This window comes from Xyrauchen texanus, chromosome 46 (assembly GCF_025860055.1).
Source record: "Xyrauchen texanus isolate HMW12.3.18 chromosome 46, RBS_HiC_50CHRs, whole genome shotgun sequence".
Taxonomy (NCBI): domain Eukaryota; kingdom Metazoa; phylum Chordata; class Actinopteri; order Cypriniformes; family Catostomidae; genus Xyrauchen; species Xyrauchen texanus.
In genome coordinates, this window is record NC_068321.1 from 24,508,049 (window position 1) to 24,580,137 (window position 72,089).

Genomic DNA, 72,089 nt, shown 5'->3' on the forward strand with positions numbered 1-72,089 from the left:
ATATATATATATAAGCAATAACACAAGCAAGAGTGCGATATGGCCCTATATCAGCACTGCTGTGATTCGGCCTCAGGACAAGTGCCGTAGGTAATTACAGCAGTGCTGATTTAGGGCCATATAGTACTATTGCGAGTGTGATATTGCTTATATGAAACAGTTCAATGAACAGGTATATTAAAAAAATTAAGACAAACTGAGCAAGATCATAAAAACACATTTTTGCATGGAACTACTTTCTTACGGGACGAGTCAGAATCTGCCGTTGCTGGTTCAAAACAAATTATGCATCCAAGCCTACGTTAGTAATTCAAAAATGTCACTTCAGAAATAATATCACGGCTTGTGCTGCTTCTAACAAGTTATTGGATAAATAAGGATGGATGTGTGAGTGAGTGAGTGTTTGAGAGAGAGAGAGTGAGAGTGAGAGAGAGAGAGACGGAGTGTGTGTGATCACCTGTTGCCACACCTAAGCAGAGATGCTGTCAGCTTTCTGAAGATCAGCTTTCTCAGTGGAAATATAGCATCCAAGCGGGGGTATTTCTCCCTATTTCACAGTAGGCGGTGTGCAAGAGTCATTCCCTATAGAAACTGCAACGTTTTCATTTTAAACAGCACCCATTGTGTAATTAATCAATCTGTTGTGTATCTCAGCTGTGATGAGCCATAATGCTGAAGTTGGTCGATTAAAGCCGTTTAAAGCTGTTTCCTAGCTTTAGTAGTGTAGTACAAGCGATCACGAAGAGCTGTTGTATGTAAGCGGCTGACGCGGATTCATTTCACGTCACCAAACTGACTCATATTACACATAAGAATGATCTTTTGCCACCACCTGCTGGCTAACATATGTAATGTAAAAAAAAAATACAAACAGTAGCTCTTAACACATCTGCACTGCTCTTACACTTCAGTTTAGAATGGCATGAACACAAGCAGAGTAATACACACACACAGTGAAGCGTCCGAGTGCTGATGGTGTCAGACCATCAGCACTCATGGAACATCTCTCCTCCAATCAGATTTGAGGACCAGAACTAACTGTTGTATATACATATATATACAAATTTATTTCACTGTTTTTAATCACCCTTTCACCTTTAATTGTTGGGGTAACAAATGCATTTTGTTTTTAAGTTACAGATATTCCACGTCGTCTCTCAATTGAAATTATATCAAATTTTTAGATGTATAATTTTAGATTCATTATAGCATTTGACTCAACAGGAAACTGCTGAAATGGCTTAAAACTCAATGTAATCTATTCATGTATACAAAACTTCCACAGTTTTTTGGTTTGTTGGTTTGAGGTATGCAGATATTTTTAGGTCCTCTGTTCCTGTTCTGAGGTTATTGTGAAATGACAACAGCAAAACTGTATCCTTTGGCCCACATTTGCACTGCAAATGACCAAACTAAAAAGAATCTCCAGGAAAATGTTTTGCTGGGTACTTTTGTGTGGGTTGTTCATTGGGCATTTCCTTTGCATGCCAATGGAACCAGCACATGATGTGGCATAAAATGATTTTAATAGAATCAGTATTTTGATATTTTATATATGTCTTCTACAGTGTTAGGGGTAATCAGATTACTTTTAGGCATAAAAATAGTGTAATCCGTTACATTTAAAATAATTGTAATCAGATTACAGTCACTGACTTTCAATGGAAGTAATTACTTTTAAGTACATTACTTTGGTTACCAAAATGTGTATTCATATGTGTCCAAATCCATCCAGAGTGACTCCAGCCCGGTCTCCTAAGCAACCAAATTGGTCTGGTTGCTAAGGAGGGTAGAGTCAGTAACTAACCCAACACCGGTCTTCTACCTCACCTTTCACCTATTTCCTCTGTCATCCACATGAATAAAGAGAACCTGAAAATAATTAACTTTAATTTATCTGTTTTGTTTTTTTATCAGACACACCCAGTTCATAATTTTCACATCTTACAAAATAAAATTCTTCAGATGCTTAGATGATACACACATCTTCTATTCCTGTCTTTTCACCTCATGAGAAGAAAATAAATCTTGCTCATGGAAAAATGAAGCCTTAGTCTCAGGGGGCAAAACCAATTCTACGCTTCAGCAAGTGGGAGAACTGAACATGATACGACAGGCCTGTAACAAACACAGCAACAACAGATGAGCTCTCTTGTACAATTTGGCTTCATTTGAATCTCTCATCCTAAGGAAGACTGCTAGATATAAAAGCCGATGTCATATTTCAATAAGATTCTTTTCTATTCTCTAATTGCCCTCAATAATGTTTGAAGGCATGTTAAAACAATATCAAGCATTCTTTTAATTTAACCATTTAATGCATATCTCAGGTCCGGGGACTCATTTCACCCCATTATATTTTTTAGTTATGCCCACACCTCTTTAGTATTCCTTAACCTTTCTCTTTTGAATGATGTAACATAAATACATAAATAATGCACAAAAAAATTAATAATTGATTCCTCATGATCCCTGAACCACTCTTTCACAATGTGAGCCTGATGACATTGACATCTTGGAAGATGCCCGTGCCGTCAGGTAAGAAAATATCCATTGATGGGATAACCTGGTCATTCAGTTCATTTAAGTCAGCTGACTTCATTTTGATGCCGTGTAAAGTTGATGAGCCGAGACCTGACCCACTGAAGCAACCCAAATCATAACCTTTATTTAAATCCAAACGGCAACTTTTTTAAATTTTATTTTTTGGCCAGGCAGTGGCCAAATATATATATATATATATATACGTGCCATGTACATATACATATTATACATGCTATTTCTTACTCAAGATGATGTGTCAGTGATTGACTTGATTAATGTTTAACATTACTATTTGAAGAAGAAGCAATGTGGAGGTAAACTATAGCAAGTACAACACATGAACAGTACGATTTGGCCATTGTCATTTATGCATACTACTGAAATTATGTAATATGTGCGTCTAATTAGACTCAAAAAGGCCCTAAGAAAATACATGTGTAGATTATGTGTTTTGTGTAGCTCAATATGTGTTTGACAGCCAGTTGCGTGTCATGACATTTCAGTGTGGAAGTAATGAATCCTGTTCTATATGTTTCATCATCTCTTTGATTTGAAAAATAAAACTTCAAAATATATCAGTATATTTACTATTCAATTATTTTCAAATTTTCTTGAAAATGTTTTGACATTTTTACACTATCTGGGCATTTTGTTGATCCATTTGTGATCAACGATATATGTGGCGGGTCTCATATAGAATCGAGTATGTAATAATGTTTGGTGAAACTTACATGTATTTAAGGGTTAATATACACATTAAATTCTATATAACAGCAAGACTTTTATCCTATTCTGTTCTAAGTCAAGCATCACTACTATTGCTCATCTATCTATCTAAAACTGATATACATAACCCTTACATTCATACGTATATGCATCTTTAATCTTAAATCTTAATGTGGAGAAAGAGCTCTGATCATTGTGGTCACTGTCTCTTTAAGAGATTTCGTCCCGCCTTTTGCTCAAAGTTCCGCGGCACGTGTCAACACAAACATGAGCGGGAAACACGGAAGTGAACTCGTGATATGTATATAATATATTTAAACGCATAATACGTGTTTGGTTTTATTTTATAAATTCTAATTTTATAGAATGCGTGAGGCGGTATGTTGTTTTAAGGCATGACGTCAATCAAGAAACGCGCGCTTCCAGATGTGTAAGTGTGTATCACCCTATTTCATGAGTTTAGTGACCATTTAGTTACTCTGCAACTAGTTAACATGATTTATGAGTTAAACTGGTGTATGAAAGTTCCGCAAAGCCCTTTCCCAGCGCTTTTATGACGAATAAAATTCAGCCAGCTTTCATGTGTAGCCACATGTGAATGAATTCAAAAATCCGCCATGGTTACCTCAAAAACAACATAGATCTTGTTATAAAACTATGGTAAATATGTCATCAAAAATGCACTATTGAACGATATCCTATATAATCTATTATGGTTTTACGCTATAGTAATGTTATGGTACTATGGCGCAAACAATGGTTACCGTGGTAAATTTTAATAAATGAAGTGATTAGTGGTCAATTAAAGGTACACTCAGTAATTTTTTCCCCATTAAAAAAAACTTTACTTCTAATGAAATGAATTGTAATTTTGAAACATATGTATAAAACCATTATCACTCATATGAGATGAGGACTCTAGTCGTATCAGTAACCTTATAAATGCTGTTTTATTCTACAATGGGCAGGGGAACCCTCATGGGGGCTGCCATTTTAAAATCACATGACCAACTGAATACTACTCACTTAATCTCAGTAACCATCATGTTATTGGACACTGACGCTCTTGGATTCAATTAATCATGGCTGATTGTGAATAGTGAATATCTTCAATGGCATCTGTAACTGAAAACTATTGATTTTGAATGATGCTGCATCCACACCACTAGGTGTCACTGTAAGTCCAAGATGACACGAGCAAGAAGTTACTGAGTGCACCTTTAATTTGATATATGTCCAAAACCAATATTTAGAGAGCTTATGGCTGATATAATGCCTATATATTCATAATACATCATAATGACCAGTGTGGCATAAGTTACTCAAAAATAGTAATCCACTACAAATTAATTATTACTTCTCTAAAATTGTAATTTAATTACTAATTACCTCATTGGGAAAGTCATAGCATTACAAATGACTTTAATAACTACTACACCCAATACTGCTAATGACAGCAGCTAATGCACATAAAATTGATTAGATGAAAAGAACACTTATTTTACACAATAATTGTTATAATATTCAACACAGTTCACAAAAAAATACAATTATTTATATTTGTTATTTATTTTAAAATATTTATTATTTATTTCACGGCTGTCTGTTGATTTTGGAACTGAAAATATCTTGCATTATCTAAAAAATAAGTTTGTCCGAGGTGATAAGAATTAGAAATATTTTTAAAATGTAGTTTTTTTAAATTTAAGTTCGTAGATATGTAGTCTTTGAGTTTGGGTTCTTTAAAAAAAAAAAAATTACTTTTTTAGCATTTTCTACAAAATAATTGATTTAATGACTAAAAATGTCATGTGGTGTAGCCATCAAGTAAAAGGTATTAAAATACTTCGAATACATGAATGTAACTTAATCATTAATTTCAAAAAAGTTTTCTAACTTTTGTTTCAAGGTGAAAAATATTTTTTTACAAATATTATGAATTTGTAAGTCAAGAATATCAAGAAGTTTTCTAATGGTTACACCAAATGACCTGAACAAAATGTGCCTTTTCATACAAATGTCAAAAAAAATTATTTGTTTTAGTTTTTTGTTTGTTTTTAAAACACACAGTATTGCAGGTTTAAAGAGGTCTTCTCTGTTTTATGATTTTTGATGATGACAACAAAATTGCTACCTACATGTTGGTTATACCACCTGACTTTGGTTTGGGGGAAAAAGGGTTTTAAAATATTAATAACAATTTTAAATAAACATTTTCACTGCTTATTTTCTTAAGTAATAATATTAAAAGATTATTCTGCACAACTCGTGCCTCTTTTTTTTCCAGAATTTCTGCTTAACGGTCAAATTGATCCTTTTTTATGTTCAAATTCAAAAGCTTGAAATTAAGGCTCTGTTTGATCTATCTCTCTACTTTTGGTCTTAAATCGTTTGTCTAGGTGCCAGCTAAAAGTAGAAAAATATATATTTTTCTCTATCACAATATACAGATCTGAAAGACAAGGGAAGCCCCAACGCAGCTTCAAATATCTTGTTAAAAAAGCTTCAAAAGCATGTATTAAGCTGCGTACACACTGCCACTATTATATATATATATAAACCTTGTGTTTGAATTTGTGTCTGTTGTCTGAGTGTTTGTGGATGTCTGTGGATATATGTTGTGTGTAGGGCTGTAACTAATGATTATTTTGATAATCGATTAATCTAACGATTATTAGAACGGCTATTTGGCAATTATTGCAACGATTAATCATTCGCTCTTAACCGATTATTCAGCTTGTGTCCCGACTTAAAAGGTTGTATTAAACATGCTTAATAACAATAATGAGGACAAAATCATCTTTTAAAAACACATCTAAATGACATTCACTGAATTATTTGGAAGAAAATACATTTTATAAAGTTTAATTCAGTAAAGAAATTCACTGCCAAAAATCCCATTGTTGTCAAGTCTTGTTTGTATCTTAAATAAAAGTGTATTTTGTATATAAGTGTATTTTTTCACTTAGTTATACTTCTGTGAGTGCAGTAAATACAAAATATACATATATTCAAGATCTATTCTCTAAAAGCAAGTCTAAATATCTTATATGCTGCTTCTCAGGTGAATGCATCTATTTAAAAGGATTTTTAGATATTTTTAAATATTTGTATTTTTAATATTATAGTCAACATTCTCATATAACGCATTTATTCTTCTGCAGTATAGCTGCTAAAGAAAATGTACGTTGTTTTAAAGGAGTTTTTAATGGTGCGAAGTCTCTCTCACCTTTCTGTTCACTTCAATCCATCTTTAACTTACAAAAAACTCTCTCTTATTAATAAAGCTGCGAATGGACAATGTTCTTCATGATAAGAAATGCACAGTGACACATATATTATGATTCAATAAGTCGCGAGTCATCACGTTATATTCCAGCTGCATTAAGCGTTCGTGCTCGAGGAACGAGCGCCCCGTGACAGTGTCTAAATCAGCCGGGTGCAGTTTCAATCTCTCCCCCTTAGATCGGGACATTCATGCAACTCATAGAAGAGGCGCTGATCGCACAGAGAAATGCCAGTGACAGAGTTTGTAGTTATTTACATGATCTGCTTCCGTATTATTTGATCTTTAATAAAGCTATAATGCATTAAATATAACTGCATTAAATATGTAACACCAGGGGGTTTCTTTAAAGAGCTCCGGCTCCACTTATGCCACAACGAGACTGCTTCTGTATTTACTTATTTATTATTTTTGTAAAATTCCCTCTTATTTTGTGATCTACATCATCTGAAGCTGTTCGGAAAGTTTAGAGTGCATCTGGACAGTGCTGCTCTCACACGTAATCATTACAGTTTAATGTGATCTCATGTTACGTTAAATTACATCAAACGACTATTTGACAATGAAATTTTGATTATTTGACTTTTATACCTTAGCTACAATTTTATGGTAAGGCTTCTCAAAAAAGACTGAATGTCTATGGGCGTATTTGAGGCTCCCCCTGCCTTTCAGATCTGTATATTGTTTTTTCTATTATGCACCTAGAGAACGATTTAAGACCAAAAGTACAGAGATAAAACAAACAGAGCCTTTGTTACAAGCTTTGAAGTTAATCGTAAAAAAGGGTCAATTTGACTTTTAAGGACAAAATCGGGACTTTTTTGGTAGTTTTGAGTATAAATAAATGAAAAAAATCAAATAAAAATTACATTGCCAGGTCCAGATCACCTCTGTGGAGGATGTCATGAAGTTTCAGGTTGAAAACCTAAAGTTAAGTTGATATAAATTAGTGTTCAAGATTCAAAAGGTGTCAAATTGACCCATAAGACCAAGGAAGGGTTAAACCCCTGAAAAAATTATCAAAATGATTTTGAACTCCGTAATTGAACATGAACATGTTCATCATAGAAAATGTGCATTCAAGTAATTGTTTTGAGTGAATTGTATTTCTTATGTATTTTTGAATAATTTATTAGACATGGACAAAAAAATGAGCGTCACATCATTGACTCCTATGTCTGTAATGACTGGTGATGCACAGGTGCATGGATGCTAATCATTGTGCATTTCATTGTTGCTTTATGACTGATTTTGAGCATTTCCAATTAACACCTTTCTGTCACACCAGTGCAGGGGCTTGTCTGGACATGGTGGGCCAGTCTAGATATGTGATTCCACCACAGTGATGGGGGCGTTGGATATATCGCTCCTTCCTTTTTATCACTATATGTTGTCTGTAGGAGGGGCTGAAGGAAAGAAAAGAGGGAATAGATGGAGAGAGAGGACAATAAACCGGTTGAGGAAGAAGGGTGGGCCGCCACGGTTGATGGAAGGAGAGAGGAAGAAGGATATATAGAAAGTTATGATTGTTCTTCAGATAAAAGAAGGGCGATGACAGGGACAGACGTGGGTATGGTCCATTCAAGCCCTACAAAGGCTTCACCTGCTTCCTGCAGAAAACAAATCTTGGACACAAGACCAACTCTGAAGATGGATTTTGGACACATGGACGAAATTACACCGTCAGGACTGACCAGACCATTGATCCAGGTGCATGACGTTGAACCTCTTTCTATTTCCTCGGGCCATACAGACACCTGGGCTCTATCTCTCTCCGACACTACATCCTCTTCTCCCTCCCCTGTCATTCCCCCTCTCTCGATCCTGTCCTCTTTGTCCTCTTCCTCCTCATTTCCCTCTCTCTCTCCTCCTCTGCCTCCGTCGGTGGAGCTTGATGGCGTGCTGGCAGAGGGCCGGCTGGTTTTGGACGTGTATCGGGGTGGAGGAGAGGTCCTGCCGGTGCTCTGGGAGTGTGCACAGGAGTGCATGAGAGGCCTGCAGTACCTAAGACTGGGATCAGAGGACGAGGGGGCGCTAGAGAGAGCGTTGAGTGTGCTGCCCAGACTTACAGAGCTGCGCTCACTGGCTATCAGAGGTACACACACGCACACACATGCATATTATCTGACTGTATGTATTTCTATCTATCTATTAAATGACTTCATGTGTTTATGTTCTCTTCTTTGTCTTTATTACACTGCTCTTCCCATCTCCATCACAAGGACACCGTTTCCATGACATTCACGGCGAACCTCTGCCCGGTCTTCTCACCTCTCTCCCTCCATCCATCTCATCTTTCTCTTTCCTCGTTCACCTGGATCTTTCCTTCAATCATCTCTCCTCTCTTCCTCCCTGTCTTCTCTCTCTCTCTCATCTCTCTGAGCTCCTGCTGTGTCACAACCATCTGACGGCTCTTCCGGAGGACCTCGGGCGCTGGCGTCCCTGCGACTGGTGAGCCTGATGGGGAACAGGCTGGCGGATCTGCCCCAGGGAGTGGGGCTCCTTTGCAGGCTGGAGAAGCTGGACGTGTCCTTTAACTGGCTGGAGAGTCTTCCAGAAGAATTGGGTCAACTGCAGGACCTACAAACACTGGAGCTGTCCAATAACAGGCTCAAAGTGCTACCAGATACTCTGGGTGAGGGACACACACACACACACACACACACACGTGTGTATACCAGATAATACCATCATTTTACCACATCATGTTTACCCCACAATCCCATAATCTTTACACTAAAATATAATCCCATAATATCTACCCTGTAATCACATAATATGTACCCCATAAACATTACCCCATAATCTTTACACTATAATCCCATAATATCTATCCTGTAATCCCATAAACTTTACTTTATAATCTCATAAAATATACCCTGTAATCTTTACTCCATAATCCCATAATATTTACACTACAGTCCCATTATATTTACTCCATAATTGTTACCCCATAATTGCATTATCTTTACCTAATAATCCCATAATATTACCCTTTAATCCTGTAATATACCCAATAATACTGCATTTGCCCTGTAATCCCAATAGTATACCCAATAATCCCATAATCATTACCCCATAATATGTACACTATAATCCAATAATCTTTACTTTATAATCTCATACTTTTTACCTCATAACATTTACCCCATAATCCCAACACCTTTCCTTTATTCATTTTAATCTTTACCCCATAATCTTTATGGCACAATCCTTACAGTTCAATCCCATATTCTTTATCCCATAATATTTACCCTATTATTCCATAATTGTTACCCCATAATATTTACCTCACAATTCCATTATTTTTGTCTAATAATCCTATAATATTTTACCTATAATTCTATAAAATTTACCCCATAGTCCCTTAACATTTACTTTATAATCCCATAATGTTTTATCCTGTAATATTTACCCCATAATCCCATAATCTTTACACTACAATCCCAGAAATCTCAATACCATAATCTTTACCCTATAATCTCATAATTGTTTTACCTCATAACCTTTAACCCGTAATCCCAACACCTTTCATTTATTTTCCCATAATGTTTACCCCGTTAATCTTGACCCCATAATCTTTATGGCAAAATATTTATAGTACAATGCCATATTCTTTATCCTATAATCTTCACCCCATAATTCCATTTATCTTTACCTAATAATCCCATAATATTTACCCAATAATCCCATAAAATATACCCCATAATACTATAACATTTACTTTATAATCCCATAATTTGTACCCCGTAATATTTACCCCATAATCTTCACACTACAATCCCATAATCTCTGTACCTTAATCTTTACCATATAATCCCATGATTTTTTCCTATAATCTCATAATTTATTATCCCATAATCCCACAATCTTGACACAGTTTTCCCATAATCTTGACTGTGTTCAGGTATTAACCAGGGCTGAACAGTTAATAACAATCGCAATAAAATTGTTAAATTGCAACAAGGCCTTTAAATTGCACAATCTTAGTATTAACATCTGTTACAGGCGATCTGATCACAAGTGGACAGTGCTAAATCCATGTGTAAATGGCCCAAAACGTTTTACGATCCGATCACTCGATACCGCATTTGGAGGTGGTCAGAAATAAATGTGACAAATTTACTGCACAAAAACACTAATGTGCTCTAATGCCTCTAAGAACCGCCATTATTACTCGCCATGCTCTAAACTCAAGTGCTTTAAACTTTGCCATTTAGGTTTAATGATCAACCAAGACAGACGTTTGTACTAGGTATAAACGGCTCTGATTCATTCACTCATGAGTCCTGTAGCTTTCGAAGGAAAGATCTAATCACGAGTCTTTCACATTAGACATTGGTCAATGTTAGTTGGAACTGACTGTATGGCTTTCTCTCTCTCTCTTTCTCTCAGGATCTCTTCGCTCTCTGAGGCAGCTAGTTCTTCAGAGTAATGAGCTGAGGAGTATTCCAGAATGTTTGCGCTCCCTCCCGCAGCTCGGCAAACTGGATTTGAGGAACAACCCGCTGGGACGACCCCTTACCCCCCCACCGCTTACCCCCGTGACCCCAGGTCACTATAAACTCTGACTGCTAAGCTTGTGTCTCGTTTACATTGAGTTATTGTATTGAAATATTCATAAAACAGCTATGATCTGTTAAGATTACATCATACATTCTGATTGGATTGTTTTGTTGCTGCATGACTTCTTTTTGATTGATTGATCTATCGGTCACCCCTTTTGATCCTAGTGTCACTGTTTGTTTATAACAGTTCTGGAAGATTCCGGGATCCCAGAACTTCACCTTGGACTTCAACACAGGTGAATTTAGTTCACTTAACACATGCTTAAAAATTCAACACTTAGATACTGTTTGACTACGGTTATATTTGGAATGGCATACTGCAGTCAGTATTCTAATTTATGTCTCCATGTAGCGTTTGAAGTCTTTGTTGTGTAATGCTTCTGTTTCACATGTTATTTTTAATGCTAGTTGCTAGTGATGATGCTAGTATTCCATTTTGAATGTAGCCAGTATCTTTTCTGCTCATCAGTTTTTCAGTATCTCCTGCTGGTTGTCACGTGTTTCTTTCTGGAGGGGCGGAGCTCTTGTTTCCACGGAGATGCGTAAGCGTAGTCACACAACTCAAGTGGGCGGAGAGGAGACCAGACAAGAAGGGGGTGTGGCTAGAGGAGCATGACGTCCTGTTGAGTCGCCAGTTAGAGCTTCTTCCACACGGATCCACATTTGAAAAGGTGTTTTTAGGATTAAAACAATATAATTATTTACATACACTTTAGCCAAATATATTTAAACTCAGTTTTTCACAGTTCCTGACATTTAATAGTTGAAAGCATTCCCTAAAACATTTGTCTTAGGTCAGGTAGGATCACTACTTTATTTTAAGAATGTGAAATGAAGGGGAGGGTGGGTAGTTCAGTGAGTAAAGAAGCTGACTTCCACACCTGGAGTCGCTAGTTCAAATCCAGGGCGTGCTGAGTGACTCCAGCCAGGTTTCCTAAGCAACCAATTGGCCTGGTTGCTAGGGAGGGTAGAGTCACGTTAAGTTAAGCTCCTCATGGTCACTATAATGTGATTTTCGCTCTCGATAGGGCACGTGGTGAGTTGTGTGTGGATGACGCGGAGAATAGCATGAAGCCTCCACACTCGATGTGTCTTTCGTTTTGGGGATCTTTCCACAAGTGTCTCACAATAGTTGCTAGAATTTTGTCCCATTCCTCCAGACAGAACTGGTGTAACTGAGTCAGGTTTGTAGGCCTCCTTGCTCGCACATGCTTTTTCAGTTCTGTCCTCAAATTTTCTCTCAGATTGAGGTCAGGGCTTTGTGATGGCCACTCCAAAACCTTGACTTTGTTGTTTTTAAGCCATTTTGCCACAACTTTGGAGTTATGCTTGGGGTCATTGTCCATTTGTGACCGAGCTTTCACTTTCTGGCTGATGTCTTGAGCCATTGCTTCAATATATCCACATCATATACCTTCCTCGTGATGCCATCTATTTTGTGAAGTGCACCAGTCCCTCCTGCAGCAAAGCACCCCCACAACATGATGCTGCCACCCCCATTCTTCACGGTTGGGATGGCAAGCCTCACCCTTTTTCCTCCAAACATAATGATGGTCATTATGGCCAAACAGTTAAAATTTTGTTTCATCAGACCAGAGGACATTTCTCCAAAAAGTAAGATCTTTGTCCCCATGTGTACTTGCAAACTGTAGTCTGGGTATTTTATGGCGGTTTTGGAGCAGAAGCTTCTTCCTTGCTGAGCAGCCTTTCAGGTCATGTCGATATAGGACTCTTTTTACTGTGGATATAGATACTTGTCTACCTGTTTCCTCCAGCATCTTCACAAGGTCCTTTGCTGTTGTTCTGGGATTGAGTTGCACTTTTCACACCAAACTATGTTCATCTCTAGGAGACAGAATGAGTCTCCTTCCTGAGTGGCATGATGGCTGCGTGGTCCATTTGGTGTTTATACTTGTGTACTATTGTTTGTACAGATGAACGTGGTACATTCAGGCATTTGGAAATTGGACTTGTGGAGGTCCACAATTTTTTACTGCGGTCTTGGCTGATTTCTTTTGATTTTTCCATGATGCCAAGCAAAGAGGCACTGAGTTTGAGGTAGGCCTTAAAATGCATCCACAGGTACACCTCCAGTTCAGTACACCTCATATCAGAAGCTAATTGGATATTTGTCTAAAGGCTTGACATCATTTTCTGGAATTTTCCAAGCTGCTTAAAGGCACAGTTAACTTACTGTATGTAAACTTCTGACCCACTGGAACTGTGATATAGTCAATTAAAAGTGACACAATCTGTCAGTAAATAATTGTTGAAAAAATTACTCCAGTCATGCACAAAGTAGACGTCCTAAACGACTTATAGTTTGCTAATATTAAATCTGTGGAGTGGTTAAAAATTTTGTTTTAATGATGTTAACCTAAGTGTATGTAAACTTCTGATTTGAACTGTATACACTATTATGTAGATGATAGATACAAAAAATATTATATTAATGAAATATAATAATATGAATTAATTTATACACATGTAATTAGAATTTCTTTCTGTGTTCTACCCCGTCAATCTTCTAGCCAGTAGAGGTGTGTGTTCCATATCGTAAAACACGGAAAGGCGATGTTGTAGTTCGCAGGTTTGATGGTCAGTCGTGGACGACACTTCCCACCCTGACCAGAAGGGGGAGTGAGAGGCACAGCTGCAGGCCAGGGGGCCGCCCAGCACGGGTAAGCAATCATTCACTCTCTCTTGGTCTGACATTTTGATTATTTTTTGTTTCAACTTTCCTTGAATATGTAATATATATATATATGTGTGTGTGTGTGTGTGTGTGTAGCTGGCCTGTTGCAGCGTATCACAGTTTTCTTGGTTTGTGGCCGTCTCTCGTCCTTTCCTGGACAGTTGCTCTGTGTCTCCAGAGGGGGCACTGCTGATATCTCAATTTGACCCAGGAATCAAACTCACATTTCCTCCAGAGTGCACAACAGAGACACGTATTGTCACACTGCAGGTCTGTACCACAAAATACCACACCCCTTGCTTATGCAAGAATTTGTGTGATTAATCAATCAAATGTGATTATTGCGCTGTTAATAATATTTAAGGAGCACTAGTTTCTAGGGACGCACAGATAAATATTTTTTGACCAATACAACAGCTGATCATTATTTTAATGGAGTGACTAGGTGTAATTGGCATTGGTCACAGTTGCTCCAAATATGGTTTAACCCGAATAGACTGTGTGTGTTTATGTATTGGTGTTTTTCTTAGGTCCTGCAGGTGGCGCTATCTGAGGTGCAGGACTTGACCGGAGACCCTCAGGCCAGTGCCAGCCCACTGCTATGCCTCTCTCAAACTCCCAGTATGCACTTCCTTCAGCCAATCAGAGTGCAGATCCCTTTGCCACCTGGAGTCACTGGTACTGCTTTAAATGCTTTTACAACTCTAAAGCTTCTAAAGTCTCATTCACGGCTGAATAATGTAAATACCCAGACATTAGAGGTTACATTTATTTTAGGCATTCATTTGCCAAGTGTGTACTTCAATGACTATATTTACATTTTTGGTTCATATATGTGTGCGTTCAGGACACATGGTGGACATTTCCCGCCTGCACCTGATGCACGGCGACCCCACGGCACATACCTGGACTGACGTCACCTCTCAGGTGTCTCTTTTCGTCACACACATCTATGCTGTATTCTCTATCACACACTTCTCATGGTAAGAGTGTACTGTACACACACACACCGCTATATACAATCTATAGCACAGAATCTATATCAATCAAAAATCTAAATATCGAATCAAAAAGTCTGAATCATTTTGACTTACTGAATCAGTGAGCAGTTACTGATTTAACATCTGTTTCACTTACTAAACCGCAAGTCATTTGTCATGTTCGACACACAATTAAGCCACTGATAGACAAACAAACAACAACCTGTGTGTGTGTCTAGGTACTGGTTGTGGTACACCACTCACAGATGTGTTAGTGGGGTTGTCAGGAAGATGTATCACCGGTTGAAACAGTTCCGGGTTCGATTCCTGGTGCTTCAGAGAAAAACAGACCCAGCACAGGTTCTACTACAGTGCCTGCCGTCTGACAAGGTGAGAGGGTATGTGTGTTTATAAAGCGTTTTTATTAGCAGGCAGTCATAATGTTTGTGTCTTTGTGTGTTTAGAAAGATTGTGTTGATTAATAAGCCGTGGGAATCTTTAGGCGTGTCACAATTTTATTTGATTTCAATTCAGGGAGTCGCAGTGCAATTACAAACTGAATCTCAATGCATTAATGGATCTCAGCTGGTATGCAACAGCATGGAGGAGGAAAGCTTTTACGATAAACCTTGTGATTCGCTCAGCTCTTTCTGAAGTATTTTGAAGCTTTTAATATTTGCTCGAGTACTTTCAGAATTGACACAGCCCCCTTCTCCGGGTACATTTTTATATTCCTTCATGTTCCTTTGTGGCCTAAAACCTTTGGTTGAACTGCAGATTTTCTTAAAAGCTAATTCCCAAATCCAATTCCCAAACCGCTATAGAGTGGTAGTGTAGCGGTTAGCACGCTGCGCTACGAACCTGGCGACCCGAGTTTGATTCCCGCTCATGGCCAACACCAGTGACGATTATCTGAACCGGTCCTGGGCCTCCCCTAGGTCGACTCAGCCTAAAATGAGTACCCGGTGCGGTGTGTAAAAAAACATCGCCACTGGGGAGACAAAGGCGGTCGGGCATGGAGCTGGCCACCCCCTTGTGTACCGTTCCGGCCTTCATAGGTGCTCGCTAACAGCACTTGCCCCTACAGTCTGTTAAGGCTAAATGGGGGATCTTGTTTGTGTTTAGGCTGAAAGCAGGCTGGTGTCTCTCTCTGAACAATATGAAGGTCCTCAGCCATCAGAGTTGTGTATCCTGCTGGAGGGAGAGCAGTTTTTTGCTGGATTTGAGAGAGGAATTGACATCAGTGCAGGTGGACCAACACACACCTTTATTATAGAAACCCGCATACAATGCAACCTATACAAACACTATCAAACATACGAATCTGTCTTAATAATGGAATTCAGTACAAGGCAAAATGATGGCAGAATGTATTAATATGCTAATGATTGTGTTCTCTCAGATCGACCTGACTGTAAAGAAGGCAGACTCTCGTTTACCTTTTACTCTCACTTGAAGAACATTAAAGAAGTCCATGTGTGCCCGACTCACCCACAGCAGGGCACCGTGAGAGGACAGGTGAGATGGGTGATTTATAGTTGTCAGATCAGTCCAATATTAAAAAAAACTGTATCTAAAGGCTCTTATGAAGTCTTATGCATGTGTTTGTATAGGCTCCGAAATGATCAGTAGAACGGTTTTAGCTGTCAGGCTAAGTTTTAACCCCTTGTTTTGGTGCGAATGTGAGAATGTGATGCTTCAGTGTTGTTGTAGATCAATGTGTCTTTATCACTCTTGTAATAACACATGTGTCCCATTAGGTGTCATTTTACAGGGGTGAAGTGCCCAGTGATCTTCCTGAGGAAGTGGCTCATAAAAGAAAAGGTCATGACAACCAGTGGATGGCTACGTTACCCCTCAGACTTCTTGTAAGTCATCTGGAAATATCTAAAACATTTTGGCTCTGTTCTGAACACTACACTGAACTTTGCCTATTCTCGGAACAAAGTCTAAACTCGGCTCCTGCATTTTCAGTTTGGGGATCCCACCAGCAGATTATTATTAAAGATCTATTAATCACTTTTAATACTAGCCATAATTGATGTGTTCAAATCATCATTTCTAGACATTTATCAGCATTTTGGGCAGAATTTGAATCTGGAATGAAAGCAATGATCTTCTCTTATGCATACGTACACAGAGTGCAGATTGTGAAGGGAGCATCTACGGCGAGCTGAATCTGGGCGACCCGGAAAGCGGATATCTAACACAAACCAACCTGCTGTCCATCTCCTTACGCATCAACCAGGAGTGGCAGAATATCGGGATCAGCCTGGGCATCAACTATGACCAGCTGGAACGAATCCGAAACCAGCACAGGTGGGCATTAGATCATATCAGAGCTGGCAGGGTGTAGAGAGCTGAGCCCACCAGCAGATGGCACTGTTATTCACACCTGAATGCTTTTATTTTAGGACTGACTTATGCATTATGCAATGCATTAAAAACTTTATGCATTCCTTTTTTACGATTCGTTCAGTAATTCTGAGGATGAAAAAAGGGCCAATTTTTGGTAAATCATTTTTATTACATTCTCTGTCCTCAGAAGCCTCTTGTCAAATGTTGAGAAAATGTTAAATAAGAACCGTAATAAAACAAACTTAAATAAATTAAATTTCAATCAATAAATTTTTTTTTGAATATAAAAATAAAGTCTGGCCATTCTCTGTTGACCTCCCTCACCAACAAGGGGTTTCCATCCACAGAACTGTTGCTCACTGGAAGTTTTTTTGTTTCTGGCACCAACCTGAGTAAATTCTAGAGACCAGTCCATGCCCAAGAGGGTTAAATAATGGTGGCCACACAAAATATTGACACTTTGGGCCCAATTTGGACATTTTCACTTAGGGGTGTACTCACTTTTGTTGCCAGCGGTTTAGACATTAATGGCTGTGTGTTGAGTTATTTTGAGGTTACAGCAAATGTACACTGTTATACAAGCTGTACACTCACTACTTTACATTGTAGCAAAGTGTCATTTCTTCAGTGTTCTCACATGAAAAGATATAATCAAATATTTACAAAAATGTGAGGGGTGTACTCGCTTTTGTGAGATACTGTGTGTATATGTGTGTGTGTGTGTGTGTGTGTGTGTGTGTGTGTGTGTGTGTGTGTGTGTGTGTGTGTGTATGTGTGTGTGTGGTGGAACCTGGTGCTCTGTTGGGGTGGGATTGGGGATGCTTTTCTTTTCTCTCTCTTATATTATTGTTAAAAAAGGACAATAAAAGACTTTGGTTTAAAGATAAATAAATAAATAGATAATTGCATTGCCTGTTCAGCTGGAGCTGCATTTACTGCCCCCTGCTGACCGAGACTCGTAAAAACATGTAGGTTAACTGTCCTTATTAAGGTCTGAGTGCATGATTAATTGCGTTATTTTTTTATATAATGAATCGCACTGAATTAATGTGTTTAATCTACAGACAGCCCTAATCATTTATTTTTATTTCATTTTTGCAACAAAAAACAACACTTGCCACATTTATTACAGTATCTTGCAATGTTGCTGTCTTGGCTATTTATCTTTAAATTGACCCTTTTTTGTGTTTCTATTGTGAGAATGCTCAAGGAAGGTTACCAAACATTGTAGTGGTGACCTTGTTAATAATCATAAGCAAAGTCTTCGTAACAATATTATTCTTAATTTGCTTCCCAGATTTTGAAGACCTCTTTTTTTTATTTTTATTAATTGGGTTAACACAAAAATATTTACAAATTAGCACTCCAGAATTGGTTAAATTAAATGGCTAAATCATAGATGTGTTTTCACTGGTGTATAATCCCTCACAACCTCTTAGAAAGGAGAGTGTGAAAGGAGTGATAGAGGACAGACAGAATAAGACTGCAGTGATGGATACATGAGGAAAATACTGAGTGTTTGTTTTAATCTCTTTCCCCAACTAAGCCATCTGGGACACTGCAGGAGATAACACACACACACACACTATGTCCTTTTCTGCAGTCTGTTCATCTCTTTGTCTTTACAAATGTATTTATTTATTTAGTAAGAATATAGCTGTATAATTTATATAATTATATGGAATAAAATTGATTTTATTAAGGAATACAATATAGTTTATCATGGAATAAATACATCATGAAATGTTGTTGCAATAAATAAATAATTATTCATTTTTATTAATTAAAATGAATAATTAAAAAAATATTTAATTTTATTACATTTATAAAATGTAAAAATAATATATTAAAATAATAAAATTCATAAATATTAATACATATAATAAAGTAAAAAATATATTTATTAATTCCCACATATAATTGTATTATTTATTTATTTTTGTATTATTGTTTTTTGTAATATGTATAAATATAGCAATGTAATTTATATAATTATATGGAATAAAGTGTATTTTATTAAGGAATACAATATAGTTTATCATTAAATATACATCATGAAATGTTGCAATAAATAATTATTCATTTTTATTTAATAATAAAATTAATAATTAACAAAATATTGAATTTTATTACATTCATAAAATGTAAAAATAATATATTAAATTAATACAATTAATACATATGAATTAATAACTAATACAATATAGTTTATCATTAAATATACATCATGAAATGTTGCAATAAATAATTATTCATTTTTATTTAATAATAAAATTAATAATTAAAAAATATTTAATTGTATTACATTCATAAAATGTAAAAATAATACATTGAAATAATTCAATTAATAAATATTAATACATATAATAAAGTAAAAAATATATGTATTTATTTATTCCCACAATTAATTGTATTTTTATGTATTGATCACAACCTTTCATGATATATTTAATTATATATACATATTTATTTATTTATTTAATATTGTCTGTTTTATCACTCTATACTTCATTGGATGACAAACAAAATGTATATCCATATTTCAAAACTGTTTGCAGCACATCTGTGTACAAATAGTGTCAAATAAAACAGCAAAAATGCAAGTATGAACATAATATTAACAATTAATGATAACAAATGTATATGATAATGAAAATAAATGCCATCTCCCTGTCTGTTTTCTGTCAGGGACAACTTTGGGGCCCAGGTATTGGCGATGCTCTTTCATTGGGCGAGGGGGCAGCAGGGGGCGGGGCCTGGGGCGGTACAGCGACTTATGAAAGCGTTGGTGGACAATGGTAGGCGGGACTTAGCAGAGGAAGTGGAAGACATTGTGACTTTGGGAAAGAGGAAGTATGAAGAATCACTCAAGAGAGTCGGACTGGAGACACCAACTACCTCAACAGACACTCCGTCCAGCTGACACACAAACACTCTGTATAAAAGTGACAAATGAGTGTCATCGTTTAATCACCCTCATATTGTTCCAAACACATGTTTTTTTGTGTCCCACAGAAGGTGGTCATATGTGTTTGGAATGAGATGAATAAATGATGACAGAATTTTCATTTTTGTATGTGCTGTCCCTTTAAGAGAGTGAGGATGATTCTTCTGGTTATGGACATGACAAACTCCCACCAGCAGAAAACATGGACATCAAGTGCCTCATCTCGCAGGACAGAGTCATTGTGTGTCAGAGCAGCTGTCTGTCTTCATTAGATGTCTGTCTCTCTCTGTCTATCTCTCTCGTGCCTAACAAGGACCCACGGATTCCCACAGATGTGTTTCATTCATAACGACAATTTGACAAATGAGCCATGAATGTTTGTTAAATGTTTTTATGTGTTTAAACCAAGAAACATTCAAAATGATTTGATCATTTGCCCTTTTTTTACTGCATGTGGGTGAATCTCACGAAGCACGTCAAGAAATAGTCATATTTCATGTCAAAATGAAAAGAAACTAATATTATGCAAAAAGAAAGTGAAGCCCTCATGTAGGACAAATACAAATTTTGCACATTGACATTATTTATATTATATTATTTATCATGAAAATTCAGTATATTTTCCCCCCAAATGTATTTTCTCTTTTTTACTATTTGTGTCATTTTAAATTATTATTATTTTAAATTTTACTTATTATTTTGTAGTAAAATACTGTTATGCAATGACTTTTTATTATAAAAAAAAGAGCATAAATTAAAGTGTATTTTTATATTAAAATATTTAAAATCTAAAGTTTCATAAAAAATACATACAAATAATTATTATTATTATTTTTACAATTTAAAGATTTTTTTTTTTTTCCCTTTCAATTTTGCATTTTGACATTATTCTCAGGACAGTTTAGGAATATTTTACCCCAAAAACTGTAATGCAGCCAGTCATTTCTCTTTTATCATTCCCATTATTTTAAATGATGATTCTCATTACAGCAATACACACACACAAAAAAAAAAAAAACGATTAAAGTAAAAAATACTGTTATACATTTTTTAATTATATAAATCGGCACTAAGGCAGCATAACAAATATTACCATCATGTAAAAGTACTTTAAAATATAAATAATATCTCAGTATTTTTTTTAATTCATAACATTAGTGAGAATTTGGGGGGCAATGTGGTTCATTGTCATTGAAATAATTTCTATCGTTCTAAAACGTTTTCTTAAAGCAAAACATCATTTCTTTTTTAACTCATTGATTTTCTCGATATTATAACCAAATATGAGTTTTGTGAGATTCACCCCATCACAGTGTTTTAAATATCTGCACCATCAAAATGCAATCATTAAATTACTGAATCGATGATTTTCATTCGCCTCAGGATGCTTTATATGCAACAACAACAAAAACAATCTCAATTCAGAAAGGTGCCCTCCATCATTACCTTATCCCATACATAGCTCAAGGTCACCGTGATGCCACAGCTATGACGTCATCACCCGCGTTCACGTTGCAAAAACAGCGAGGAAAAAAATCAGGGCGCGCAGTAACCGGACGCACCGACAGATGGCGACAAAAACACTCTTCCTTCCTCTCCTGTAATTCCGTACGTGTCGTGCTTTGCTCCCTCCCTTTCCTCCAAAGACACACGAACGGGAGTAACACCGGCATCTTTAACTGCTATCACACTGTCACAGGAGAAGAAACATCAGATCAAGCCATAGTAAATCGGTGTAACGGGAAAAAACGGCGGAATCCGGTACGTAGTGCTGTTGCGCTCTTAAATGGGATCATATGATGTCTTGCACGAGGTTTCTGCAGTGTGCATTATTATTAATACTTGCGATATTGCATTGAGAACGCAGTCCATGTATATACAATAATATATAATAATATAACAGCTGAACGGATATCGTATTTAAGGTAAATATATTAGGGGAAAAAACGCATTAACGGGAATGCGTTCGGTACTGTGGTTCATTTATAACGAGATGCGGCGGATCGTTTCCCGTTATGTGGCCAGACATGATCCCATCGCGGCGTGACGCAAGAACGCGTCTGAAAGGCAACGCACATGAAAGACTACTGTCAAACGTTACGCACGCGGTTTTCTGACGCGACAAAAATGAACGTAAGCACTCTAGTATGTCGCGTTTTACGCGCGCAGTGAGGATTAAACGTTTGACGCGTCACGCACTTGCAGCACATTGACAGTTTGGCGCGTCGTGCGCGTGCGAACTCTGTTCTTCACGCAAACATCTGTTTTTCATCATTTAGCGGTACGCGTTTTACTACGCCGCAGCAGGCTGTTTTCCACTTTGCCCCATATTGGTCATATGGAGAGATTTGGGCTTGTGCATACACTTTGATCCCCGCAGGATTAACCGGGCCCACGGACGCGGCTGCGAAGCCCCTCCACTCGTGAAAGCCGCTCCCAGAGGCGGCATTAATACATGTGTGTATGTGTGTACAGATCCCAGCTGCCAGCATGCCTCGGATCACCCACATCAGGTCGCGTCCGCGTGCGCGTTCTCGCTCCGCCATGCGCGCTCTTGTGAGATTCTAACAGGATTCTCAGCAGCAGAATGAATTTAGACGCCACATAAAGGTGATGTTAAAGTAACATATACTACCGTGAGTGTGTGTGTGTGTTATTTTTAATGCAATCATTAGTGCAAGGCTGAAGAAGTGTGCAAAAAAAGCAAAACAAAATTATTATTAATAATTAAAATAATTAAAAAACAAAGTATGTCCCTAGATTTCATGGCATTGGTGTTATCAATGTAAATAATTTGTATTTTTTTATGTTTTCAAAAAAATTCTTTAAATACAAAAGGTAGTGGGAAATAATTTTTTTAAGGTCAAAGTTAATATCGATTTATAGAATGTTAAAAATGTTTCATGTTTAACAGACATAGAGGCTACAGGAGTCCAAAATGAATAAAATCCCTGATGCATTTTATTGTGCAACCAAAATCCCAATAATAACCAGAAAAAAGGAAGATTTGGTGCATAACGTGGGACTTTTAACTGTAAACAAGCCCAAAACACAAAAGGGACTCTTATTTTGAAATGACAGTGATTCGGCTCCAATACGATGCGCAATAATATGTAAGTATTTACCAAAATAAGCTTTTTATAGTTTATATATTCACCAGATGTTTTGTTTATATTTTACCAGATGAGGTTTAATGAGGAATTAGGTTACAAAGATACGAAGTATGAGCTGACGGGACACATTTCCGTACAGTCGCATTTTTCTTTACGTGCCCTTGCTTCAATTTAGAACATTTCATCTAATCAAAATAAAATATGCATTGAAGTGAGGATAAACATATGAATATTGTCAATGATGAAAGATTTAGATACAGCAAATTACAAGGAATTATTTGAATAAAAAGTAACTAGATTACAGTAACTAATTACTTTGTAATTGGATTACATCCAACATAACCGATAACCGATATTTTCCCAAAAGAAATATCGACGTAGATTATTTGGTAATACCGATATATCGTCTAAGTTGTAAATACCACCACTGTAAAGAAGGTCTGTACTTTTAACGGTAAAAGAATGTAAAAATGCTACAAAAATATTTTTTAAATTGGTTAACGGGTGCTTTTAGCCATTGAAATAGCCATGCCCTTCTTTCCAAAACCCAGCACTAGTCCAAATATACCAAATCATCTTTATTGAGACTGACATCATGCAGAAACGGTTGTTAAAAACAACAGCAGCAAAACAGCGCCCTCAACTGACAACTGTTATGAACAACATGCCATAAAATGGCATTAAGCCTCAATAATTCGCTGCAACTACAATACAATGAGAACACGCAAATGATTGACAGGCCGAAAGCGGCATTGTCTGCGGACACATTTTTGTTTGTTGTTTACAGAGTCTCGAGCTGTCACAGAGACTGGTGAGATATCTCACGACACTTATTTCATTAATAAGTGTAATGTTTTTGCATTACATTCCATGAAGAAATCGCTTATAGCACCTTTAACATATACAGTACAAAATTATAATATATTGAACAAGACAATACATGCTATTCTACGGTAAAATATAGATATAATTGTAATATAATAACCATATATACAACATACAAAATGTATATTATGTTTAATAAGAGAATACATAAATGTTAAAGTTATGGTGCATAACAATAATCCCAATCGTCCCATTTCATCATGCTTTATGGGAATAGTTGTTTCTTATTGGGGTTTTCTGCGTTTTTGCATCATTTTAGTGTCACATATGTTACTATTTTTACATGGAGTGGTGTAGTGGCGTAGTGGCTAAAACACAGGGCTGTTAATCAGAAGGTTGCTGGTTCGAACCCCACAGCCACCACCATTGTGCCCTTGAGCAAGACACTTAACTCCAGGTTGCTCCGGGGGGATTGTCCCTGTAATAAGGGCTCTGTAAGTCGCTTTGATAAAAGCGTCTGCCAAATGCATAAATGTAAATGATGACGTCTTGATGAAATAGTTTCATATTTGGTAGAAAGGATCCCTCAGGCCCCCAATGTCCTCATCCCTGCCCAGTTTTTAAGTGAATATTTTGACTCTTTAGGATTTTCCATCCGCAGATCTGCCCCTCACTGGATGTTTTTTGTTTTTGGCAGCATTCTGAGTAAATTCCAGAGACTGTTGTGTGTGAAAATCCCAGAAATACTCAAATCAGCCCAACAATCATGCCACGCTCCAAATCACTGAGATAATTTTTTTTCCCCATTCTGATGGTTGATGTGAACATTAACTGAATCTCCTGACCCATATACGCTTGATTTAACGCACTGCTGCCACACGATTGGCTGATTAGATAATCGCATGGATGATTGTTGGTGCCAGACGGGCTGGTTTGAGTATTTCTGGGATTTTCACACACAACAGTCTCTGGAATTTACTCCGAATGGTGCCAAAAACTAAAAAACATCCAGTGAGGGGCAGTTCTGTGGATGGAAACACCTCATTGATGAGAGAGGTCAGCAGAGAATAGCCAGACTGGTTTGAACAGACAAAGTCTACAATAACTCAGATAACTGCTCTGTACATTTGTGCTGATCTGAGATGCGGGTTGGTGCTGTTTTGGCGGCACGAGGGGGACCTAGACAATATTAGGCAGGTGGTTTTAATGTTGTGGCTGATCAGTGTACACTCACCTAAAGGATTATTAGGAACACATACTAATACTGTGTTTGACCCCCTTTCGCCTTCAGAACTGCCTTAATTCTACGTGGCATTGATTCAACAAGGTGCTGAAAGCATTCTTTAGAAATGTTGGCCCATATTGATAGGATAGCATCTTGCAGTTGATGGAGATTTGTGGGATGCACATCCAGGGCACGAAGCTCCCGTTCCACCACATCCCAAAGATGCTCTATTGGGTTGAGATCTGGTGACTGTGGGGGCCATTTTAGTACAGTGAACTCATTGTCATGTTCAAGAAACCAATTTGAAATGATTCGAGCTTTGTGACATGGTGCATTATCCTGCTGGAAGTAGCCATCAGAGGATGGGTACATGGTGGCCATAAAGGGATGTACATGGTCAGAAACAATGCTCAGGTAGGCCGTGGCATTTAAACGATGCCCAATTGGCACTAAGGGGCCTAAAGTGTGCCAAGAAAACATCCCCCACCCCATTACACCACCACCACCAGCCTGCACAGTGGTAACAAGGCATGATGGATCCATGTTCTCATTCTGTTTACGCCAAATTCTGACTCTACCATCTGAATGTCTCAACAGAAATCGAGACTCATCAGACCAGGCAACATTTTTCCAGTCTTCAACTGTCCAATTTTGGTGAGCTCTTGCAAATTGTAGCCTCTTTTTCCTATTTGTAGTGGAGATGAGTGGTACCCGGTGGGGTCTTCTGCTGTTGTAGCCCATCCGCCTCAAGGTTGTGCGTGTTGTGGCTTCACAAATGCTTTGCTGCATACCTCGGTTGTAACGAGTGGTTATTTCAGGCAAAGTTGCTCTTCTATCAGCTTGAATCAGTCGGCCCATTCTCCTCTGACCTCTAGCATCAACAAGGCATTTTCACCCACAGGACTGCCGCGATACTGGATGTTTTTCCATTTTCACACCATTCTTTGTAATCCCTAGAAATGGTTGTGCGTGAAAATCCCAGTAACTGAGCAGATTGTGAAATACTCAGACCGGCCCGTCTGGCACCAACAACCATGCCACGCTCAAAATTGCTTAAATCACCTTTCTTTCCCATTCTGACATTCAGTTTGGAGTTCAGGAGATTGTCTTGACCAGGACCACACCCCTAAATGCATTGAAGCAACTGCCATGTGATTGGTTGATTAGATAATTGCATTAATGAGAAATTGAACAGGTGTTCCTAATAATCCTTTAGGTGAGTGTATATATATATATATTTTTTTACAAAGTACTATCGCTGCCAACGTGGCAAGTTATAAAAACTATTTATCCTAGCCAAATAACTTCGGACACTATGTAAGCTACACATTTTCCAGACCTTTGCTGGGAAGGAAACGTAGAGACCAGACCTCTTGGAAGTTTAATTGAGTACATGTTCATCGTATTTCTTTACTGTAAATTTCTGGCAACCACAGTTGCCACTATTTTACCGTAAATGTAGCCAAATAATTTTTTAACAGTTGCCATATATCAAATTATCATGGCACTGATGTTATCAGATGGTAAAAAATGGTCATTTGAGTGTCAACACGGCACTGAATTGTACACTATTCATATACTGGTATTCTTTAAAAAACGAAATAACGGTAATATCAATTTCATAAAATTTTTGCTCCATCCAGCTCGAAATAATTTTCAAATAATTGAAAAATTATTTTGCTTAGTTTCAGGCAAATGGATATATTGAAATATAAATGACTGTCAAACACATTCTTGTCTCAGGTGACCTTAAGTGTGAGTGAAATGATTCCCGACAGGGCAAAGGTGAAAGATAACGAGTTAATAACTCGCAGATTACAGTTTTCGTGTAGATTTTCCAGTCACAGCTGTATGAATACATTCACATGCTAAGGCACCTCAAAACAAAATGAAATAAAATGAAAAATTAAGCATTTAAACATGTGCACTGGAAACATCGGCATACCTTTCATGTGCATATTTACTCATGCTACGGACATACTGTATTATTACATGTCTGTTGAATTTCCATTGTGCCTATTAAAATGTATTTAAATACAACATGTAGGAAACACTGCATTCCCATAAATTGTTTAAACCCTTCCAGAACTCTTACTGACATAATAGTGACCAAAGTGAGATGAAGAGAGTGCAACTGCACACACACACACACACACACACACACATACACACACACTCGTGAGAGTACGTCGGCAAACCCATTAACCAGGAGACAACAAGAGCTTGTTTACTGATCCGGCTGAGCTGACCAGCTGATTTTGGTCTCTCCCGCATCTTATTGCTCTTTAGACTCAATAAATCAGTCTTTGGTCTTCAGTAAGTCACTCATTACTGTCTTCCCATTTCGTCAGCCATTGATTCCTCTACATGTGAAGCTATACGACTCTAAATGACAGGACGTCTACTGCTTTCTTCTCTCTAATATTTGGCATAGTGATAGACTGATATATCTGTCAATATTCAGCTATTTTGAGAATATCACATCGGATGAATCCCTTATAGTAACCTCTCTTTACCAAGGTTATGCATTCAATTTCATGTCACAATTAAAGGGTGTATCTGAACGCTGAGGGATTAAATATGGGATTATTCTGGATTTGAAGCACAATACAACACAACCTCTTGTTCAGATCAGACACAGCAGTCACACTGAAACCATGACAACAGGCCTGTGGAGAAAAGAGATGAGCAACCTGGTCTCCCGTTACTAGAATCGCTAGTTTTGCTTAATTATTTTCATGTATGGCTCGTTGTACATTTCGCGGCAGTTTCCTGGTAAAATGAACACTAGTGGTCATGACACAAATAAGGAATAGAATGGCAGATTATCAGTTCATACACAGTTTTTGCCCAATTTTTTTAAACTTCAAAACACTTTTACTATAGTGCATTTGAAAATGTTTTAAAATAATTAATATGTGTGGTATATGTGGTGGTGTAGTGGTCTAAACCACATAACTGATAAACTGTTAATCAGAAGGTTGCTGGTTCGATCCCCACAGCCACCACCATTGTGTCCTTGAGTAAGGCACTTAACTCCAGGTTGCTCTGGGGGGATTGTCCCTGTAATCAGTGCACTGTAAGTCGCTTTGGATAAAAGTGTCTGCCAAATGCATAAATGTAAATGTAGCTATACAGATAATGTGTGCAACCAGACAGATATCACTGAAATAGGTGTCCTGATAAAACCACATCTGTCTCTATGACAGCCTCAGCCTCTGTAAACAGGGACGCCATTGTTTAGCCAATCACAAGACTTTGAGGAGCTCTCTGCCTGTCAATCATTTTAGCATATTCTGTTTTGGAGGGCGGTGGTCTGATTCAGTGGCCAAGTCTAGTTTAAGTTAGCAAAATGGCTAACATCACTTATAGCAACATGGAACATGATAGTTTGTTTATTGCTAGTCCAAGTTGGAATACCAATACTCTTACTAGCTTGGCCAAGATGGTCTACCGGGTCGAAACCAGGTCTACGGGACGGTAGTCCAGCCAATCGAGAATCTAGGCCAGCTGAACTGCGATGCACCTCATTGATCTCTTTGCATCACCTTTGTTTTTTGATGGACTACACTCCTTTTTTTTTATTTTCTCCCCTTTTGTCCCCAATCTGGAATGCCCAATTCCCAATGCGCTCTAGGTCCTTGTGGTGGCATAGTGAGTCGCCTTAATCCGGGTGCCGGAGGACGAATCTCAGTTGCCTCAGCGTCTGAGGCCGTCAATCTGTGGATCTTATCACGTGGCTATTTGAGTGCGTTACCGTGGAGATGTAGCGTGTGTGGAGGCTTCACACTATTCTCCACGGCATCCACGCACAACTTACCACGCGCCCCACCGAGAGCGAGAACCACATTATAGCGACCACGGGGAGGTTTCCCCATGTGACCCAACCCACCACAACCGGGCCAAATGGTTGCTTAGGAAGCCTGACTAGAGTCACTCAGCATGCCCTGGATTCAAACGTGCAACTCCAGGGGTGATAGTCAGAATAGAGATCAATGAGCCCAAATATATTTTTAAATCTGGACCTTAACACTTACTTGGTTTATTTATCTTAAACCATGACTTGCACTGCACATAAATAACTCATATTGGCTTTATATTCATGATGTTAGCTAGAGGGGAACTGGCCCCCACTGTGAGTCTGGTTTCTCCCAAGGTTATTTTTCTCCATTAACCAACATCTTATGGAGTTTTGTATTCCAAAAATGACTTATGACTATAAATGACTTGCTTGTACCATCTAGAAACCAGCCATATACCATCAGAAGCTGGTTTTAGCTGGATTTTCCAGCTAGGTTTGTACTTCTAAGTGTTCTTGCCTGTACCAGCTGCTAGTGTCCTCTCCTCCTCCTCCTCCTCCTCCTCCCATCTCTCCATCTTTCCCTCCCTCCATCTACACTTTTCCTCCCACCCAGCTGTCTCTCATTAGATCTCCCTCTCTTCTTTCACTACTCTTCCTCTCCTTCATCTTCAGTTTCTCTGCATCCCTGCATTTGGCAGAAGAGCAAGACATAGAGCGAACATTACATGTATATGTGAGCTATGTTACTCACTGTGGGTCAGCACTGACATGTGTGTGTATTAACGTCAAATGTAACATTCTTTTGTCATTAGTCAAACTGGCCGAATTGCATTTACTCACATTCCTCACAAATATGACAGACTTGCAAGCGTTTGTGTGCATGCGTGAGCGGGTTTGACATCTGCAACCGATGTGGAAATATCTGGCACTCATTATTAGGATTTGTTTAGTGCTTTCTTGAGTCTGTTTCTGTGGCAACAATCTCAGTGAACTCTGTTATGTAGATATATATATTCTGAAAGATAAAGATAAATTGTCAGATGAACAGGGAGATCAGGGCAACAATAAGACTAGATTTCAGTCGAGTTTGCCGTTATCACGTTGTAACGTTATAGCTGATGTGTGCAACTTTTTTGTTAAAAAACGGTCCATCCAGCTTCAGGTCCTTTTTGACCAGGAGAGGTGGATAGTCATTTTTATATACCACATATGTTTTAGTACGGGACCCAAACTTTGGGACTTTGTCAAGACTATCAAAATAACACATAATTATTATTATTTTATTCTTCAGATTTTTAAATAAAGATGCTTAAGAGATATAACAATTTTTTTTTGTTTTTTTAAGGATTTTTCTCCCCAATTTGGAATGCCCAATTCCCAATGTACTCCAAGTCCTCGTGGTGGTGTAGTGAGTCGCCTCAATCCGGGTGGTGGAGGACGAATCTCAGTTGCCTCCACGCCCGAGACGTCAATCCGCGCATCTTATCACGTGGCTTGTTGAGCGTTACCGTGGAGACCTAGTGCGTGTGGAGGCTTCACGCTATTCTCCGCAGCATCCACACACAACTCACCGCACATCACACCGATAGCGAGAACGACATTATAGCGACCACAAGGAGGTTACACAAACATGACTTCACACCCCTAGCAACCGGGCCAATTTGGTTGCTTAGGAAGCTTGACTGGAGTCACTCAGCACGCCCTGGATTCGAACTAGTGACTCCAGGTGTGGTAGTCGGCGTCTTTACTTGCTGAGCAACTCAGGCCCCCCCCCACACACACACACATTTCTGTACAAAACAGACATGACAAATAAACTAAATCAAAGGTACAACTGTCTAAAGGGGGTGTGTTCATGCACGCATTAGTCTAAATATGGCTTGAAAGAGGAAATTGTTCACATTTTACTCTGCAGCCATCTGATGGCGAACCAGTTTACAGCAACGATCAGCAGTTAATCGTCGTAAAATAGAATAGATTTTGCTTAAAAACATAGTAAAGAAGTATTAATGTTGTACACTTGAGCTGTACAGTTGTTATGATGAAGTTTTGTTGAAAAAGAATATGTTGGTTTCATAACTCATGACCACAAGTTGTACTGAGCAGTCATGAGTAATAGGAAATACATTCAAAATTAAAAATTGCAGTAGGAGGGTTAATATGCAGAGACAACTATAAGTACACTTTTCATTGGTTGATTTCCCCGAAAAATGTTTTTATTTGCACGGCCCGACAATCCCGACACGGCAACATTGGTTCAACCAATAGCGTGAGTTTGGATTGGGGCGAGACCATCTATTAGTTCGACCGAAGGCAGATGGAGAGTATTCGAAAATATGTTGACACTAGTGTCGCAGAAATTACACATTTCAACGCGATACTCTAATAAGCATTAAAATACATAAAATGGTATTATTTAGTACAAATATTCGCTTTGTACATCAAACTTGACAAAAACCTGCAGTTGCTTGATTATAACTTTACATGCTGATTGTGATGTGGAATCAGTTTATATCATGCATAGTGGATGAGTGTGTTACCTCAAAGGTTTTAATGAGGGTCAGAGGTCATTATCTGGTTCAAAGTGCACTGAGGCAGTTCAACTCACACACACACACTTTCCCAGGTGTATGGAAGTTTAGCAGTTCGAGGTTTACTTCAATAAAAGTGCTCATTCATTCATCACTTTCTCATCAATGGCTTCTCTTATCTTTAAAGTACACTTTACCTGTACACGTTGATGGTCGGAGGACATTTCTGTCTGGTAGGATGTTATACTTATTAAGTGCTTAATGATCTTGTATTCAAACTTAGTGCTTGACATTAAGAATAATCTAGAAGCGGGGGCCTGGGTATGACTACCACCCCTAGTGTTGCGAGTTTGAATCCAGGGCGTGCTGAGTGACTCCAGGCAGGTCTCCTAAACAACCAAATTGGCCCGGTTGCTAGGGAGGGTAGAGTCACATGGGGTAACCTCCACGTGGTCGTGATTAGTGGTTCTCGCTCTCAATGGGGCGTGTGGTGAGTTGTGTGTGGATCGTGGAGAGTAGCATGAGCCTCCACATGCTGTGAGTCTCCGCGGTGTCATGCACAACGAGTCACGTGATAAGAAGCGCAGATTGACGGTCTCAGAAGTGGAGGCAACTGAGACTTGTCCTCCGCCACCCGGATTGAGGTAACCGCGCCACCACAAGGACCTACTAAGTAGTGGGAATTGGGCATTCCAATATTGGGAGAAAACGGATATCTAGTAGAGCTAGAAGCTCTAGTAATGTAGAAGCGTGACTCTACAGAATGCTGTCTGTCACAAGACCAAACCACTATTAACATGCACACTTCATTTTCAGCCTTTTCTGTTCATCTTTGAAACTGAAAGCTGAATGTTCATGATAGTCTCCCAGAACAACATTGTATTGGTCAGAGGTTGCTTTGTCATAGCTCACAAGACTTAATGGAAAGTCGTCAGTTATGTTGAAATTTGATCTTTGTCTCAGATGTTTCTCCTAATTGCTCAGAAGAAATACAAAAAGACACAAATGAGAAGGTTGTTGAGGATAGACCTTTAAAATTAAAGATTGATTGTATACTGTAGCTCAGATCATTTGGTCTTGAAAGAATTTGATGAGAAATGTTTAATCTGGCAAGTTTTGAGACATATTTTGAGTTGGGTTTATTATTTGATCATTGTAGCTCGACCTCATTCTTGTGCAAGACTCTAAATATCAGTGATTTAGTGTTAACTGATAGCAGGAACATTGTGCCACTCAAAACAGTCTCTCTGGCAGTTCCTCAGTTAGAGAGACTGATGGAAAACCAGCGGGATGGATGTGGAAAACAAGAGGTGTGAAGAGAAAAGAAAATAAATATAATGGAGCATGCTGAAAAGGTCAATTTGGAGCAAGTTTAATTTCCATGCTGGTCCAGACTAGTTTATGCTGGTTAATACTGGTTTGGCAGTGGTCTACCTGGTGAACCAGCATAGCCATGTTGTTATCCAGGAAAGTTTAGCTGGTTAAGCTAGTTGAGAAGCCTGGTGAGGACACCAGCATCCCAAAACTCAACTTAGGAGCTGTTCGCACCAAAAAAGCACAGGTATCTTAAGACGCAGTTTTAAATGTCGAAGTTTTAACCTGACACGGGATCTTAAAAACGTTGCGCTCGTGTATAAGACACTGAAAAACAGTGAGACACTTACTCGCCGGTTCTCTGATATGCCGTAGCTTGGTCCTCGGCCACTCCTCCACCCTCTAATGGATGACAGCCATGCCTCCCTGGGCAGATCAGAGGCAGATCTCCGGCCCCTGTTTTTGGTGGACGGTAGGGGTCTCCCCCGCCCCTAGCAGTGGTAACCACTCCAGGCGGTTGGTTGGGAGCCCCTCCTTCCCTCACGGTCGGCAGCGTTCCTCCGTTCCAGAGTGGTGGTGGTGTAGTGGTCTAAGCACATAACTGGTAATCTGGTAATCAGAAGAACACTGGTTCAAACCCCACAGCCACCATCATTGTGTCCTAGTAAGGCACTTAACTCCAGGTTGCTCCAGGGGGATTGTCCCTGTAATAAGGGCTCTGTAAGTCGCTTTAGATAAAAGCGTCTGCCAAATGCATAAATGTAAATGTAAATGTTCCAGGGGGCCGGGCTCCTCCGTCCTCCAGCGGATGTCCGCGGTTGCTCCGTTGGGGTGGATGGTAGTGGCGAGGACTCTACTGCGACGCATCCCTACTCCTTCCCAGGTTTCGGCACCAGTGTTAACTATAAACTTTACCAAAAAGACAAACACACAAAGGTGTCGGACAGCTGTCCATAAATCTCTCTCTCTGTCGCAAAGCAGTTTCCAGTCGGCCTTTATCCCTCTCTGAGGCTTGATTAGCCCGATTAGGGACCGGGTGTGTGGAATCACGATCCAGCCCTGCCCTCCGCCCTGCCACAACAATACATATATAGACGAGGGTACATGTATATATATAATATTCAATATATAACTATTATGATCTTGGACACACTAATGCTAATATCATACTTCTTAGGATGGATTGTATGCAAATTGGCAAGCCCATGTTCTGCAGTTCTCTTTCTCAATTTCAGTTTCAACAATTTAGTGTGTTTTGTTGGCATGAGAAAAACATTTACAACAGAGAAAGAGCATTTTCAGCATCTTTCGAGAAGAAGAAATAGAGGAAACCAGTGAAAAATGAAAATCTGATTCAGTGGCAGAAATGGTGCAGAGATTTCCAGTCAGCAGAAAGTATAACATGAGAAGCAGAGGGAAGAGAGGGCGGAGACTAAGCCAGAGAGACAAGGTGATTGGCTGAATGGAGGGGAGGTAAGAGGGAGGAGGAGAGAGAGAAAGAGTGTAACTGGATTCAAGTTATTCAAATTCCACATATGATTAGCATTAAACACAAACAGACCACAATCTCTCTTATTTTACACACAAACATCTCGTGACCTTTTCTATCTCGCTTTCTGTCTCGTTCTTCTTCTTTCTCTTTAACCTACACTCCATTTCAGCGTGTTTAGTAGTAAATGTTCATTCATTCATTAATTTATTCATTGTAAAATGACTATTACACCTGCAAACAAATACTTCTACACTTTCAGTCATGTATATGCAGTACATTGGGTTGAAAAGTCTGAGAATTTTATTGCATATTGAATTGTATTTTTCTTTTAAAATGTGGGAATAAACCATTTAAAAATGAAGACATTAAAAAATATGTCCAATTCTGCATTGTTATAGGTCACGTGGTCACTACGCCACCACGAGGTCTTAGAGCATATTGGGAATTAGTCAAATTGGGGAGAAAGGGGGAGAAAATGAAAAAAGAAAGTAAAAATACCATACATTTTTCCATAGGGGAATTTATTATCAATGGCAATTTATGGGATATGCTTCTATTGTACACGTCATTTAATAATAGCTAAACCTCTAGTGAAAAACTACACTACCCATGATCCTGAAGAGAAATATACAAGAGAATCGTGGGCAACAAAGTGCACTTATATAGCACTTCTTTAACCTTAACGGTATTCAAAGCTTTTTACACTGTGACACTTACTCACATTCATACACCAATGGCGGCAGAGCTGCCATGCAAGGCGCTAGCCCGCCATTGGGAGCAACTTGGGGTTCAGTGTCTTGCCCAAGGACACTTCGGCATGTGGAGTCATGTGTGCCAGGATTCAAACAACCAATCCTGCGATTAGTGGCCGACCCGCTCTACCAACTCTACAAGTCATAATGCCATTTTATGCCATGTTGTTCATAACAGTTGTCAGTTGAGGGCGCTGTTTTGCTGCTATTGTTTTTGACAACAAAGGTCTCAAGAAAGCTAATGGGATCTTTGGAGTGCGGGGTTTTGGAAAAAGAGGGTGTGGCTAATCCAATGGCTCATTTTGTAGAAATTCTTGAACGGCTAAAATCGCTTACAGCACCTTTAAGTACACACAGTCTTGTACCTTTGTGCTTTTGTTCGATTTTGCAAAGTATTTTAAAGAAATGTTGTGATTCACCTCAGAGCTGGTTGGTTTGGTTAATGGCTTGCAACTCTTTTATGAAGGATTTTATAACATCTCTATGGACAAAAATGAATAGGCAAAAACACTTCCGAAACCAATATGGCTGAAAAAAATGGGTTAGCACTGTTGCGCTCTGTTATGCAATTGTTTAAACGAGCACAACATGTAAAATAACCAATTTATTCTATAAACAGACATCTTAGAATAAAAATAAAAGATAGAGAGTTCAAATGAAAGGAATAGACAGGAAGAGCGGATGAAATATAAGGAATAAAGCAAGGGATGCTATGGAGTGTGAAGAATTTCTGGAGTCAAATATTAAGAGATGACGCTTGAATCATAAAAGACTGCTCAGAATTTACAATCAGTCTCTCTCTCTTTCTCTCTTGATCTCTCTCTTTCTCTATCTCTCTCTCTCAGGTATCTAGCAGGTGAATGGACTGATCCCAAAATCAAGTCTCAGAGAAAACAAGCACTCTAACACCTTCAACATACACACACAAGCACACACACTGAAGACGAACAGGGACTCAGATAAATGGCTGATAAACAGATCAGGTGAGTTTTGCTGCTCGTTTTTTACCATAACAATTCCAAGTACACCCACTAACTTCCATCGGTCATAAAACAGATAGTCTTGCCCCAAACCCACGCCATTCATTTTGGAGAAATCAACATGCAAATGATGTACTTATAGTTGTCGCTTCATAATAATTCTGTTATTTTCTCATTGATGTCTCCCTGTTTCTCATCTCCTCTCATTATTTGCTCCAGTTTGCCTGCCAAGCTAATAAACGGCGGTGTGGCCGGACTGATCGGTGTTACCTGTGTGTTCCCCATTGATTTGGCCAAGACTCGCCTTCAAAACCAGCAGAATGGATGCCGCCTCTATTCCAGCATGTGGGTGTCCAATGCAGATCTCATTACAGACTCTCTATGTTTTCATGTTTGGATAGTGCATTATATAGTTGTGTGTATGTTTGTGCGTTCTGCAGGTCAGACTGCCTTATTAAGACCATTCGGTCAGAAGGATACTTCGGGATGTACAGAGGTATGTGTTTTTTCAAGGGTTATTTCATGGTTATTAGTGGTGTTTGCTAAGACAAGCATTACTATTACTATTACTCATACTGAGGGGTTAGGGATTTGAACAAAGCATCTTTATAATACGGACACTTTTCGATTTTCACCTGGTGGACAGTAAAATAAATAGTATTAAAATGTAAGACTATTTTCTAATGTAATTTACATTTGAGTTTGGCTCTAGTTAGTGTCAACACTGGTTTTATTAATGACCGTTCAGATTTATTTAATAGTTTCATCACATTTCTGACGTCTTTATATATTTTAGTTTCAGTTTTAGTAACTATAGAGCACAACAGTCTGGAAGTAAACGTACATTATTAATGATAACTTATAAACCTTTAAAGACAGACCTACCTTGAGCACTGCGGTTGTTAGTCTGCGTTATTTCAACATAACTGTTTAGAAATCATGTTTTATAGCAAAAATCCTGGTGAAGAACTACTCTACCGGTGAATCCTAAAGAGAAAGCTCCACTAATCAGAGGTGCACGTCCATCAAAGTGCGGCAAAAGAGCTCTGCAGTGACCGCCCACTCCCATGATGCACTGCGATTGACGCAATCGAGTCAAGCTCCCTAGACTCTCAAACTTCTTATGAGTATTTTGCAATAAAAATATATAGTTTATATACTTATAATCAACAACTTTAAATCAACAGTTTTATATTTTCCATTGTTTTTCATTCGATTACATCATTTGCAATGCTTCATGGGATTGTAGTTCATTCCTTCATGAAAGACATTAAGTACACAGTATTGCACCTTTGACTTTTTGTCTGATTTTTTTGCATCAAATCAAAGTTTTTAATGTTGTGATTCACCCCAGAGCTGGTTGGTTTGGTTCATGGCTTACAACTCTTTTATGAAAAGTCTATGGAATAAATTAATGGGAAAAATACTTCCGGAACCAAGATGGCTGAAAAAGTGAGTGTTACGGTCTATAGTAAAGATAGCTTGGTTTTATATTTCATTTAGTTTCTGTTTGCTTTGCGTTAATTATTGTATTTCAGTTTACAAAAATCAGTTGTTATGAACAACAACAACAACCCTGGTGCGTGTTTGTTTTGTATTAATTATCCATTTATAAAATTAAAAACGCAAAAACTATATTTCGTTTTCATATTTTTTGTTTTCGTTTCATTTTTCCATCCAAAATTATGCAGATATCAAGGAGCAATAAAAACATGTGCAGTTTTGAACGGTCAGATCTCAGATCACAACAATAGATGGAGGTATTCGTCGCCATGACAACTGTGTGTCTTCAAACGTGCGTATAATGTTGTGGCAGAAAGCAAACGAGTGCTGTGTGGAATACTTTGAATACAACACAGTGACTCTAGAAAGCAAGTGCATTGTTGTGTCACAATACTCTCTGTGTACTTTAAAGTTGCACCTGCGTTATCACAGAGACGTTTACAAGGCCGTCCTAGACCGTGGCAAAGACAGCAGAAATAGGGTAACGACGAAAAGCATTACACAAACGAAACAAAAGAAACAGCAAACGTTATCACCGTGTCTTAAAAAGGTCAAATGAGCATAAAACACGACAAGACGCATGAGTTCATTTATTCATACACACGGGCATGTCTACAAGACTTTGCAACGAACCTACATTCTCAAAAGTACAATCAGAGATTGAGGACAATTATTTATATTAGCTTGTTATTTAATTGAAATGTTTCCCTTAGTTGGCAGTAATTGGAAATACGTTGATCTAAGTAGCAAAGTGAGCCTGTTGCATTGCTTCTGCATACAATAAATAATATTATGTATATATATATATATATACATAATAATAATACATGTATATTTGCATAATTATTACACTATCTCTTAAAGAAATTAACTATTTTGTATATAATACATATATAAAATAATATACTATAATATAATACGTAGATAAAAATAATACATATATATATATAATAACACTGCATAGATCTGCATACATTAAGTGTGAGATGAATGAATGTTGTGGTGAATTTTGACAGTAAGGCTGGTGCTGAATATACATTTACAATATATGAATGAATCAGACTGTTGCATTGCACCTGCTACATCTATAAGCCAATGCTAATGAAACATAATCAAAAGGTTTGTTTGTGCACAAGAAATTGAAAATGAAAACTATTTCATTCTTTCTCTTTCAGGTGCAGCGGTGAATTTAACTCTCGTCACTCCGGAAAAAGCCATCAAGTTGGCGGCAAATGATTTTTTCAGATTTCACCTCTCTAAGGATGGGTGAGCCATAAACACACACACATATGTGCACACAAGCAGTACACATACAAGCCGTTATAAACACGGTGACTAGCCCTTTTAGGTGACTGTGCACACACACACACACACACACACACACACGCACCGTCTGGCCTGATACACTGGTTGGTTTCATTCCCGGCCTTGAACACGTCCACACACACTCAATCACACACACAGCTCGCCATTTCTCATTTCTCTGTGAAATATGCCACGTTACAGTAACATTCTGTGAAATGCATTCAATTATTTATTTAGCAATCTGAAAAAAATTGTTTTTGGTCATATTTTTCCATTAATGTTCTCGTCGCAGTTAAAATAGGTTTCCAGAACCGAATATAAAATCCTATTAATGGTATTAATATGTTATATTTATAACTATATATATACTATGTTTGTACCATGATACAGTGGTCTCAGATTATACCTTGGTATTATGATATTTATCATAGTACTGTATCATTACCATATTAATGTATCATGGTATTCACATGGAACTCCAAAGTACTTCATAAAATAGCATATTTTACAAAAAAGGACCATCGTGTTACGATAAAATTATACCATGTTTTCTTTTGGCCACAATCATTATGGTAATTCCATAGTATTTCTATATTTACCATGGTGCATATTACAGTGATCGAACCATGATAGTAGTACTATAGTATACTTAAATGTACCTTACAGTGTCATTTCATACTGTGACATATAAATATGGTAATCAAACATATATCAAATTACCATGGTATTAATATCTTTTATAAATATCTCAATCAATTTGGCACATGGAACAGCGCTGCATTACATTAAATAACAGACATAAATATTAAATAGAGGCTGCAGCACACAGACAATACCCACAATGCCTTGCTCAAATGTCATCTAGATTCTCTGACCGCCTGCGTCTCCATGATGATCGAAAACAGCACCAGTGAATTATTGACCAACGCTGCCTGGTCAGAGTGTGAATTATTAACATCTCTCAGTGTGTGTGTGTGTGTGTGTGTGTGTGTGTGTGTGTGTGTGTTTGGTGATAATGAGAAAGGTTGATCTGATTTAGTAACACTGTCTTAAATAACGTGTTGTCCATTTATTTTGTTATTCAGTCAGAAACTCACTTTATTGCGAGAGATGTTGGCCGGTTGTGGTGCAGGTACATGTCAGGTCAGTATACAAAACACATTTACAAATCTGTCCAAATAGGGACATCCCATAAATTTACAAATGTACAATTCTTTGAAGAGCCTTCTTGGAGTACCATGTAAATACATTGCTATTTGAATATGATAATAATTCAGAACTGTGACACACAAAGAAATGACTCTTATGAGATGTTTTATTTTATCTAGAGCATGAAACATACAGTGTGACCACTGTTGTCAGATTCCCGAACAAATGACTCATAAATAAAAACTAGTGACTAGTGTAGACCGACTAGTGTAGACCGATTCATGAACGAATGACTCTTATGAGCCGGTTCTTTTGAATCTATGGCACAAAACATACAGCGTGACCAGTGTAGTCCGAGTCACGAACGAATGACTCTTATGAGCCGGTTCTTATGAACCGGTTCTTTTGAATCTATGGCACAAAACATACAACGTGACTAGTGTAGTCCGATTCACGAGCGAATGACTCTTATGAGCCGGTTCTTTTGAATCTATGGCACAAAACATACAGCGTGACTAGTGTAGTCCGATTCATGAACGAATGACTCTTATGAGCCGATTCTTTTGAATCTACGGCGCAAAACATACAGCGTGACTAGTGTAGACCGATTCACGAGTGAATGACTCTTATGAGCCAGTTCATTTGAATCTACGGCACAAAACATACAGCGTGACCAGTGTAGTCCGATTCATGAACGAATGACTCTTATGAGCCGGTTCTTTTGAATCTACGGCGCAAAACATACAGCGTGACTAGTGTAGTCCGATTCATGAACGAATGACTCTTATGAGCCGGTTCTTTTGAATCTACGGCACAAAACATACAGCGTGACTAGTGTAGTCCGATTCACGAGCGAATGACTCTTATGAGCCGGTTCTTTTGAATCTACGGCACAAAACATACAGCGTGACTAGTGTAGTCCGATTCACGAACGAATGACTCTTATGAGCCGGTTCTTTTGAATCTACGGCACAAAACATACAGCGTGACTAGTGTAGTCCGGTTCACGAACGAATGACTCTTATGAGCTCGTTCTTTTGAATCTACGGCACAAAACATACAGCGTGACTAGTGTAGTCCGATTCACGAGCGAATGACTCTTATGAGCCGGTTCTTTTGAATCTACGGCACAAAACATACAGCGTGACCAGTGTAGTCCGATTCACGAGCGAATGACTCTTATGAGCCGGTTCTTTTGAATCTACGGCACAAAACATACAGCGTGACTAGTGTAGTCCGATTCACGAGCGAATGACTCTTATGAGCCGGTTCTTTTGAATCTATACCCCAAAACATACAGCGTGACTAGTGTAGTCCGGTTCACGAACGAATGACTCTTATGTGCCGGTTCTTTTGAATCTACGGCACAAAACATACAGCGTGACAAGTGTAGTCCGGTTCACGAACGAATGACTCTTATGAGCCGGTTCTTTTGAATCTATGGCACAAAACATACAGCGTGACTAGTGTAGACCGATTCACGAACGAATGACTCTTATGAGCCGGTTCTTTTGAATCTATGGCACAAAACATACAGCGTGACTAGTGTAGTCCGATTCACGAGCGAATGACTCTTATGAGCCGGTTCTTTTGAATCTATGGCACAAAACATACAGCGTGACTAGTGTAGTCCGGTTCACGAACGAATGACTCTTATGTGCCGGTTCTTTTGAATCTACGGCACAAAACATACAGCGTGACTAGTGTGGTCCGACTAACCTTTTTTTTTTGCTTTTTTTTTAATAGAAAAAAAATATGTTTACTTCAGTATATTCATATTCATTTTTACTATGTTTACCACATATACACACCTTTTGTAATCTATCTGATCCTTGAGCATCCATTAAAAGCTGTCATCTATTTACACTATCATTCCACTATTATGTACCTTTACATACACACATTATGTCACATCCTGAGTTCAAGCCAGCAGCAGAAAGATAATAGCATTTATAATGGCTTGAGAGACAAAACACAAATGCATTAACCGTACAAACACACACCCATTAAACATTCACATCATACCCTCATGAGCACATATGCCTTAAACACACTCTGTTGAACACACCTGCAGTACTAGACAAAAACACATGTAAATCAGGGTAATGAGAGTAAATGATGGCAGAATTTTCATTTTTTGGTGAATTATTTATTTAACTAACAAGTGATCCCGTCATGTGATACATTTGAGCCAATCAGAGCTGATCAGCTTCCTGTTGTCAATGACTATGTTTTTAACCATGTCAGATTAAATGATAGGATTAGGCTAATGTATGTAACAAACTCTGGATTAAGCTAGGCATTGTGAGCACATGGTCTCTCCGACTGCGTATATCTCTTACAAATAATCCCATAAAACCAGTGGCTAGTCAGATGAGAGAGCATAACTCACTAACCGTCCACGACAAACCCCTTCAGATTTGATTAAATGTGTAACTGGGTCTCTCGTGATGCTAGTTTATGTGGCTTAACATTTATGCTAATTTTACAGACTCTCTGCACAGACAAACTCTTTCCACTCAGAAATACGTCATGTCATTGAAGTAAAATGGATTGCATTGTGAACTTTTCACGCGAGTTTCACGTCGACTTAAACAGACTGAACAAATCTGAAACTTAGCGGGAGGGAGGATATGGCTAATTGTATGTTGGTGATTAGTCTCTCTCTGACACAAAGTACATTATTTCTGGATGATGGATGCTCTGATAGGCTTAATTACGGCTAGTTGAAGGAGAAATGCTATGTTAGCATTAGAGAAAAATAATGCAAAGCTGTTCTTTACCACCAGTAGCATTAGCATTAGGCTATCATCAGATAGTAGTCTAAATGGGTGGCTTTAGGTGTCAAATCCTTGAATTTGTATGTGCCTACGTGAGGTAAAATATGTAGTCTTTTAAGTGTGCTTGTTTACAGTTGTTTTTGTTTGTGAGTTCACTACATTTCCTCTTTATATTTACTCTTTATTGCAGGTCATTGTTACAACACCAATGGAGATGCTAAAGATTCAGCTGCAAGATGCCGGAAGAATTGGTAAAAATCTAGACATTTAAAAAAGAGGAAGGAATGGAGTGATGTAAAGAGAGAAAATAGAGAAAATACAAGAGAGAGAAGAAAAACTCTGCCCCCTTTTGGCCATGTTTCACTCAGTCATTTAATCTGCTGAATCTGTACATTATTGCCAGATGTGGTATATCAATGAGTCATTTTAATCATTATAAGTCTATTTGATGTGTTCATTTTCATCTGGAAGATGTTTTTTTTTTTTTTAGGCTGTTTGGTATTCTGCAATATAAGACGTTTCCTCTATAATGTCAATTAACCATTCAGCAGATGTCTTTGAGATGTTTATGATTTATAATGTTTGTAAACATGATCTTTTTAAGATGTTTAGCAGATGTTAATTAGAATGTGATGCTTTCCAGACGATCTATCAGGGTTGGGGGTATTTTACTGCATATCATGGCGCCGTTTTGTGGTCCGTTCTGCATAACGCAGCAGCTCATTGTTGCTTATCGCGGCCCATTCAGCACGTTTCGCAGCACATTCATAAGAAGTTGGTAGTGTAAATGGGCTGTATGCAATGAATTAGTATAATTTAAAATGACGTTCTTTTGTGCATTAACTGCGTTCTTGAGGAATGTCAGAATTTTGATGTATACTCCATTACATTAAGTAAATATTATTAATAATTTTCATGTATTGACACACAAATCATGACTAGTATTTACAGTGATTGTATCGGCACGCACTTCATTTCTACCGGTCGACTTTGAAAAATGTGATTTATTTATTGAAACTATATATTTCTAGGGTGTGCTGAGTGACAGCCAGGTCTCCTAAGCAACCAAATTGGCCTGGTTGCTAGGCAGGGCAGAGTCACATGGGGTAACCTCCTCGTGGTCGCTATAATGTGGTTCGTTCTCGATTGGGCGCGTGGTGAGTTGAGCGTGGATGCCGTGGTGGATGGCGTGAAACCTCCACACCCGCTATGTCTCCGTGGCGCTCAACAAGCCACGCGATAAGATGCGCGGGTTGACGGTCTCAGACGTGGAGGAAGCTGGGATTCGTCCACCGCCACCCGGATCGAGGCGAATCACTACGTAAAAGCACATTGGGAATTGGGCATTCCAAATTGGGAGAAAAAGGGGACTTACGACTTGGAAAATGTACCTTCACCAGGATGCATAAAGGGTTTTCCAGAACTCCATGTGGCGACATGTACATAGATAATTAGAAAATGTGTTGAAGAAAATCACGAGGCTACAAAACAGCTAAATAACCCCATCGTAAAGGCAAAAATATCAATACAAATATCAATATCTGTTAATTATGCATTGCTGATGACGCATTGCCGAAAGAGTCTGTCAGACTGAATTTAAAGCTATTGATCATTATTGGTGACTTGCTCCAACGCCTGAAATATGATCATTTTGATAAAGTAGCACAAGTGATTTTTTGACATCTTATTTATAATTTACTTGGCTATTTTATATGTGCATACAACATATTAATGTTTGTCTGCTTTAATGGTGCATGTAATGTAACTCTTTGTTTTGTGTGTGTAGCGGCCCAAAGGAAGCTCATGCCTGAGACAGTGACCCCTGGAGTCTCCGTGGAGGTGAAATCCCCCACAGCTATGCAACTCACCAGAGAATTACTGAAGGAAAAGGGCATCGCAGGTCTTTATAAGGGCTTGGGAGCCACTCTGCTCAGGTAGGGAAACATTTACAAAAAAAAACCAAAAAACAGACAGAATGACTTCCTAAACTAAAATCGTCTCTTTTTCTTTCCTCCCTTCAGGGATGTGCCGTTTTCTATCATTTATTTCCCTCTGTTTGCTAATCTGAATAATCTGGGGAAGAAAGGAGCCGACGGTCCTGCCCCATTCTACGTCTCTTTCTTATCTGGCTGCGCCGCGGGAAGCACGGCCGCAGTTGCTGTCAACCCTGTAGATGGTAACATGCATTTAACTTAAAGGATGAGTTCACAAATCATTGTCATACTCACCCCTGACATACTCATGACTCTCTATGAAACACTAAAGGAGATATTCAGAATATTTTGTCCAGGCTGCTCTTGGCTTTCAAGCTCTAAAAGAATGACTTAAGGATCCATTGGCTCCTAAACTGAAACACTGAAACATATTTTTAAGTTGCCATATCACAGAATTGCTACATTTTTATTGAAAGGGGGGCCTGGGTAGCTCAGCATGTATTGACGCTGACTACCACCCCTGGAGTCGCTAGTTCGAATGCAGGGTGTGCTGAGTGACTCCAGCCAGGTCTCTTAAACAACCAAATTGGCCCGGTTGCTAGGGAGGGTAGAGTCACATGGGGCAACCTCCTCGTGGTCATGATTAGTGTTTCTCGCTCTCAATGGGGCGTGTGGTAAGTTGTGCGTGGATTGTGGAGAGTAGCATGAGCCTCCACATGATGTGATAAGATGCGTGGATTGACGGTCTCAGACGTGGAGGCAACTGAGACATGTCTTACACCACCCGAATTGAGACATAAATAGTAGACAGAATTCTTTGTTTTTTATGTGAATTAAGGTGTGTTCACACCAAATCCGTGAAGATTTTGCAAGACAAGCCTTTGACGGAAGGTATATTCACACTGAGTTTAACAAAAAACGATGTCACTCCTGCACAGTAGATGGCACTGTTATGGTGCTGTTGTTATACCAGTCTGCTGTACGCACCCTTCAGCTGTTGATATCATAATATTATAATATAATAAACGCTGTTAAAGTGGCTATGGGTATCTCAGCGAGTAAAGACGCTGACTGTCACACCTGGAGTCGCGAGTTTGAATCCAGGGTGTGCTGAGTGACTCCAGCTAGGCTTCCTAAGCAACCAATTGGCCTGGTTGCTAAGGATGGTAAATAATGTGGTTCTCGCTCTCAGTGGGGCGTGTGGTGAGTTGTCCGTGGATGTCGCGGAGAATAGCGAGAAGCCTCCACATGCGCTACGTCTCCACGGTCAAAAGCCACGTCATAAGATGCGCAGATTGACGGTCTCAGGTGCGGAGGCAACTGAGATTCGTTCTCCACCACCCGGATTGAGGCGAGTCACTACGCCACCACGAGGACTTAGAGTGCTCCAATGACGGTGTTTTCCAGTAGATTATCGCAATCAACACGCTGGATTGAGCAGCTGCAGCATACTGTTCAAAGGCTTGTTGGGGACGAATAATCGCACCGGAAAAATGGGTTTGACCAGGCCTTAATTCCTTATGATGTCTTTGTACATGTATAATATCTTATAATGTTTTTACAATGCTTTTAATAATATATTGTGATCAGTTCTTGCACTGGTATTATATAGAATGTGACCACAAATGTTATGCAATGCACAAAGCAACATCTGTGCAGTTTCATAACTGAACGTTGAACCAACTTGAACTGTCTTGTACTTGTGTGTGTGTTTTTCAGTGATAAAGACTAGGCTACAGTCACTAACACGAGGCAGTCAAGAGGACAGCTACACTGGGGTGATGGACTGTATCAGGTGATTTGATAATCTCATTTTTTATCAGTTTATTAGGCCATCAGGTGATCTCATTTTATTAATTGCCTTGATTGCAAAACGTCACAGGTCTGAAGTATTGACCTTTAGCAGTGCTAAGATTGTAAATAAGTAAATAAGAACATTTTAATTCTGTTATTATTTACTCACCCTCATGTTGTTCCAAACACATATGTTGGGTGTAATCTGGTAACAAAGTAACTAGTTACTGTAATCTAATTACTTTTTAAAGTCAAAAAATAGTGTAATGCATCCTATTTTAAATTCTTGTAATCAAATTACAGTTACTGACTTTCAATTAAGCGAACTACTTTTAAGTAAATTACTTGGGTTACACATAATTCTACACTCACCCTAAAGGATTATTAGGAACACCTGTTCAATTTTTCATTAATGCAATTATCTAATCAACCAATCACATGGCAGTTGCTTCAATGCATTTAGGGGTGTGGTCCTGGTCAAGACAATCTCCTGAACTCCAAACTGAATGTCAGAATGGGAAAGAAAGGTGATTTAAGCAATTTTGAGCGTGGCATGGTTGTTGGTGCCAGACGGGCCGGTCAGAGTATTTCACAATCTGCTCAGTTACTGGGATTTTCACGCACAACCATTTCTAGGGTTTACAAAGAATGGTGTGAAAAGGGAAAAACATCCAGTATGCGGCAGTCCTGTGGGTGAAAATGCCTTGTTGATGCTAGAGGTCAGAGGAGAATGGGCCGACTGATTCAAGCTGATAGAAGAGCAACTTTGCCTGAAATAACCACTCGTTACAACCGAGGCATGCAGCAAAGCATTTGTGAAGCCACAACACGCACAACCTTGAGGCGGATGGGCTACAACAGCAGAAGACCCCACCGGGTACCACTCATCTCCACTACAAATAGGAAAAAGAGGCTACAATTTGCAAGAGCTCACCAAAATTGGACAGTTGAAGACTGGAAAAATGTTGCCTGGTCTGATGAGTCTCGATTTCTGTTGAGACATTCAGATGGTAGAGTCAGAATTTGGCGTAAACAGAATGAGAACATGGATCCATCATGCCTTGTTACAACTGTGCAGGCTGGTGGTGGTGGTGTAATGGTGTGGGAGATGTTTTCTTGGCACACTTTAGGCCCCTTAGTGCCAATTGGGCATCGTTTAAATGCCACGGCCTACCTGAGCATTGTTTCTGACCATGTCCATCCCTTTATGGCCACCATGTACCCATCCTCTGATGGCTACTTCCAGCAGGATAATGCACCATGTCACAAAGCTCGAATCATTTCAAATTGGTTTCTTGAACATGACAATGAGTTCACTGTACTAAAATGGCCCCCACAGTCACCAGATCTCAGCCCAATAGAGCATCTTTGGGATGTGGTGGAACAGGAGCTTCGTGCCCTGGATGTGCATCCCACAAATCTCCATCAACTGCAAGATGCTATCCTATCAATATGGGCCAACATTTATAAAGAATGCTTTCAGCACCTTGTTGAATCAATGCCACGTAGAATTAAGGCAGTTCTGAAGGCGAAAGGGGGTCAAACACAGTATTAGTATGTGTTCCTAATAATCCTTTAGGTGAGTGTATATTTATTATATATCTAATATTAAAGAAATATTCTGGGTTCAATACAAGTTAAACTCAGTTGACAGCATTTGTGCCATAATGTTGATTACCCCAAAAAATAATTTTGACTTGCCCCTCTTTTTCATTAAAAAAACAAAAATCTGGGTTACAGTGAGATACTTACAATGGAAGTCAATGGGGCCAATCCGTAAACATTTAAATTCAACTGTTTCAAAATTACAGCCACAAGACGTAAACAATATGTGTGTTAACATGATTTTAGTGGCATTAAATCACTTTTCTGTGTAAAGATATATCCAATTTTATAACTTTTTTGCCATGTCGATGTAATGTCAACAAACCTTAGAACCCTAAAACGAATGTAAAAATGATGATTTAACCAACAAATAAATCAAATAATACACAAGTTTTAACAAAAGTGTTTTTATAAAATTATAAGCTTCACATTTCTGTGTTTAAACCCTCCAAAAATGGGCCCCATTGACTTCCATTGTAAGTGCCTCACTGTAACTTCGATTTTTGCTTTTTTTGGTAGTAGTGGGAGTCAAAAGTTGATTCATTGTATTGTATATCGATATATAGAATGGTGAATGGTCTGCACTTATATAGCGCCTTTTTAACCTTAACGGTATTCAAAGCACTTTACACTGTGACTCATTCACCCATTCACACACACATACACCAATGGCGGCAGAGCTGCCATGCAAGGTGCTAGCCTGCCATTGGGAGCAACTTAGGGTTCAATCAGCCTGAAATACACCACGGACTTGGCTCTGTTACAGTGTGTAACAGAGCCAAGTTACACACTGTAACCAAATGAAGAGTTTTGTATATATATTTCACCCGATGAGGTTTAATGATAACATTGAGTATTAAAAAAAATAAACTATTGACAGAGATTTTTGGCAATATCCGATACCACTATCGGCACTGATTAATCACTAAAACTGATCTAGCGGTCTACCTCTAGTTAGTCTTTTGTGGTGGATTACTTTTTTGGGGGATTTACTTACCCAACACTACATATGACATCATTTTCCTTTTTGGGTAAACTATCTCTTTGATTTTAGGTCAGTTTTTCTCAGGTCTATTTTCACTCTGTTTTCTATCCAATCACAGGAAAATATTACGTAACGAAGGTCCCACTGCTTTCCTGAAGGGGGCGTATTGTCGAGCTCTCGTCATAGCCCCGCTCTTTGGCATCGCACAGGTGATCTACTTCCTTGGCGTGGGAGAATTCATCCTGAGCTATCTACCCAAACGGAACAACTAACCAATCATCTCACTGTCTGTTCATTATGCATCGCACCAGTCAGATCTTTTCCCCGCCCTCTCACATGTCAGTCTCACGTGTAATTATCAAAGGATCATAGCATAACGTGGACCACTGGACTGAATTTAATCGTTTGTTGTTGTGGCGTTTTTGTTAAAAGCGGTGTATTTTTATCTGAATGTGGTGGTTTTAATACCGAGTGTAAATTGAGACTGTGTTTGCCAAGCTGCCTGTTTTGTCTCATTCTGTCTCACGCTGAGACAAAATGACCTTGATCATAGATATGTGAGATCATTTTATGAGCGTTTAATCTAGTTGAGCCATCGTCCGACTACTGGGGTTGTGTTCTCTATCTCACGACATTTAAACCGTAAAATTCATGATCCACTATCAATCGTAACACTTTAAATTTGACGCCCTTGTTAATTACATGCTAAAATATCAATCCAGTTTTAATTTACTGAATCTAGAGGGCATGTAATGTTCTCTGGGAACTTGATTAGTTTGCCCCGACTTCTCTTATTCCTTTGGGCAAGGAACGACCTTGAGGAAACAATGGAAGTGTGCGTGTGTTTACAGCGGCATCAGGCATTGCAACATTGACGTATCATTGACTATGTGAAAGAAACAAGCTTGCAAAAGTCTATTACTCTTCTTAAGGTGTGATGATTTGAGATCAGCATATCTTTGTCAAGGCTTTATGAAATTATTTAGACACATATTCGTAAAGTCTGGGTAGGCTATTAATTACATGTCTGAACTGGAAATTAATTCCATTTATTTCTTGATAAAGCGAAACGGACACGTATCAGTGACTGGGAAATGTGAGCTGGATCTGAAAATGTCTCTCAAACTGACCAAATCAAAATAGAAATGTCTCCAACCAAGGGTGCGCGTTATGCAGAATGGACCCCCAGTTGGGACAGTTGCCATTTTAAATTCCGGGACAATTTCTCTTCCCAGTCCAGCCCTGCTTCAAACCACATCCATACTAATCTCTTTTTATTTAAAAACACATGTATTTGCTAAGTTTACGCCTCTCATCGAAGATAGAACGATGTTTTCCTTCACCGAAAAATGACACTTTCGAAAACACTCTCTATTACTGTATACTTTGGGAAACAATAAATAGAGCACCCCTGTTTTGCTAGGAAACGTTTGTAACAGTAGCCAGATGATAAATAGCTGTGCAATGTGTATAAACCTCACTCTCTTGATCTCAAGAGGTGCACTAGCGATTGACGCTAGAACAGGAGCGTCACAATGGTGCCGTGACCCGGATTTCATTCCCGGGCAACGCACAATTGTGAGGCTCCTGTTCTACCTCTCCCAAACCGGCATCTCCGCTTGCCCTTTATCTCCATGCTCCATCGTGGCCTGGCCACGCCCTCCTCCTCGTCACACTCCTCCGTTGCACGATTCAGGCCAGGGTGCCACCAGTCTGACTAATCCCCATTTCTGGAGGGGAGACGCTGCCCTTCCGGCCGTTCAGTCAGCCAGTGGTCCACCCCGCCTCCTGCTAACCAGGTGGAGAGATGAGGGGAGGTGTGGGGAGAGGGAAAGGGCAAGCGGAGACACACAGAGAGTGAGAGAGGAGAGAGAGAGGAACTTGCTCGCCGGCTCCCGGACAAACTGTTGCTCAGTCCTCAACCGCTCCTCCACCCTCTGGCGGATGCCAGCTCGCTCCTCCCCCATATTTACAGAAATATGTAATACTAATTTTAATGTGAAAACAATTGCAATGCCTAATGCTGTTTTAGGGTTCATATCTATTTGATCAGATGGCCAGTGGTACAACTTTGAAGGTCTAGATCTAGCATTAGAAAGCATACTAACAAGCTAGAACGCTAATACTTTGGTTAACAGAAACCAATCAAACGCAGGATTTGCAAAAGCCAAAGTACCATGTTTATCGATTGTAAGGCCCTCCCCTTTGATCTTATTAGTGGCTGGCTTAGTAGTCAACATGAATATTAATGCCTCCGGCGGTTTTCATGATCTGATTGACTCACATTAAAGCTGGCGTGATTCATTGCTAACTTGCAAGGCAGTATGGGAGATCTAGGGATGGCATTTTAATCCTCGTTCCAATTTTGCGAAAAGCACACACTCATGGAGCAACGTTCCAGACTTCGGGTTGAAGTCATATTTATTGATAATCTTTACTCTATAGATCTATACACAAATATATATAGTATATCTCACTATATATTTGTATCAGTAGTGTTATTAGTGTCTAATTGTGTGTGTGATCATTGTTGATTACTGTGTAATGTGTATATGCAGATGATATTCTGTTATGATTATGGGTTTTGTTTTGAATATGATGGCTTATTTGCACACCTGCCCATTCATTTTGGCATCTGGAATCCTGGGATTTAAGGGACAGGTCACCCAAAAGCAAAGGAAGGTTAGGCTGTATGTTCACTTTTATTTAATCTTTTTTCCATACGATAAAAGTGAATGTTGCATTCATTCAATGAACATTTCATATAGTGTTCAACGAAAGAAAGAAAGTCATACTGGTTTGGAACAAGATGAGAGTGAGTTAATCATGACACAATTTTCATTTTGGGTGAACTATCCCTTTAATAATCCATTTTACACTTTGGGCTTTGAATTGGACCTGTAATGTGTTGTTTCAGCTCAACGGCTATGAAGCATGTGACTGTGCTGGAATGCACTAGCAAATGAACCGAACCAAAACCTAAATGGTTTCAGTATGTAATGCTTGTTTACTTGATGCTGGTCAGTTTTATTTGTTGCAGACATTTGCAGATGCTTTTGGTCGATCCAAAATATTTTTTTTGGGAACTCAATAAGAAAGAGTCAAGACATTGGCCATTGCTGCCGTCGGCTAGTGAGATTAGGTTTTCTGTGTGCAATGAAACGCATTCTTGTCTCAGGCTCACAAATTATAGCTTTGCCTAACAGGGACCAAATCCCTACCTCCGGTACACTCCTATTTCATAAGCTTTTTTCCTTAACTTTTCCTTCCCTTTATTTCCTTTTTCCTTTTCCTTTTGTTTTCCCATTTCCTTTCCTGTTCCCTGCTCCCCTTCCTTTCATTTCCCTGCCTTATTAAATTTCCTTTCCTTTTCCTTCCTTTTTCCTTTTCTTTCCCCCATTTCCATTCCTTTTCCTTGCTCCCTTTAATTTCATTTCACCATCCTTTCCTTTTCTCATTTCCTTTCCCCTTTTCATTTGATTTGATTTAATATTCCTTACATTTCCTTTCCCCTTCCTTTCCGTGTCTATTTTCTTTCCCTTCTCCCTTTTCTTACTCTTTCCATTTCTTTTCCCATTCCCCTTTTCATTTTCATTTCCTTTCCTACTTTCATTTATTTTTCCCTTTCCTTTCTCCCTTCTCCTTTTCTTTCCCCCATTTCCTTTCTTTTTCCCTTTCATTTCATTTCCCAATACTTTCCTTTTCCCATTTCCTTTCCAATTCACCTTTTCATTTAATTTCCTGTTCCATTTTTCCCTTTCCTTTCTCCCTTTCATTACCTTTCCTTTCCTTTCCTTTCCCCTTCCTTTTCTTTTTCCATTTTCTTTCCTTTCTCCCTTTTCCGTCCTTTTCCATTTCTTTTCCCATTCCCTTTTACTTTCCTTTTTCCTTTTCCTTTTATTTTCCCATTTCCTTTCCTGTTCCTTTCTCCATTCCTTTTCCTTGCTCCCTTTAATTTAATTTCCCCATCCTTTCCTTTTCCCATTTCCTTTCCCATTCCCCTTTTCATTTGATTTCCTGTTCCATTTTTCCCTTTCCTTTCTCCCTTTCATTACCTTTCCTTTCCTTTCCCCTTCCTTTTCTTTTTCCATTTTCTTTCCCTTCTCCCTTTTCCGTCCTTTTCCATTTCTTTTACTTTCCTTTTTCCTTTTCCTTTTATTTTCCAATTTCCTTTCCTGTTCCTTTCTCCATTCCTTTTCCTTGCTCCCTTTAATTTAATTTCCCCATCCTTTCCTTTTCCCATTTCCTTTCCCATTCCCCTTTTCATTTGATTTGATTTCATTTTCCCATTTCCTTTCCTGTTCCCTTTTTCCCTTTCCTTTTTCCCTTTCAAATTCTTTCCCATTCCTTTTCCCTTTTCTTTCATTTTCCTTTTGTAATGTTGGCATTATTACACTATCTGTCCTTCTCTGTAACTCAAGAGTGCTAACAAGTAACTATGTTGTACTGGTCGTGTATACAATGCAAAGTTTGCATAAATTGTCATTCTGTGTGTGTTTGGAATACAAGAGTCACTACCAAACTTGCAATGGTTGAAAATGTCATAACCAAATACATTTGTGGTGTCTTGTGGTGGTAAAAATTCAGGCAACATAACGTTAGCAGCTGGAGTATCATCGTCTGGCAATTATTTGCAAACTGCCGTCGAAAGAGGTGCACAGTTTAGTTTACGGACGTTAAGCTGCTGCTCTGTCTCACAGCTCTAATTACATCATTAACAATTAGAACAAAACACTACATGGACTTAATGAAAATGTGATTATCTATACAATGTTTCAGGAGGGAATGTGGTTAGAGAATGCAGTTGTAACACCTAAGTAACCAAACTGTGTACAGATCAGGAGGACCGACAACCATATTTATCTGCAGTGTGTATGTGGTCAGTCTACCACAGAACAACTCTAAACTTATGGGAGAAAGCCATTTAAATGCTTGCTTTAAGTCTGAAAACAACATCAGGATGTTTAGTACTCTCACACTCACTTTTAAGGATTTTGTGGCGTGACTTTCTAAAATACTTTGTCAAATGAATATGACAATATGACTAAATAATCATCAGCTTGAGTTTCAGAGGGTTGTATGGTGCTGTTTTACAAGTAAACATCTCTTGGCTCGGTGGAGATGAATTCTTTCACAAATTAAAAACTGTTCAGATGCTCTTATTTATTTTACATAAATGTCACGAGTCGGACTTTACGAGGTTTGAAAGCGTACGAATCTATAATGGCATAACCTTTCTGCTTACCTCATCATATTGTTCGTTGTTAAATTCAAATGTAACGTAAAATTGAAGTTTTATGCCTCATTTGAAATTGCTATTTGTAAAGCCGACCCCGATGACCTTTTTCTGCCTTGTCTTCGTTTTTTTCCATAAACATTCCAAATGCTTAAATATCTTAAGATGATTATTTTCATTATTGTGATTGTTATTTTCTGTTGTTATTTGCTTTGATCTTCTTTTTTTTCTTTTATCTGCATTTTATTTTAAAATCCATGTGTTTTTGTTTTCTAAACTGTATTTATATTATTATTATAATACCTCTGGTTATTATGATTTCCAGCATGTTGTTTTATCAGCTGTGAACTCTTTGTGTTTGTGCATATGTGTGGGTCAGTGGTGTGCACGGGGTGTAAGTGAGTGTGTGATGGTGTTGTACGTATTCTTTTGTCGTTTATGTAAAACTAATGTGTGTTATCCATTCTCTCCCTCCATTTCACTTTCCACTATCTGTCTTTCTTCCTTTTTTGTACTAGAAGGAATTAGACAGCAGGTGGAAAAACACTAAAATAGCATTGATTTTACAATCCCCAAAAAATACAGAAACGAATAAAAAAATCCCGAACAAGCACAATAAGAGATCTGGCACAAGCGCAATACTCACACACAGCCACCGACAACGCCCCTTTGATATCGTACAATATACTATATGCTAGAGAGAAAGCATTATAAGCAACATTTCACCTGTTTTGTATTTGACAAACCAGAGAATGTATCTTTGAATCATATAACCGATGTTAATTAATAGAATACAATCTTATTTAGTAGTAACTTAGATGTTAGATATGTGATTCACTCTTCAGATAATGAAGACAATATATATAGAGATGAGGACCAGCACATATTAATGCAATAATTAAGAAATAATCAAAAGACAGAAAGAAATCGGTGATAATCACAAAAACATGCCCAGGTCACATTTCACTGAACATAAATGTTTTTTAAATAAAAATAAGAAATAAAATTTTACATAAAGAAAACAAAACACACATATATACATATATATATACATATACACTCACCTAAAGGATTATTAGGAACACCATACTAATACTGTGTTTGACCCCCTTTCGCCTTCAGAACTGCCTTAATTCTACGTGGCATTGATTCAACAAGGTGCTGAAAGCATTCTTTATAAATGTTGGCCCATATTGATAGGATAGCATCTTGCAATTGATGGAGATTTGTGGGATGCACATCCAGGGCACGAAGCTCCCGTTCCACCACATCCCAAAGATGCTCTATTGGGTTGAGATCTGGTGACTGTGGGGGCCATTTTAGTACAGTGAACTCATTGTCATGTTCAAGAAACCAATTTGAAATGATTCGAGCTTTGTGACATGGTGCATTATCCTGCTGGAAGTAGCCATCAGAGGATGGGTACATGGTGGCCATAAAGGGATGGACATGGTCAGAAACAATGCTCAGGTAGGCCGTGGCATTTAAACGATGCCCAATTGGCACTAAGGGGCCTAAAGTGTACCAAGAAAACATCCCCACACCATTACACCACCACCACCAGCCTGCACAGTGGTAACAAGGCATGATGGATCCATGTTCTCATTCTGTTTACGCCAAATTCTGACTCTACCATCTGAATGTCTCAACAGAAATCGAGACTCATCAGACCAGGCAACATTTTTCCAGTGTTCAACTGTCCAATTTTGGTGAGCTCTTGCAAATTGTAGCCTCTTTTTCCTATTTGTAGTGGAGATGAGTGGTACCCGGTGGGGTCTTCTGCTGTTGTAGCCCATCCGCCTCAAGGTTGTGCGTGTTGTGGCTTCACAAATGCTTTGCTGCATACCTCGGTTGTAACGAGTGGTTATTTCAGGCAAAGTTGCTCTTCTATCAGCTTGAATCAGTCGGCCCATTCTCCTCTGACCTCTAGCATCAACAAGGCATTTTCACCCACAGGACTGCCGCATACTGGATGTTTTTCCCTTTTCACACCATTCTTTGTAAACCCTAGAAATGGTTGTGCGTGAAAATCCCAGTAACTGAGCAGATTGTGAAATACTCAGACCGGCCCGTCTGGCACCAACAACCATGCCACACTCAAAATTGCTTAAATCACCTTTCTTTCCCATTCTGACATTCAGTTTGGAGTTCAGGAGATTGTCTTGACCAGGACCACACCCGTAAATGCATTGAAGCAACTGCCATGTGATTGGTTGTTTAGATAATTGCATTAATGAGAAATTGAACAGGTGTTCCTAATAATCCTTTAGGTGAGTGTATATATATATATATATTTTTTTTTCTTTTTTTTTTTTGCATTGTAACATTATTTTCAATGTTGATTCTCAGTGTAATACAGTATTTTATTTTATTATTTACAAAACTGTACAATTCTGTTCATCAGCATAAATGAAAGTCAGCACAACAAATACTAATGTATAAATTGTACTTTACAATTTAAATCATATTTTTTTCACATTACGGTTATGAGAATTGGGGTGTCAGGACATTAGTTTCATAATTGTAAGGAAAATATAACAATGCAAAAAAAATCTTAATAATCCTAAAAATAGACTTATTAAATAATGATTTAGATATTGGAGTGTCCTGATGACCTGAACATGTTTTTGACAGGTTTTTGTGCGATTGTGATTCAATTATGCTGCTGTTCATCGACCTGTAGAGTTATAAAACCTTCTACAATGCCTTTACTTTCCTCTTTCAGGAGGAAAAGTGCAATAACGCACTTTTAAGTACTCACACAATACACAGAATGCACAACAAGGCCCTTCTGGAAAACAACATAAATCTGTACGTCAAGGCAGTGTGAGTGTTGTGACATGTGAGACTGAAATATGACAACTGTTTTAGTCATTGCTGCAAAAACTGAAGACACATTGATCATGCATTCCTTGTCACAGATTGTTGTTCAATAAAAATCAATTTGTTCATATCAGTATGTTCTGCTTGTAATGATTCTTTCTGATTATAGCAATCATTGTATAGTGTTATATATACTGCAATGTTCTTATCATTTTGCAATTAAGAGACTGATGGCTTTAACTGTATAATTACGTCCACTAACACTTACGCTTTAGTCAATTACTAAGCCATGAGATAAAACAGACCATTTGATTTTATGTCCGTGGGCATATTTTAGGTGCTTAAGAAGAGAGTTTATTAGCCTTACAAAAAAGCGCAAACATCACAGATACAGAAAGTAAAACACAATGATAGTGAATGCAAAAGTGTAGCCACAAGACATCAACATCATACATATACATATATATATATATATATATATATATATATATATATATATATATTTACTATTCAGGAGTTCAGGATCTGGTTTTCTCAAGGTCATTAAGTCTGTGCAATATTCAGGCAAACCTCTAGATGTCACTGTGGTGTTGATATAAATAATGCACTGCCAGTGGAATGATGAAATATGAATTATTTGGTCCTTTGAGACATATGAGCATTGCAACTCTTAATACGACCTGTACATAACAAAACAGCAAGACTGAGGACCATTCAGACAAAACATCCATTAATATTTCAAAAACTGCCCAGAGTTTGCTTTCCTACTGGTTCAATAATGGCATCTGAAAAACAGCTTTAATGTGATTTATAATAGAATTCGATCTTATTTTTCCAATAGAAATAAGACGGGAAATGTATCATTACGCATGCAAACACACAAACCCAACGTGAGTGTGTCTATTAAAATACAATGTTCTTTCAGGGTTAGGTTTCACATCGACTGCAGTAGAAAGTGCTCCATTCAGTTCTATTGTTTACTATAGAGAACTCATTCACTATACGTTCACTCTGCAGGTAATTTTGACTCTTTATGCGTGCCCTCAAAAACACACAATGGTAGTGAGTCATCGCACATTTACAGTAAGTGCACTCCTTGTAAATGCACAGAAACGCACATGACCAGTTCAGATTCACCTTTTACTGTGAGTGGCTTTGAAACTGGAGCTAGAGATATGAAATATTATGCAATCCATGAGTAAGAGCTCTTAAAGGAACACCTTAACAACCCCCCCACTTTAACCCTTTTACTCAATACCATGTCGTTCTTAAACCTGTATATTGTTTATTATTTTAAGACAATTTTGAGGACTCTTCACACTAATTGACATAGTGCACAAACACCATAAAAGCACAATACAAACAACTTCTTCTTCGGAAGTCATACGATAGGTTTGTGAAAGGAAAGGATATTTAGGTCGATATTTAGTGATATTCTGCTCTTCCGCTGCAGCTTTTAAACCTACAGAGCCTCTTAGAGGACAGGGAGGAAATGTATTTTCGGAAATCGTTTTGGGAACGTGAACGTCCATGATTTTAGAGCTTTCGCAAAAGAGGAAGATTATCAGTGAATAACGACGGTCTGTTGTAATAATGAATCATTTCAGTCCGTTCTTCACACAAAGCTTTCATATGGCTTCAGAAGACTTGGAATATAAAGCACGAGCACACTTTTATGGTGCTGTTTATTCTTTTTGGAGCTTGGCAACCGTCCTCACAATGAACTTTTTTTTCATGCTAAAGAGCTGCGTGAAATTCTCCTTTTGTGTGCCACTTAAACATTAAACTGCACACTTGAGGGTGAGAAAACAATGGCACCGTGTGACACAGTGTGTCAAATGTCCTTGACAGCCGCACTGTAAGTCAAAACACACATGCAATGACCTGTGTGAGCCTCTTGATAATAAAGGGTTAAAAGCACAGCTGCACAGGGTGTGAAGTGTGTTTGAGAGATAGAAGGCTTATATTAAACATATACTCTCTTCGCATGAACGCTGAACTATTTATAGACCATCTCCGACTCAACCAGAGAGAGAGAGACAAAGAGGGCAGTTAGCATAAGTTGAGGCAGGAAAGAAAAGATGGGATAAGTACCTATGAAGAGATGGACAGAAGGATGACTAGTGAAGCAGATGGGGAGAATGTGGGAGATGGGGAGGAAAGAGAGAGAGAGAGAGAGAGAGAGAGAGAGAGTGGTAATGTGTATATAGGACACTAAATCAATGGGAATCAGGTTTTCTGAGAGGAGAAGATATTGGGATATTTAGAGAGAGAGAGAGAGAGAGAGAGCAGATGCATCTGTGATGGACTGGGTTTAAACATCAGTCCTTGAAAAGGAAACATTCACACACACACACACACACACACACACACACAGTATATACATATATACAGCAACTAGCAAATGCATAACAATGCTCGAGCAACCTGCCCCTAAAACACTCAGAACACATCAGCAACTGCATAGCAACATCCTGGCAAGCTGATAATTAAAATCACTAAGAACACCTAAGCAACCACGTAGCAAATCATTGGCAAACTGCTGCTAAAACCCACTTGGAACACCTTAAAAAACCACATAGCTATGCCCTGGTAACCTGCCTCTAAAAACAATAAGAACACCTCTGTAACCGCATAGCTACGCCCTGGCAACCTGTTGCTTAAAACCACTAAGAACACCTAAGCTGTGGGCCTGGGTAGTCTCAGTGAGTAAAGCCGCTGACTACCACACCTGGAGTCGTGAGTTTGAATCCAGGGTGTGCTGAGTGACTCCAGTCAGGTTTCCTAAGCAACCAATTGGCCCGGTTGCTAGGGAGGGTAGAGTCACGTTGAGATGCCGGGGAGAATAGTGTGAAGCCTTCACACGTGCTATGTCTACACAGTAACGCGCTCAACATGCCACGTGATAAGATGCGCGGACTGACGGTCTCAGATGCGGAGGCAACTGAGATTGGTCTACACCACCACGAGGACTTTGGGCATTCCAAATTGGGGAGAAAAAAAATACAAAGAAGACACCTAAGCAATGGCATAGCAACACCCTGGTAACGCAACACTAAAAACTATTCAGAACACCTCAGGAACCGCATAGCAACATCCTGGCAACCTGGTGATAAAAACCATTAAGAACACCAAAGCAACTGCAGAGCAACGCCATGGAAACCTGCCCTTATACCTGCCACTCAGAACACCTCAGTAACCACATAGAATGAATGAATGGGGGGTCTGGGTTGCTCAGTGGTAAAGACGCTAACTATCACCTCTGGAGTTCGCTAGTTCGAATCCCAGGGCGTGCTGAGTGACTCCAGCCAGGTCTCCTAAGCAACCAAATTGGCCTGGTTGCTAGGGAGGGTAGAGTCACATGGGGTAACCTCGTTGTGGTCACCATAATGTGGTTCGTTCTCGGTGGGGCACGAGGTGAGTTGAGCGTGGATTGCAAAGTGGATGCCACGGTGGATGCCGTGAAGCCTATGTCTCCATGGCAACGCGCTCAACAAGCTACATGATAAAATCCGCCACCCGGATTGAGATGAATCACTACGCATCCATGAGGATTAAAAAAGCACATTGGGAATTGGGCATTCCAAATTGGGAGAATAAAGAACGGGACTCGCTTCAACCACCACCAGTGTGCAGCATCCACATGGATGATGCGATGGCAGCCATAATGTGCCAGTACGCTCACCACACACCAGCTGTTGGTGGAGAGGAGAAAGTAGAGTTATAGAGCCAATTCAGGGATGGGGATTATTCAGAGGCCATGATTGATAAGGGCCAATGGGGGGAATTTGGCCAGGACACTTTACGAGAAGTGCCCTGGGATCTTTAGGGACCACAGGAAGTCAGGAACTCAGTTTAACATCTCATCTGAAGGACGGGTGCTAAAAACCAATAAGAACATCTCAGCAACTGCATAGCAACACCCTGGCAACCTGGTGCTAAAAACCACTACAGCCTAGTATCACAGAGCAGACTCTTAGACAAGAACCACTCGTATTTTCTGTAAAAATCTACTTTTCTCATGTAATTGCATGATGGCCCTGTGGTTAAGAATATGATCACATTACAGCAGAATGGAAGATTAAAGTAATGAGCCTCATGCATCAAGCTCATGCAAAGTCATTAAAAATCTCAATGCTGAATTTGGCATTTCACATTATAATGTTATGTAAAAACAAACAACTCAAATATCATAAGCTGGACAGCTCTGTAAGTGTGTACAACCAAATTGCCATTGCGTGCAATCAACCATTAATTTTCATGTTGTACCATTTCTGACTTAAATAAGTGTGTTCGTCTTACACACTTTTAATTTACTTCGTGTAAATGCTGATGTTTGCACCAGATGAGCATAATGAATTCTAGGTAATTACTGGGAGTGGGTGTGGCCATGGTGCTTTTTCTCTTTGGATCAAAACACAAGACTGTAATAAGATTAAAATACACTGTATGAAGCAGGACTGTGTCAGCAAGTTACACACACATACACACATCTATTTGTGTACACGTACAAATGACAAGGTTGCGGTAAGAGCAGCACATGCCATCCAGACACAGTTCATTGAGCATCAAGTCATCCTTGCGGCAGTTTTAATAAAGAAGTAACAGACGACCGTAAAGGTTATATAAGAGCATTATATTCTATGCTCTGTTCAGTGCGCTCCTGAGGGTAAATTTGCCAGATTTAATATATCCTAATAAAACTTATGGATCACACATGAGCCATCAAAACAAGTTTAATCCGTCATTCATACTTCAGAGGGACCGCTGACCTTTAGTCCAGTACACTAGTATGTCTCAACCGCTGTCTAACTGTCAACTGCATTAACTCTGTTAGTAGGGGTTAGCTGGAACTATAATAAAGTAAAAAAAAGCTTCAGCTTTGAAGACAAATCAGTCCCTGCAGCAAATACTGCTCCTGTGAGAGGAAGCAGTCAGGTTGTGTTCTGTGTCAATGAGGCCTGCAACACAAGTCTGGAATTGACGAGAAATGTAAGTATATCTCTGCATATCTCCGGCAGGATATGACGGTTCCGAGAACAACTTCTTCGGACTGCCAGACGGGGCCTACGCCAAAGAGAGACATTACATTTCTGTGTTATATTCATCAAATAAATGTCATCTTAAATTTCACTGAAGTCTGCAAGTCTTATTTCTGTTGTGTTGTGGCTTATTTCTGTTATGATGTGGCTATCTATTGTGTTGTGGCTTATTTCTATTATGTTGTGGCTTATTTCTGTTATGATGTGGCTATCTATTGTGTTGTGGCTTATTTCTATTATGTTGTGGCTTATTTCTGTTATGATGTGGCTATCTATTATGTTGTGGCTTATTTCTGTTGTGTTGTGGCTATCTATTGTGTTGTGGCTTATTTCTATTATGTTGTGGCTTATTTCTGTTATGATGTGGCTATCTATTGTGTTGTGGCTTATTTCTATTATGTTGTGGCTTATTTCTGTTATGATGTGGCTATCTGTTGTGTTGTGGCTTATTTCTGTTGTGTTGTGGCTATCTATTGTGTTGTGGCTTATTTCTGTTGTGTTGTGGCTATCTATTGTGTTGTGGCTTATTTCTATTATGTTGTGGCTTATTTCTGTTATGATGTGGCTATCTATTGTGTTGTGGCTTATTTCTATTATGTTGTGGCTTATTTCTGTTGTGTTGTGGCTATCTATTGTGTTGTGGCTTATTTCTATTATGTTGTGGCTTATTTCTGTTATGATGTGGCTATCTGTTGTGTTGTGGCTTATTTCTGTTGTGTTGTGGCTATCTATTGTGTTGTGGCTTATTTATGTTGTGTTGTGGCTATCTATTGTGTTGTGGCTTATTTATGTTGTGTTGTGGCTATCTATTGTGTTGTGGCTTATTTCTGTTGTGTTGTGGCTATCTATTGTGTTGTGGCTTAACTCCATTGTGTTGTGACTTATTTCTGTTATGTTGTGGCTATCTATTGTGTTGTGGCTTATTTATGTTGTGTTGTGGCTTAACTCCATTGTGTTGTGACTTATTTCTGTTGTGTTGTGGCTATCTATTGTGTTGTGGCTTATTTCTGTTGTGTTGTGGCTATCTATTGTGTTGTGGCTTATTTCTGTTGTGTTGTGGCTATCTATTGTGTTGTGGCTTATTTCTGTTGTGTTGTGGCTTATTTCTGTTGTGTTGTGGCTATCTATTGTGTTGTGGCTTATTTCTGTTGTGTTGTGGCTATCTCTTGTGTTGTGGCTTAACTCCATTGTGTTGTGACTTATTTCTGTTATGTTGTGGCTATCTATTGTGTTGTGGCTTATTTATGTTGTGTTGTGGCTTAACTCCATTGTGTTGTGACTTATTTCTGTTGTGTTGTGGCTATCTATTGTGTTGTGGCTTAACTCCATTGTGTTGTGGCTTATTTCTGTTGTGTTGTGGCTTATTTCTGTTGTGTTGTGGCTATCTATTGTGTTGTGGCTTATTTCTGTTGTGTTGTGGCTATCTATTGTGTTGTGGCTTATTTCTGTTGTGTTGTGGCTATCTATTGTGTTGTGGCTTATTTCTGTTGTGTTGTGGCTATCTATTGTGTTGTGGCTTATTTCTGTTGTGTTGTGGCTATCTATTGTGTTGTGGCTTATTTCTGTTGTGTTGTGGCTATCTATTGTGTTGTGGCTATCTATTGTGTTGTGGCTTATTTCTGTTGTGTTGTGGCTATCTATTGTGTTGTGGCTTAACTCCATTGTGTTGTGACTTATTTCTGTTATGTTGTGGCTATCTATTGTGTTGTGGCTTATTTATGTTGTGTTGTGGCTTAACTCCATTGTGTTGTGACTTATTTCTGTTGTGTTGTGGCTATCTATTGTGTTGTGGCTTAACTCCATTGTGTTGTGGCTTATTTCTGTTGTGTTGTGGCTTATTTCTGTTGTATTGTGGCTATCTATTGTGTTGTGGCTTATTTCTGTTGTGTTGTGGCTATCTATTGTGTTGTGGCTTATTTCTGTTGTGTTGTGGCTATCTATTGTGTTGTGGCTTATTTCTGTTGTGTTGTGGCTATCTATTGTGTTGTGGCTTATTTCTGTTGTGTTGTGGCTATCTATTGTGTTGTGGCTTATTTCTGTTGTGTTGTGGCTTATTTCTGTTGTGTTGTGGCTATCTATTGTGTTGTGGCTTATTTCTGTTGTGTTGTGGCTATCTATTGTGATGTGGCTTATTTCTGTTGTGTTGTGGCTATCTCTTGTGTTGTGGCTTAACTCCATTGTGTTGTGACTTAGTTCTGTTATGTTGTGGCTATCTATTGTGTTGTGGCTTATTTATGTTGTGTTGTGGCTTAACTCCATTGTGTTGTGACTTATTTCTGTTGTGTCAAATCAAATCAAATCAAATCACTTTATTGTCACACTACCATGTACACAAGTGCAACAGTAGGTGAAATTCTTGTGTGCAGTTCCGAGCAACATAGCAGTCATGACAGTGACGAGACATATACCAATTACAATAAACAACATACTTACACAAAACAATTTACATATCAAATGTACACATACTTACACAAAACAATTTACAAATCAGATGTACACATACTTACACAACACAATAATTATATACAATGCAGAATATAGAACAGAATATACAATACAATACAATAAGTGGGAGTATATGAAATATATATGTGTATATATATATATATAGCAGTTGTATTGAGGAGAATATGTTGACAGTCCAGTGTGAGATTATAGATTAATAAAGTGCAGTGCTAATTATTGATCCTGATAGATCAAGAGTTCAACAGTCTGATTGCTTGGGGAAAAAGCTATCATGTAGTCGGCTGGTGCGGTCCTGATGCTGCGATACCGCCTGCCTGATGGTAGCAGTGAGAACAGCCCATGACTTGGGTGACTGGAGTCTCTGATGATCCTCCGAGCTTTTTTCACACACCGCCTGGTGTATATGTCCTGGAGGGAGGGAAGCTCACCTCCGATGATGTTCCTGGCAGTTCGCGACCACCCTTTGCAGGGCTTTGCAGTTGTACGCGGTGCTATTGCCGCACTCAGGCGGTGATGCAGCCAGTCAGGATGCTCTCTACAGTGCTGGTGTAGAACCGCAGTGAGGATGTGGTGGTTCATTCCAAACTTCCTCAGCCGCCTCAGGAAGAAGAGGCGCTGGTGAGCCTTCTTCACAACGGCCTCAGTGTGGACGGACCATGTGAGTTCCTCAGTAATGTGGACACCGAGGAACTTGAAGCTGCTGACTCTCTCCACCGGTGCTCCATTGATGGTGATGGGGCTGTGTTCTCCGCCTTTCTTCCTGAAGTCCACAACAAGCTCCTTGGTTTTACTGGACGCTGAGGGAGAGGTTGTGCTCCTGACACCAGCGTGTCAGAGTGTGCACCTCCTCTCTGTAGGCTCTTTCATCATTGTCAGTGATCAGACCTACCACCGTCGTGATCGCCAGCAAACTTAATGATGGCATTGAGCTATGTGTTGCCACACAGTCATGTGTGTACAGGGAATACAGGAGTGGGCTGAGAACACAGCACTGCGGGGCTCCAGTGTTGAGGGTCAGTGATGAGTAGGTGTTGCTGCCCATTCTAACCACCTGACGTCTGCCTGACAGGAAATCCAGGATCCAGCTGCACAGCGAGCTGTTTAAGCCCAGAGCCCGGAGTTTCTCATCAAGCTTGGAGGGCACTATGGTGTTGAATGCTGAGCTGTAGTCTACAAACAGCATTCTCACATATGTGTTCCTTTTTTCCAGGTGGGAGAGAGCAGTGTGTATTGTAGATGCAATGGCATCATCAGTGGAGCGGTTGTTGCGGTAGGCAAACTGCAATGGGTCCAAAGAGGGGGCAGAACAGAGCAGATGTGATCTCTGATTAACCTCTCGAAGCATTTGCTGATGATGGGGGTCAGAGCAACAGGACGCCAGTCATTTAAGCATGTGATTATAGCTTGCTTCGGTACAGGCACAATGGTTGATGTTTTGAAGCATGTGGGGACTACAGACAGGAGAGGGACAGATTGAAAATGTCCGTAAAAACACCAGCCAGTTGATTCGCGCGACGCTCTGATGACGCTGCCCGAATGCCGCCTGGACTCGCGGCTTTACGGATGTTCACCCGTCGGAATGATCGGGTTACATCCACAACAGAGACGGAGAGTGAATCAACCTCTGTAGCGCCAGCAGCGTAGTGCTCTCTCGCGAGGGCGGTGTTACTGTCCTCAAAACGAGCATAAAATGTATTAAGTTCGTCCGGAGAGATGCAGCGGTGTTCATGGCGGAGACTTTATTCCGCTTGTAGTCCGTGATTGTGTTAATTCCCTGCCACATACTTCTAGAGTCAGTGGTGTTGAACTGGCCTTCAAGCTTGTGCCTGTACTGGCGCTTAGCTGCACTGATAGTGTTACGGAGGGCATAACTGGCTTGTTTACGCCCTCTGTGTTAGGAGAATTAAAGCCGAGGTCCGCGCAGTGAGTGCCGCTGAACATCGCCAGTAACCCATGGTTTCTGGTTGGGGTATATCCAGTATAGTTTTGGTCGGAACAACGCCCTTCTACGCACTTCCTGATGAAACACGCTACGCTGTCAGCGTAAACCTCGATGTCGCCATCAGAGGCGGACCGAACATCTCCCAGTCCGCGTGATCAAAACAGTCTTGTAGCGCAGAGTCTGATTGGTCCGACCAGCACTGGATCGTTCTGAGGGTGGGTGCTTCCTGTTTCAGTTTCTGCCTGTAAGCGGGCAGAAGCAGAACGGAAGAATGGTCCGATTGGCCAAATGGGGGCGGGGAGGGATTTGTAGCCTTCCCGAAGGGAGAGTAACAATGATCCAAAACCCGTCCCTCGTGTGTTGAACTTTATGTGTTGGTGGTATTTTGGGGCGTATTGCTTTGAAGTTGGCTTTGTTAAAGTCCCCGGCAACAATGAACGCAGCCTCAGGGTGCGCGGTTTCCTGCTCACTTATACACCCATACAGTTCCCTGAGTGCCCGGTCTGTGTCGGCTTGCGGGGGATGTACACAGCTGTGATGATAACCGCTGTGAATTCCCTCGGCAGCCAGAATGGTCGACACAGAAGCATGAGATATTCCAGATCAGGAGAGCAAAAAGACTTGATGAAATGTACGCTCCTCTGATCACACCATGATTTGTTGATCATAAAACATACACCACCACCTCTGCTTTTACCAGAGAGGTCTTTCGCTCTGTCCGCCGGTGCACGGAAAAGCCCGTGATTTCGACGGCCGAAGTCTGGAATCTCCGTAGACAGCCAGGTTTCTGTAAGGCACATAACGCAGCAGTCCCTCGCTCTCGCTGGAAAGAGATCCGCGCCTCAGCTCGCAGAGTTTGTTGTCCAGAGACTGAACATTTGCCAGTAGTATACTGGGTAGCGGGGTCGATTTGCACGACGCCTTACTCTGATGAGAACGCCGCTCGCTTTCCTCTTTTCCTTCTGCGCTTCGCGCCGAAAGCAGCACAGACAAAGGCTCACCGGCGTGTTTGTAAACAGCGGTCGGCATTAAGGAATTTGAAGTCCGGTTTTCGATGTGTGATTGTAGAACTAATGTCCAAAAGCGTTTGTCTGTCGTAAACAATAAGGCAGACAACATCCAAGACAAAAAAACAAAGAACTGTAAACAAAACAAACAATAAACCGCAGTGTTGTAACGGAGCTCGCAACGCAGCAGCCATACTCGGCGCCATCTTGAGTCCTTGAGTGTTGTGGCTATCTATTGTGTTGTGGCTTAACTCCATTGTGTTGTGGCTTATTTCTGTTGTGTTGTGGCTATCTATTGTGTTGTGGCTTATTTCTGTTGTGTTGTGGCTATCTATTGTGTTGTGGCTTATTTCTGTTGTGTTGTGGCTATCTATTGTGTTGTGGCTTATTTCTGTTGTGTTGTGGCTTATTTCTGTTGTGTTGTGGCTATCTATTGTGTTGTGGCTTATATCTGTTGTGTTGTGGCTATCTATTGTGATGTGGCTTATTTCTGTTGTGTTGTGGCTATCTATTGGGTTGTGGCTTAACTCCATTGTGTTGTGACTTATTTCTGTTGTGTTGTGGCTTATTTCTGTTGTGTTGTGGCTTATTTCTGTTGTGTTGTGGCTATCTATTGTGTTGTGACTTATTTATGTTGTGTTGTGGCTTATTTCTGTTGTGTTGTGGCTATCTATTGTGTTGTGGCTTATTTCTGTTGTGTTGTGGCTATCTATTGTGTTGTGGCTTATTTCTGTTGTGTTGTGGCTATCTATTGTGTTGTGGCTTATTTCTGTTGTGTTGTGGCTATCTACTGTGTTGTGACTTATTTCTGTTGTGTTGTGGCTTATTTCTGTTGTGTTGTGGCTATCTATTGTGTTGTGGCTTATTTCTGTTGTGTTGTGGCTATCTATTGTGTTGTGGCTTATTTCTGTTGTGTTGTGGCTATCTATTGTGTTGTGGCTTATTTCTGTTGTGTTGTGGCTATCTATTGTGTTGTGGCTTATTTCTATTGTGTTGTGACTTATTTCTGTTGTGTTGTGGCTTATTTCTGTTGTGTTGTGGCTATCTATTGTGTTGTGGCTTATTTCTGTTGTGTTGTGGCTATCTATTGTGTTGTGGCTTATTTCTGTTGTGTTGTGGCTATCTATTGTGTTGTGGCTTATTTCTGTTGTGTTGTGGCTATCTATTGTGTTGTGGCTTATTTCTATTGTGTTGTGACTTATTTCTGTTGTGTTGTGGCTTATTTCTGTTGTGTTGTGGCTATCTATTGTGTTGTGGCTTATTTCTGTTGTGTTGTGGCTATCTATTGTGTTGTGGCTTATTTCTGTTGTGTTGTGGCTATCTATTGTGATGTGGCTTATTTCTGTTGTGTTGTGGCTATCTCTTGTGTTGTGGCTTAACTCCATTGTGTTGTGACTTAGTTCTGTTATGTTGTGGCTATCTATTGTGTTGTGGCTTATTTATGTTGTGTTGTGGCTTAACTCCATTGTGTTGTGACTTATTTCTGTTGTGTTGTGGCTATCTATTGTGTTGTGGCTTAACTCCATTGTGTTGTGGCTTATTTCTGTTGTGTTGTGGCTATCTATTGTGTTGTGGCTTATTTCTGTTGTGTTGTGGCTATCTATTGTGTTGTGGCTTATTTCTGTTGTGTTGTGGCTATCTATTGTGTTGTGGCTTATTTCTGTTGTGTTGTGGCTTATTTCTGTTGTGTTGTGGCTATCTATTGTGTTGTGGCTTATATCTGTTGTGTTGTGGCTATCTATTGTGATGTGGCTTATTTCTGTTGTGTTGTGGCTATCTATTGGGTTGTGGCTTAACTCCATTGTGTTGTGACTTATTTCTGTTGTGTTGTGGCTTATTTCTGTTGTGTTGTGGCTTATTTCTGTTGTGTTGTGGCTATCTATTGTGTTGTGACTTATTTATGTTGTGTTGTGGCTTATTTCTGTTGTGTTGTGGCTATCTATTGTGTTGTGGCTTATTTCTGTTGTGTTGTGGCTATCTATTGTGTTGTGGCTTATTTCTGTTGTGTTGTGGCTATCTATTGTGTTGTGGCTTATTTCTGTTGTGTTGTGGCTATCTATTGTGTTGTGGCTTATTTCTGTTGTGTTGTGGCTATCTACTGTGTTGTGACTTATTTCTGTTGTGTTGTGGCTTATTTCTGTTGTGTTGTGGCTATCTATTGTGTTGTGGCTTATTTCTGTTGTGTTGTGGCTATCTATTGTGTTGTGGCTTATTTCTGTTGTGTTGTGGCTATCTATTGTGTTGTGGCTTATTTCTGTTGTGTTGTGGCTATCTATTGTGTTGTGGCTTATTTCTATTGTGTTGTGACTTATTTCTGTTGTGTTGTGGCTTATTTCTGTTGTGTTGTGGCTATCTATTGTGTTGTGGCTTATTTCTGTTGTGTTGTGGCTATCTATTGTGTTGTGGCTTATTTCTGTTGTGTTGTGGCTATCTATTGTGTTGTGGCTTATTTCTGTTGTGTTGTGGCTTATTTCTGTTGTGTTGTGGCTATCTATTGTGTTGTGGCTTATTTCTGTTGTGTTGTGGCTATCTATTGTGATGTGGCTTATTTCTGTTGTGTTGTGGCTATCTATTGGGTTGTGGCTTAACTCCATTGTGTTGTGACTTATTTCTGTTGTGTTGTGGCTTATTTCTGTTGTGTTGTGGCTATCTATTGTGTTGTGACTTATTTATGTTGTGTTGTGGCTTATTTCTGTTGTGTTGTGACTTATTTCTGTTGAGTTGTGGCTATCTATTGTGTTGTGACTTATTTCTGTTTTGTTGTGGCTATCTATTGTGTTGTGACTTATTTCTGTTGTGTTGTGGCTATCTATTGTGTTGTGGCTTATTTCTGTTGTGTTGTGGCTATCTACTGTGTTGTGACTTATTTCTGTTGTGTTGTGGCTATCTATTGTGTTGTGGCTTATTTCTGTTGTGTTGTGGCTATCTACTGTGTTGTGACTTATTTCTGTTGTGTTGTGGCTATCTGTTGTGTTGTGACTTATTTATGTTGTGTTGTGGCTTATTTCTGTTGTGTTGTGGCTATCTATTGTGTTGTGGCTTATTTCTGTTGTGTTGTGGCTATCTATTGTGTTGTGGCTTATTTCTATTGTGTTGTGACTTATTTCTGTTGTGTTGTGGCTATCTATTGTGTTGTGGCTTATTTCTATTGTGTTGTGGCTTATTTCTGTTGTGTTGTGGCTATCTATTGTGTTGTGGCTTATTTCTGTTGTGTTGTGGCTATCTATTGTGTTGTGGCTTATTTCTGTTGTGTTGTGGCTTATTTCTGTTGTGTTGTGGCTATCTATTGTGTTGTGGCTTATTTCTGTTGTGTTGTGGCTATCTATTGTGATGTGGCTTATTTCTGTTGTGTTGTGGCTATCTATTGGGTTGTGGCTTAACTCCATTGTGTTGTGACTTATTTCTGTTGTGTTGTGGCTTATTTCTGTTGTGTTGTGGCTATCTATTGTGTTGTGACTTATTTATGTTGTGTTGTGGCTTATTTCTGTTGTGTTGTGACTTATTTCTGTTGAGTTGTGGCTATCTATTGTGTTGTGACTTATTTCTGTTTTGTTGTGGCTATCTATTGTGTTGTGACTTATTTCTGTTGTGTTGTGGCTATCTATTGTGTTGTGGCTTATTTCTGTTGTGTTGTGGCTATCTACTGTGTTGTGACTTATTTCTGTTGTGTTGTGGATATCTATTGTGTTGTGGCTTATTTCTGTTGTGTTGTGGCTATCTACTGTGTTGTGACTTATTTCTGTTGTGTTGTGGCTTATTTCTGTTGTGTTGTGGCTATCTATTGTGTTGTGGCTTATTTCTGTTGTGTTGTGGCTATCTATTGTGTTGTGGCTTATTTCTGTTGTGTTGTGGCTATCTATTGTGTTGTGGCTTATTTCTGTTGTGTTGTGGCTTATTTCTGTTGTGTTGTGGCTTATTTCTGTTGTGTTGTGGCTTATTTCTATTGTGTTGTGGCTTATTTCTGCTGTGCTGTGGCTTATTAATGTTATTGTGGCAGGGCGGAGGGCGGGGCCTGGTCGTGATTCAGCACACCCGGCCCCTAATCAGGCTAATTATCCTTGAGAGGGATAAAGGCTGACAGAAGACGGCAGTGCGAGAGAGAGATTTACGAACAGCTGTCCGACACCTGTGTTTGTGTTTGTCTTTTTGGTAAAGTTTATAATTAAAATATTATTCATATTTTTAAGCCAGTTCTCGCCTCCTCTTTTCCATTAACCCCTTTACACTGGTGCCGAAAGTGAGGAAGGAGGAGGGATGCGCTGTAGTAGAGTCCTCGCCACTACCATCCACCCCATCGGAACAGCTGCGGCCATCAGCCGGGGGACAGAGGAGCCTGTGAGTGGATGAACGGCTGCAGACTGCAAAGGGAGAAGGGGCTCT

At 39.3% G+C, this 72,089-nt stretch overlaps 2 protein-coding genes across 3 annotated transcripts; both read left to right on the forward strand.

Moving 5' to 3' along the window:
- The first annotated feature begins 3,531 nt into the window (after window positions 1-3,531).
- Window positions 3,532-20,723, forward strand: pidd1 (p53-induced death domain protein 1). The gene is given in 17 exon segments (XM_052119239.1): window positions 3,532-3,700; window positions 7,845-8,651; window positions 8,779-8,985; window positions 8,988-9,191; window positions 10,952-11,110; window positions 11,312-11,360; window positions 11,594-11,795; window positions 13,656-13,805; window positions 13,916-14,089; window positions 14,350-14,497; window positions 14,667-14,802; window positions 15,039-15,189; window positions 15,925-16,048; window positions 16,202-16,317; window positions 16,560-16,667; window positions 16,940-17,118; window positions 19,846-20,723. Coding segments are annotated over 16 exon segments (3,006 nt in total). The 5' UTR covers window positions 3,532-3,700; window positions 7,845-7,987; the 3' UTR covers window positions 20,081-20,723.
- A 991-nt stretch (window positions 20,724-21,714) lies between these two features.
- Window positions 21,715-57,380, forward strand: LOC127637966 (mitochondrial glutamate carrier 1-like). Of its 2 annotated transcripts, XM_052119244.1 has the most exons (12): window positions 21,720-21,865; window positions 36,004-36,141; window positions 36,358-36,483; window positions 36,579-36,634; window positions 38,817-38,907; window positions 40,032-40,089; window positions 43,066-43,126; window positions 44,662-44,809; window positions 44,897-45,051; window positions 46,529-46,604; window positions 49,312-49,402; window positions 57,155-57,380. In XM_052119244.1, the coding sequence occupies exons 2-12, from the start codon at window positions 36,122-36,124 to the stop codon at window positions 57,257-57,259; spliced, it is 987 nt and encodes a 328-aa protein (XP_051975204.1). In that variant the 5' UTR covers window positions 21,720-21,865; window positions 36,004-36,121; the 3' UTR covers window positions 57,260-57,380. The 2 variants fall into 2 exon arrangements, with proteins under 2 accessions (XP_051975205.1, XP_051975204.1); XM_052119245.1 differs by lacking the exon at window positions 49,312-49,402 and having other exon boundaries at window positions 21,715-21,865; window positions 57,155-57,330.
- Window positions 57,381-72,089: the final 14,709 nt, after the last annotated feature.

Coding starts and splice junctions, on each gene's coding strand:
- LOC127637966 (XM_052119244.1), top strand. CDS start 36,122: ATGGCTGATAAACAGATCAG. Junction 36,142..36,357: donor ATGGCTGATAAACAGATCAG/GTGAGTTTTGCT, acceptor TATTTGCTCCAG/TTTGCCTGCCAAGCTAATAA. Junction 38,908..40,031: donor TTTCACCTCTCTAAGGATGG/GTGAGCCATAAA, acceptor TTTGTTATTCAG/TCAGAAACTCACTTTATTGC.